Source organism: Harpegnathos saltator, unplaced genomic scaffold, assembly GCF_003227715.2.
Source record: "Harpegnathos saltator strain DR-91 unplaced genomic scaffold, Hsal_v8.6 scaffold347, whole genome shotgun sequence".
In the NCBI taxonomy this organism is placed as follows: domain Eukaryota; kingdom Metazoa; phylum Arthropoda; class Insecta; order Hymenoptera; family Formicidae; genus Harpegnathos; species Harpegnathos saltator.
This window is the reverse complement of record NW_020230147.1, coordinates 128520-200608: the sequence shown is the minus strand read 5'-3', so window position 1 is coordinate 200608 and position 72089 is coordinate 128520. Positions and strand designations below refer to the sequence as shown.

General features: G+C 37.8%; 2 protein-coding genes across 2 annotated transcripts; both read right to left on the bottom strand.

Annotated features, from left to right (window-relative positions):
• Window positions 1–17096: 17096 nt before the first annotated feature.
• Window positions 17097–19459, bottom strand: LOC105186432 (glycine-rich protein 5). The gene is made up of 5 exons (XM_025300285.1): window positions 19348–19459; window positions 18898–18959; window positions 18279–18562; window positions 17256–17609; window positions 17097–17206 (listed from the first exon to the last, which is right to left on the bottom strand). The coding sequence occupies exons 1-5, from the start codon at window positions 19360–19362 to the stop codon at window positions 17097–17099; spliced, it is 825 nt and encodes a 274-aa protein (XP_025156070.1). The 5' UTR covers window positions 19363–19459.
• A 15818-nt stretch (window positions 19460–35277) lies between these two features.
• LOC105186431 (uncharacterized) lies at window positions 35278–46929 on the bottom strand. Its single transcript, XM_011146626.2, has 4 exons — window positions 46700–46929; window positions 44541–44590; window positions 43282–43611; window positions 35278–37172 (listed from the first exon to the last, which is right to left on the bottom strand). The coding sequence occupies exons 1-4, from the start codon at window positions 46709–46711 to the stop codon at window positions 36341–36343; spliced, it is 1224 nt and encodes a 407-aa protein (XP_011144928.1). The 5' UTR covers window positions 46712–46929; the 3' UTR covers window positions 35278–36340.
• Between the last annotated feature and the right edge of the window lie 25160 nt (window positions 46930–72089).

The following is a 72089-nucleotide window of genomic DNA, read 5'->3' as shown; positions in this document are numbered from 1 at the left end:
TTCATTGCAGATACGGATTCTACGCCACAAAATACGTAAATTTTGTTCGAAACTTTTTTTTTTATTCGTGATAGATGGCGCTGTAATCGCAAAAAATTAGATTTTCCGCAATTCTCCAGAAATGATCATTGGATTGAGAAATAAAAAAATACCTGTTCAATATTTTTAAAAATATTTTTAAAAAACATAATAACAGTTATTCCCCCCCATCCCCTCGGGGTAGGGTGGGTGGTAACGGCTGTGGGTGTATGGCGAACTACGGCTTATAATAAGCCGTAGTTCGCCATACACCCACAGTGGCGCGTCGAGCAGTTCCCTCTTCGAGTCGGATTCCCATTTGAGATTTGAACGTTACCACCCACCCTACCCCGAGAGGATGGGGGGGAATAACTTTTATTATGTTCTTTAAAAATATTGAACAGGTATTTTTTATTGCTCAATCCAATGATCATTTCTGGAGAATTGCGGAAAATATAATTTTTTGCGATTACAGCGCCATCTATCACGGATAAAAAAAAAGTTTCGGACAAAATTTACGTATTTTGTGGCGTAGAATCCGTATCTGCCATAAAAAATGGGGGTTTCCATTTAAGATTTCAAAGTTGCCCCCAACCCCCACCCCCAGGGGGTGGGGTGGGAGGTTTGGTATCATTGGATGTTCCCCTTCGAGACTAACAACTTTCATTAACCACTTTTTTTTATCCAAAGTTCTCGAGATATTTTAATGTCTTCAGATAAATCGTGCACCCTGTATACAGGGCGTTATAAAAGTCCTGGAAGAGGAGAATAACTCGAAAAATATGAGTCCTAGAAAAATGTGAAGTACAGGGTTTTTATGATTATTTCCTGGCTATATGACGGTGACTTTGGATTTGACCTTGACAATGACTTTGAAGGTCATTTTAAGGTCAGGTTAATTTTTTTAAATGGGACTCCATACTGTTGACCTCAGAAATGAAAAGAGCTGAAAATTTTACGTTCGGATATAACCTTGATCGCTGCCAAATTTGACCTCTGAAGGTCACATAAAGGTCTAAGCTTGTTTTAGGCTGAAAACGCGAATATCTTCGAAATGCACCTGCTAGGGAGCAATATTACGTATAAGAATAAGAATGTAGAGGTCAACGAGGGGCATTCAACGAGTGGCCTTGCCCTTATTCTCAAGGTCATGAGTTAAGATTATTATTGAGGTCAAACCGGACTTTTTTAGGACTGAAAATCTTTACCTATACTTTTAACCTAAAAGTGTCAAGATTGAAAAATTTTACGTTCGGAAATGACGTTTTCAACATTGATCTTGTTCTCAAAATTATGCGTTTTACGTTACTTCATTGATCGTGAAGTCTACTGAAAGTAAAGCGTCTCGGAACCCGACCACTGAAGGCAAGATGTCTCAAACCCGACCACTGAAGGCAAGGTGTCTCAAACCCGGCCACTTAAGGCAAGGTGTCTCAAACCCGGCCACTTAAGGCAAGGTGTCTCAAACCCGACCACTGAAGGCAAAGTGTCTCAAACCCGACTATTGAAGACAAGGTGTCTCAAACCCGGCCACTTAAGGCAAGGTGTTTCAAACCCGACCACTGAAGGCAAAGTGTCTCAAACCCGGCCACTTAAGGCAAGATGTCTCAAACCTGACCACTGAAGGCAAGGTTCAGTTAGTCCCGGCCATCGAAGGCAAAGCATCTTGTAACTCGGCCTGAGATTACAAGAGATGTTCAAAATGTTCCCCATTGACCGTTTGACAGTGTGCTAAGCGGACGTATAAATTGTCAGTTGCACTCCTTATCATTTCTGGAGGTATTGCAGCACATTCGTCTATGATCCGTTGTTGAAGCTCATCCAGGTTACGAGATTTAGTGAAATAAACTTTATTTTTTATGTAGCCCCAAAGGAAGAAATCAAGTGGTGCAATGTCGGGCGATCTCGGTGGCCATTCGATTGTTCCTCTTCTACCTATCCATCGATTAGGGAAAGTATCGTTTAAATAGTTCCGAACAATGCGTCCATAATGTGGCGGTGCCCCATCTTGCTGGAACCAAACATCATCAAAATTATCACCAACAATCTCCTGTATTGATGGAACAATTTGGTCTGTTAGAAGCTGCAGATAGGTTTCTGAGTTCAAATTCCCATTTATAAAAAAAGGCCCAACCACTTGATTATCATAAAGACTTGCCCAAACATTCAATTTTTGAGGTCGCTGCGTATGTGCTTCAAGCATCCAATGAGGATTTTCGTTGTCCCAATATCTAAAATTATGACGGTTTACCTTACCAATAATTTCAAAAGACGCTTCGTCTGAAAAAACGATATTATGCAAAAAGTTCGGTTGCTGATCAATTCTTTGCATCATAACTTCTGAAAATTGTACCCTGCGGTCAAAATCATCCTCATTCAACTCATGGTGGAGATAAATTTTGTAGGGGTGGAACTTAATGGCCTTTAGATTTTTGGAAATTGACAATACACTTATTTAAAGCTGTTGAGATGCTTTTCTAATTGACAATATGAGATTTTCAACAAATGATTGGGCTACTTCAAATTGTAGCTCTTCTGTCGTTTGGGACCTTGGCCTCCCAGATTTTTGGCGGTTTTTATTACTCCCAATTTCTACAAATCGTCTGATGGTGCAAGATAAGTCGATATTGAAATACCTTCGCCTTCATTACGAAAGTTTTCATTGAACAGCAATCTCACTTCACTGTATGACCTTTGTCTATCTCCCCATCCTCTCAACCATCAATAGCGAAACTCTCTCATGCTCTGTAAGAGAAGCCACTTGGAATTGAAAACAAAAAATTTGCAAAAATTTGGTATAAAAAATTCGGTTTCTTTACCTTTAAATAAAAATAATAAGTAATGTACCATTGATCGTTAATAATAATATGATAATAATTCAGAACGGACTAGAATGACATCAAAACTTGTTAAACCGATGAAAACTCAAAAACAATCTATTATCTGTTTGACACTGATAGAATCGAGACAAATAAAAACCTTGAAGCATACACTTTATCGATGGCAAATAAATTTTTCGGATACCGATCCTGGGATTTTTGAGCTCGCTAAAACCGAATCCGACATCGGATTTTGCAAATTCAAGATGGCCGATTCAAGATAGCGGCCGATATTTAAGAATAACAAAAATTGGATCTCGTTTAAGCAGTTTTTGAAGTCATTTCTGAAATCGAATCCGACGTTGGATTTTACAAATTCAAGATGATCGATCCAAAATGGCGCCCGATATTGAGGAATTACCAACAATCGGAGTGTGACCTCGTACGTAACGTAAAATCTCACTTTTCACATTATGGGGGGTGAAAGTATGTGTTTCCAGCCTAAAAAAATTAATTGACCCTGATATGACTGACACATAACCTTAAGAACAAGGTCAATGTTGAAAACGTCATATCCGAACGTAAAATTTTTCAATCTTGACACTTTTAGGTTAAAAGTATGGATTTTCAGTCCTAAAAAAGTCCAGTTTGATCTCAATAATAATCTTAACTCATGACCTTGAGAATAAGGGCAAGGCCACGGCTGAATGTCCCTCGTTGACCTCTATATTCTTATTCTTATACGTAATATTGCTCCCTAGCAGGTGCATTTTCGAAGATATTCGCGTTTTCAGCCTAAAACAAGCTTAGATCTTTATGTGACCTTCAGAGGTCAAATTTGGCAGCATCAAGGTTATATCCGAACGTAAAATTTTCAGCTCTTTTCATTTCTGAGGTCAACAGTATGGGGTCCCATTTAAAAAATTGACCTGACCTTGAAATGACCTTCAAGGTCATTGTCAAGGTCAAATCCAAGGTCACCGTCATATAGCCAGGAAATAATCATATAAACCCTGTACTTCACATTTTTTCTAGGACTCATATTTTTCGAGTTATTCTGCTTTTCCAGGACTTTTATAACACCCTGTATATATATATATATATGTATTATATATGTATATGTATTAAATCATTTCGTTTAGTTTCATACCTACTATAATTATTACAGCTGACTAAATCCTTCTTGCTGCAGTAATTAGTTGACAAATATAACTACATACCATAGCGTATATTGATAACAGTGAGTTAAAATAATAGAAATATTATATAGTATGATATACATATGTATAAAATAAATAATGTATACCAGGTGTGTCGGTAATTCCTTTCCGGTTTTTTCGCTAAAGAAAACACGTTATTTACAATGGATAGTTAAAATATATTTATTCAAAGTATTGGCCATTTGATTCTATACATTTTGCCCGTCTCTCAGGCAATTTATGGATGCCATTCCAAAAGAACTGTTTCTCCTTTGAGCTAAACCATTCATCGAGCCATTTTTTAACTTCTTCGAAATCGGCGAAGTACTGCTCTGCAAGCGCGTGCCCCATCGATGCGAAAAGGTGGTAGTCGGATGGAGCTAGGTCTGGAGAGTACGGCGGGTGCGATAAAACTTCCCATCCAAGTGATTTCAACACTTCTTTGACTGGTTTTGCTGTATGAGACGGCGCGTTGTCATGCTGCAAAATCACCTTATCATGTCTTTGAGCGTATTGTGGACGTTTTTCGATCAATGCACAGTTCAAATTGATCATTTGTTGTTGGTAGCGATCAGTATTAACTGTTTCTCCAGGCTTCAACAGTTCATAATATACGACACCAACCTGATCCCACCAGACACAGAGCATGGTCTTGCGACCAAAGCGATTTGGCCTTGCAGTCGATGGGCCGCTTTCGCCAGGTGATAACCATGATTTTTTTCGCTTGGGATTTTCGAAATAAATCCATTTTTCATCACCCGTTACTATTCGATGCAGAAATGACTTCCTTTTATACCTTTGAAGCAGCATTTCACTGACGATTTTTCGATTTTCCAATTGCCTGTCATTCAATTCATGTGGCACCCATCTTCCCATCTTTTGGATCTTTCCCATCGCTTGTAATCGTTCACAAATTGCTACTCGGCTCACATTCAACTTTTCTGCCAATTGTTTTTGAGTTTGTGTTGGGTCTTCATCCAATAACTCCTGCAATTCCGCATCTTCAAACGTTTTCGGCCTACCAGGACATTTTTGTCTTGAACGTTGAAATCACCACATTTGTCGAAACCACGTTTCACATGTTCTTATGGTTGGAGCTTATGCTTACCGTAAGTCTCTACCAGCAAACGATAACTTTCAGCGGCTTTTTTCTTTTGATTAAACAAGAAAAGTAATGCGTGCCGTAAATGCACGTTTTCAGGCACAAAATTCGACACTTTCAAAAAATTATTAATCTATAACGCTGTTATTTTGGCGGAACGTAACTTGTGTAGTTTTGAGGTTAATGTCAGTAGAATAAAATGACATATGTATCAAATCATAACATTGCATACTTATGGCTAGTGACATCTGTTACAAAAACCGGAAAGTAATTACCGACATACCTGGTATAGGTTGAGTTAACACTTTGATAGCCGCTTTCACGTATACGCTTTCACCCTGCCCAAACTCTTCGCCGCCATATTGGTCGATCGTATCACCGAGTGGTGTGTGGCCAGCGGGAAGCTCAGTCCGGCGCAGAAGGGATTCCTAAGGGACGAGGAGTGCTTCGAGCACAACTTTGTCCTGCAGGAGATCCTGACTGATGCCCGGAGGAGTCGCAGGGAGGTGGTAGTCGCGTGGCTGGACCTTTCCAACGCATTTGGATCGGTTTCCCATTTGGCGATCCGCCGCGCACTGATTTGCGCGGGCGCGCCAGCGGGCCTCATCGCCGTATGGGGCTCGCTGTACGACGGTTGCACCATGAAGGTGCGAACAGCTGACGGCTTCACCGCGCCTATCCAGATTCGCTCGGGCGTACGCCAGGGATGCCCGTTGAGTCCAATCGTGTTCGACCTCGCGATTGACTCCGTGCTGCGTGCAGTCGCGGCTGTCGGTCTCGGGGTTGAGCTCTTGGACTCACGGTGATCAGTGATGGCCTATGCAGATGACCTGGTACTGGTTTCCAGGACGCCCGGCGAGATGGAACGACTGCTCGCAGTCGCGGTGAACGAGGCATCGTCGGTCGGGTTGCGGTTCAACCCCACTAAATGCGCCACCCTGCACATCGGTGCAGGCGGAGCGGGCAGGGTCCGACCGACGACCCTCCGGATCCAGGGCCAACCGGTCCGCGCAATGGCCGAGGGCGAGGCCTATGAGCACCTCGGCATACCGACGGGCTTCGGGGTCAACCAGACTCCACATGCTGCCATTAGGGCGCTCCGTAATGACTTGGTGTCGGTCGACCGTTCCCTCCTCGCCCCCTGGCAGAATACTGAGGCCGTGGCGACCTTTTTGTTGCCGCGGCTCGACTTTTTACTGCGGAGAGCCGCAGTGGAGAAGGGCCCCCTCAAGGAACTTGACCTGTAGATCCGCAGGTCTTGTAAGACGTGGCTCAACCTCCCGCAGAGAGCGAGCGCCGAAATGGTCTACATGCCCCCTCGCAAAGGGGGATGTGGGCTACTTCCCCTAGCTGACCTCGCCGACGTCACGATCGCGCACGTCTTCCGTCTTTTGACGGCGGACGACCGTGCGGTCAGGGACCTGGCTTGGGTATCTCTATGAGGAATGGTTGCACGCCGCGTCGGCCACCCCCCTGGTTGCAACCAGATCGCCGCGACCTCGGGGTCGCTCGAGGAGAGGTTGAGGGGGGAAGGGGAGTGCTCCCTGTGATCGAGGGCTCGGAACGCCACGCGTCATCAATCGGATCGCTGCGCCATCCGGTGGCTGTGGAGCGAGGAGCGCCGCGAGCTCGTCCTTCAATGTCGCGGTCCACGGGGCAGGATCACCAAGATCCCACCTGAGGCTTGGGCCCAGGCGATCGGACGCCTGTGCGCTGCGGTGGTGGAGTGGTATGACACTACCTTGACGCGGAAACCAGACCAGGGGAAGGTGTTCGAGGTATCGTCGCGTCATCGAATGAGCAATCACTTTATGCGAGGCAGCAGCTTCACCCGCTTCGCTAATTGGCGTTTTATCCACCGCGCTCGTCTCGACGTGTTGCCATTGAACGGTGCCCGTCGATGAGGAAACAGTGATAGACGTTGCCGGCGATGCGGGGTGAAGTCCGAGACTCTTCCTCATATGGTCTGTCATTGCAGACTCCACTCCGCCGCGATACAGTGGCGTCACGATTCGATCCTACTCCGACTCAGCAGGGCTTGCCGTCTGCCAGGGCACGTGACTGTGAACCAGCGGGTCGAGGGCCTCTACGGGGAACTCGGTGAGCTACGGCCTGATCTCGTGATCAAGCACGAGCCGTCGAAGAGTGTCGTCATCTGCGATGTTATGGTGCCCTTTGAGAATCGGCCAATAGCGTTCGAGGAAGCTAGGGAGCGTAAATTCGCCAAATACGCTCCCTTGGCGGAGGCGTTCAGTCGACTCGGGTACCGTGTCATTGTGACGGCTTTCGTCGTCGGGGCGCTCGACTCCTGGGATCCGTGCAACGAGCCGGTGCTGAGACTACTGCGTATCGGCAGTACGTATGCATCCATGATGCGCCGACTCATCGTGTCGGATACTATACGCTGGTTCAGGGACATCTACGTGGAGCACATCTCTGGCGCCTGCCAGTATAGGGCTCCTCCACGCCGAGCCGATGGCGGCGTTCCCGACGTCTCGCCGCCGCGCGCGATTCGCCGCCGTGTGGCCGGCCCGCCGACGAGACAGCGGGAGCATAAATGTTCGTGTGAACGAATGTCGCGTAGGGCCGCCGGCTGGAGAGGTGTTCCTGTAACAAAAAATAAGTTTTAATTTCTATTTATTTATTTTAGTGTTCTATTTATTTATTTATTTATTTATTTGTGTCCTGTCCTCTGGAATGTTGACTGCCGCGAGGGCGGCGGCAGATGGGCTTCGCCGTCGCGCCCGCGGCTGATGTATTTTTAGACGACGGACTATATTTTTACATTTATTTATTTTATTTTAATTATTTATTTTTATGTGTGTTGTGCTGTCTGAAGTATGGACTGCCGCGGGAGGGGGGACGGATGCCCTCCGTCCCCACTCCCGCGGTTGAAATATTTTATGGCAATAGACACAACTCATGCTCACATATATAATTGGAGGAGATAAGCTTATTTATTGTTTAATTTTAATTTTTATAGTATGTAAATGGAAGACGTGAGTGTGATACACGATGTTACCATCAGTGCGTAGCGTCCCCAGGTCTCTCTTCCAGCTCGGTGAGCCATCGGTGTGTGTGTCGCGTGCGAAACCTATGGCTCAGTCGAGTGTGCATGTCGCGAAAATAATAGATTAGTTCCTAAGGCCAGCGTGCGTTGCATCGGTATGGTGCGAATGACTCGGGGGACACCAAGTAGGTGGGCCCGAAAATAGAAAATATATTAGTAGTAAAATAATAAAAAAGTATATTGTTGATGAAGCGGATTGTCCAGGCCTGCTAGCCTGGGCAATGTTTTTATTAAGAATATACATATATTTACAATAATATGCGTGTTGATGCCCACTATCGGGGGGGGAGCAAATTGTCCCCTATAAAATATTTAAAACTTGCGCCTGGCCTATGCCGGAATATACATTGTAATTACCCCGGGGGGCATGCCCCTCGGGGAACATTAATAGGTTGAGTTAACACTTTGATAGCCGCTTTCACGTATACGCGATTTGGCGAATCCATCATTTACCAGCCGTTGTCATGCATATGTAATTTCGCGAGCCCATCGGTGACCAGCCGTTGTCACGCTCACGTAATTTCGCTTTGCCGCCTGCAGTTGGCGTCATGCATGCGTAATTTTATTTTTTTTACTTGCGGCAATTGATAGTAAATAATTTGTATAATAAATATTTAATAAAATAAAATTTATTGTTTAAGTTAAGATTTGTTTAAGTTAAGTTAAGATTATATGGTAAAATTTAATTTATAAAGATATATTCAGCGCAGTTTTTTCATAAAATACCGAGAAAAATTAAGTAAAAATGTTGGCGTTAGAAGGTAGGACTTACGTGATAATGTACCAGCGTCAAACGATGACAGTCAACGAGCAAAATATGCAGCCATCAAAGCGTTAAATTAGGTTAGGTTAGTTTCTCATAGGATAGAGAGCAAAACATTGTACTATATTGTATTGTTTCTACGTACTAATAAAAAAACATACACAGTCTATCTAAAGGAAAATGTAACTAGTTAAGTCTTCGCGTAACTAGTAGCACCATCTTTCAATGAACACATGCGTTATGTGATGACACATTTAAGCTTTCACTATCAAACATTTCAAGATGCTAAAATCTTTGGGTCGTTCGTAATGAAATAAAATGTGACAGTATCTTTCGAGCGTCGGTCGAAAAAACAATAATGGAGTAATGTGCTAACGATAAATTTTGTTTTAAATTGGGTAAAAGTGCCACAGAAATTTTCGAAATAATTAAAACTGTTTATCGTAGTAAAGCAATGAATCGTAAGAACGTTTTTGTGGTTGCAAGATTTCGTGATAATAGAAACTCTGCTCACCATTTTCTTTGATTCCAAAAGAATTATCCATAAAAAATTCTTTTGGATGCCAGAAGGTCAAACGATGAAGGCGGACTATTACTTGGATATCCAGTATCTATCGTAATAGACTATCTATTATCTAGGGAGAGGAGAATGTCGTAAGCGTGGAGCGTCAGGTACGTAGCTCGTAGCTCAGTGGTCTAGAGCAGTCGCCCGACAAGCGAAAGACCCGAGTTCGATTTCCGAACTCTCCCTAACGAAGACCGCGCTCCCGAAATTTTTCTCTTTCCAGAACGAAATAAGATGTAGATCTCGAACGCACGGCGTCTCGTCGCCACCTAGTACGCCCTCCTTCTTTCATGGTCACAAAGTCCGTGGGTATTTCCTGTTATGATGGTGAAGAAAAAAGGTGGATTCTTACGGTTTTTGTCGATTACAGAAAGTTGAATGCTGTTACGATTAAAGATTCATATTCGATACCACGCATCGGTGACACTTTGGACCAATTAGCAGGAAACGTCTAGTTTTCAACGTTGGATTTGAAAAGTGGATATTGGCAGGTGAAGATCCACTCAGAGGATAAAGAGCGTTTTCTATCGGTGAAGGTTTATGACAGTTCACTGTTATGTCCTTTAGACTCTATAATGCACCGACGACTTTCGAGTGATTGATGGAGCAGGTTTTACGCGAGTTGTTATTTAAATTTGTTTAGTATATTTAGATGATGTAATTATTTTTAGTAAGACATTTGAGGAAATGATTCAGCATTTGAGGATTGTGTTTTTATGTTTTCGGGATGCTCGATTGAGTTTGAATCCAATGCACTTTCTTGGGAAGAACTGTTAAATATTTGGGCTGTTATCTTAAAGGAGAGGGTGTTCACTGATTCGGAGAAAATTTCTACAATCAAGGATTGGCCGGTTCCTCAAATTAAAAAGCAGCTCTGTAGTTTTCTAAGATTTGGCTCGTATTATCGGAAGTTTGTTAGGGGATTTTCATTAATTGCAAAATTTTATTCTTTAACAGAAATTCTTTCAAAATTCAGTTGGATCGAACAATGCCAAGAATCTTTTGTAAAATTAAAGAGAAGTTTGATTTCTTCTACGATATTAACTTTCTTCGGAGTAAGGGACATTTATTTAGATACGGATGTTTCAAATCATGACATCGGAGCAGTTTTATCTCAGATTCAAAGAAAATCTGAGAAAATAATTGCTTATTTCAGTCAAGTTTTAAATAAAACAGAGAGGAATTATTCTGTTACACGTCGAGAATTATTAGTAGTGGTTTCAATGAAATTCTTTCATCATTATTTGTATGGAAGAAAATTTGTTATCCGAACGGATTATATTTTTTTGAAATGGTTAATATCATTTAGAGATCTTGAAGGACAATTAGCTCGTTGGTTAGAGAAGTTTCAGCAATATAATTTTGAGATCTGATATCGAAAAGGTAATTTACATCGAAACACCGATGGACCTCTCGTCTTCCATGTGAATTGCATTCTTCCAATTATTGTCAAAAAGTTGTGCATAAAAAATTGATGAATAAAGTTGAAAAGATCGGTCAAATTGTTTTAGAGGAAAAGCAGGTGAATTGGAGGCAGGTCCAGTTGGGGGATGGAATTGTCTTTATTTTTCTTCTAGGAAAAGAGCAAGGTCGACGTTCAACCTGGCTAGAAGAGATATTGAAGGGCTCCTCTGCAAGAATCTACTGGAATCACTGGGATATTTTCTTGATTCAAGAAGTAGTTCTTTATAGAAAATGGAAGTCACTGAACAAGTCATTGAACAAGAAACATGTTTTACAGATCGTTGTTCTTCGTAAGGAGATTAATGTCATAATGGAAGGGGCTCATGATTCTTCTCCAGGAGGACATTTTAGTATAAATAAAAGATTGGCTAGAATATGTTAAAGTTTTTATTAGGCTACTTGTAAGAAGGATGTGGAAGATTGGTGTAGGACTTGTGTTGCTAGAGCGGGTCCTTCCGATAAAGGAAAATCTCCTTTGCAGATTTACAATGTTGGTGCTCCATTTGATAGATTGCAAATGGATATATTAGGTCCTTTTCCTTACAACTCTTCAGGGAATAAATATTGGGTCTGGGGAGGAGTTCGTGGCGTTTTTTTAGTAAAATTCAACTGGCTTTCTTATAGTATGAAAATGAATTTATTTAAACCAAATATGTTCCATTATTATCGACAATATTTCGCCATTTTTCGGGTAGAGCCATGATGCCATCGGTGAAGAACTTCTGTGGTTTCTGGTTGAAAAACTGAATCAAGTGGTTTTCACAGGCTTCTTTTGAAACCAGCTTAATTCCATGGAGAGAGTTCTGCAGAGATCGGAACAAGTGATAGTCAGAGGGTACTATTTCTGAACTATACGGTAGATGCATCAAAACTTTCCAACCAAGCTCTCGCAATTTTTGACGGGTCATCAAAGAAGTGTAGTCGGGCGTTGTCATGATGGAAGACAACACTTTGCTTATTATTCAATTCGGGCCGTTTTCTTTCAATTGCCTGGCAATCTTTCTAGTTGTCCACAGTAGAGTTGAGAATCAATCGTCTGACCAACTGGAAGTAGCTCATGGTGGACGATTCCCTTCCAGTCCCACCACACACACAGTATCAACTTTCTCGGCGTCAATCTTGGCTTCGCGGACACTTGTGACGGTTCACCATCCCTTATCCATGATCTTTTACGCTTCCGATTGTCGTATGTGATCCATTTTTCATCACCGGTTATGACACATTTCAGAAATAGCTCGATTTCATTGCGTTTCAGCAGCGCATCGCAGCTGAAACGCAAGTTAATTCGGTCTATCATGTTTTTCGCGCTCAACTCATGAGGAACCCATACATCGAGCTTCTTTTTGCAGCCAGCTTTGTGTAAATGGCTCAAAACAGTTTTGTGGTCAATGCCTAGCTCCAAACCAATATCGACACTGCTGATATGCTTATCTTGCTGGACTTTTTCAAGAATTTCATCAGCTTTTTCAGTGATTGGACGATTAGAGCGTGACTCATCCTTCACATCAAAATTACCAAAACGAAAGCGGGTGAACCATTTCCGCGCAGCAGATTTTGATAAAGTACCTTCACCATACACAGCACAAATTTTTTCACAAGCCTGAGCAGCGTTCTTCCCTTTGTCGTAATAATATTGCAAAATATATCGCAATTTTTCATTACTTTTCTCCATTTTCAAACGCAAACAACTTTCCAACCACTGCACCAATTTCGATATTTATACACTCAAAGTAACGCTCGAAGTGTCACCTTTCCAATGAATGTTTAGTGTCACTGCGATCTGTGTTTCCTGAGTTATTTGCAATTGACGCCATCTATCGGGAAAAACGTCACGAACTTTTTCCCAGACCCAATATATGAGGTTTTAAGCTCATATATTTCCTAACGAATTTATATTTTAATCATTTTTCTACAACCTTTTTTGATAAAGTCATGCCGTTTTGGAGAAAATGTTACAAAATGGACAATCTTTTCTTGTAAAGTCTGTGGTTCAGAATAAAAATTATCGTGGGAAACTTTTTGAAGAAGTAAATTAACATGTAACTCAATCAAAATGCTCCACGTAGTAGACGATCGGATTTAAATCTCATGTGAATGTACATATTCATGCGTATATGTATGTATCCCGATCTTAATGGTACCCAGGATCAATAGTGTGGACGTGACAGGAATCTAATCCAATGTGTGCGTGTGCGTGTGCGTGTGCGTGTTTAAGTTTAATAGTGCATGTTGCCTCCTCTCGTATTTAACATTTCTTCTGTTTGTTGGGGCATACTGTAAATCAAATTTCTAATTGCTTCTTGTTTTATGAGGGTCATTCAAATATATACCGAATTTTTTTACCTGCGGATTCAGAAAGAGCCGCAAGCGGGCCGAGGCGCTTCAAGCAGTCAGGTAGAGATGTATGGAGAGGAGCGATCCCCGCAACATTCCTGAGTTGCTATTCCTTCGTCAGTAGCACCATGACTGAACAAGAGGTACCTACGACTGTTGCGCAACGCATTATCATCCGATTTTTTGCTAACGAAAGCGTCAAACCAACTAAAATTTTGACCAGACTCTAAGCACAGTTTGAAGGTGATACCCTGTCAAGAAACTAAGAGTTTGATTGGGCCAAAAAATTTTGCAGTGGTCGTAATGCTATGGAAAACGAAAGTCACGAACGTCGTCCGTGATTAAGTGTCACTGATGAAAACATTTGGGCCGTTTGCTCATTGATGTTCTTCACGACAGAAGAACGGTGAATGCAGGATATTATTGCGAACTGCTGGACAACGTGAGAATTGCTTATCGCAACAAATGACGCCGGCAATCCATTCACGACGTTCTGCTTCTCCATGACAACGCGCGGCCTTATACAGCAGCCTTAACCCGCGATAAACTCAAAGAAATATACTGGACACCTCTTGAACACCCTCCTTACAGTCCCGATTTATCCCCATGTGACTTTCACATGTTTGGACCTCTAAAGGAGGCTTTAGGAGGGGAAAGATTTGTGCGTGCGTGCGTGCGTGCGTGCGTGCGTGCGTGCGTGCGTGCGTGCGTGCGTGTGTGCGTGCGTGCGTATGCGCACACGTTTTTGAACCGCAATACAAGAAAAGGTTGTCCATTTTGTAACATTTTCTCTCACCAATACGGTACAACTTTATCAAAAAGGGTTGTAGAAAAATGATTAAAATATGGACTGTTAGGAAATAAATGAACTTAATACCTCATACATTTTTGTACCGATTCCTCTGAGCAATGCAACAGTTAAAAAACAAATTTTCTCATAAATCAAAGTCTTCAACATCCGCCATTTAGTAAAACATTTTTTACAATTCACTGCTGGTTTTCGGTTATTACAAGAAATGTCCAAGCTTTAATTTGAGTTTTGTTTCATTTCAATACAATGATTTTTGGCTAAGTTATCACTATTGAAAGATGTTACACAATTGTGCTAAATTTAGTAGCCTGTTTTTTCGCGGTGGGTTACAAGGGCTTGTAACTAATATATACATAAAAAATTATATAATGTTATAATAGTTAATAATAGTTTTTGTGTTATCCTTGGAAATAATTTAAGTAATTTCGGGGTATTTCCGAGCAATTTAAGGCAATAAATTCCGGACATTCTTCAGACATTTTTTTTGCTTGATGGTCTTGAGTCTGTTTATTTTTTTTTTAATTTATCTATGAAATCTAATTTGGACGAAACTACATACTACGCAATTAGATGTCTATAATATAACAATAACCGTCTCTCTAATACAAAATAAGTAACAAAATAATTTTAAGCTTTCTCATGGAGTGCTTGTTTCATGAATAACTGCAATTGCATTATAAAGCACATTTTTGTCAGCAACTTATATGTTAACGTGATGATCCACGAATTTGGGTTCCGCGAGAGATTTATACTGGACAGTCACATGTTAATATATTATCAAAATTGAAAAGAATTTTTAAGAAAATGGATTTACGAATCAATTTTAAAATATCACACTTAAAATTTTATTGTTACATGCTTCTTTTATTTAATACATTTATTTAATACATGAAAATCGTTTAATAATATAGTAATAAAATTGATTAATAAAATCGTTTAATACATATCGTTTAATATAATATTTAATATGTAAAAATCTTCATTCTATGTATATACACAATGTATACATAATCATAAATAATTTATTAATCGATTGAAAAAAAATTGGACACTGAAAGAAAAGTGAAAAACATATTAAAAACATATAAAACTTTATTAAAAACAATATCGCGTAACGTAATATTCTATTTACAAGACATATTATACATTGTATAAACATGACATGTTGCTTTGAATATGGATATTCAAGTAGGTATATTGCAATCACATATAATTGGTAAAGTGTTGAAGTGAGTAAGGTACTTGAGAATCTAAATTGAGGTGTGTGCCTAATTTAACAATGAGGTATAGAAATTCATTCACAATCATAATTGTGAGTTCTAACAATGTATGCTCGATAGCTTCACACAAAATTTGATGTAGTTGCTATATAATATTTTTTAAGGAGCACTCGAATTATTCGCAAGTTGTTAAAATTCACATGTGCTTTATCATGTGCTCATATCACATGTGCTTATATCTATTTACATTAACACTAGTATAAACATAATTAATTTTTAATTCCGAATCACAAAATATTTAAATATGAAGGTAAAGAATAGACTACTTGATGTAAATAAATTGGAATATTCAAATCATCTTCGAGAGAATAGAATTATTTAATATACTTTTGTGATTTATCATACTTGTGTCATTTATCACAAATTTATCGCACGAATTTGTCATTTTGTCAAGTGAATGAGTCAATATCTATTTGAATCTATTAAATACAAAACAGCTATTGCATTTCACAAATAAATCAGAAGGAAAATATATATTATATATATGTCAATTTATCAGTCAAGTTGCATCAGGTTATTTGACATAATATGTAATATATCACTTAAATTCAGAAATTTTGAATTAATTTTCACCTTGATTTCATTTAGATACTATGAAAAGTAGATATAGTCCGTCTGTAATAGTTATTTTCACCTTGTGCAATTTCATAAAAAAATATGAATTTAAATTTAAATTTAAAATTTAGATGCGCGTCAGTTCTCGTTTGTTGTCTGATCATATATTTGTCTGTCGTGTCATACTTGTCTGTCTCAAAACTAGGAAAATAATTGTATTCAATATATTCCCGTCAGTATCGTTATCCGTCAAAAGTCATCGAAATCATAATTTCACTAACAAAAGTAAGCTTTAATTTAACTTAACTTATGATTCAATTCGTTCAGATATAGCAAAAGATCATCCACATATTATCGTATCTCGTCTAATCGATTGCCATATCAAGACTAAAATGATGACTTTTTCATTGGAGCAATGATGTTTATCATTAAAGTGTACTTCAGATTGATATACATTAATCAATCGGAAAGTACGACAATATATAGCGTCATCATTGCACATATTGTATAAAATATTGGCCACGTACAATTATTCTTATTTTTTCTTCTTATGATAACTAGAGAAACCACTACCGTGTCCACCACCTCCACCTCCGCCTCCACTGTAACCACTCGAATAAGAATCGTAGCCACCGCCGGAACTATAACTGCTTCCGCCGTGTCCACTGAAAGATAATGTGTATTTTACTATAGTTTTCTTAAATTATTTTCTTTAAAAATTCTATACATCCTTAAGTTGATTGTTATTTCTAACTAATCGATCCAACATTTACCTGCTACCGAAACCAGATGATATACTGTTGCCGAAACTATTGGATTCAAAGTGGTGATCTCCGCCGCCTACATCGTGTCCTCCCCCAAATCCAGCTCCAAACTCTCTATGGCCACCAAATGTACCACCATTAACATCATTACCTCCATGACCTCCTCCATGACCGCTTCCGAAACCACCTCCTCCGCCGTATCCACCGCTGTGTCCTCCTCCAAAGCCACCGCCGCCGCCGCCGCCGCCACCGCCATAGCCACCACTTCCTCCGTATCCACTGCTGTGTCCTCTTCCAAATCCACCTTCAAAACCGCTGCCGCCACCGCCGCCATGTCCTCCATGTTCAATGATTATATCGCCACCACCACCGCCGCCACCGTGTCCGCCACCAAATCCACCTCCTCCTCCATAACCACCACCTCCACCATGACCGCCGCCAAATCCTCCTCCTCCTCCATAACTACCACCTCCACCATGACCGCCGCCAAACCCTCCTCCCCCTCCATAACCACCACTTCCACCATGACCGCCGCCAAATCCTCCTCCTCCTCTATAACCACCACCTCCACCATGACTGCTGTCATGAATGATTATATCACTACCGCCACCGCTTCCGTGTCCACCACCAAAATTGCTGCTCCCACCATAACCGCCACCACTACCATGACCACTGCCAAAACCGCCGCCGTAACCACCGCTACCACCGCCACCACCACCATGATTTCCATGTTCTATGATTATATTGCCACCTCCACCGCCATCTCCGCCATAACCACTACCATGTCCACCATCGAAACTGCTATCTCCGTGGCCACCTCCACCTCCTCCGTCACCATGGTCTATGATGATATCTCCGTGTCCACCTATCGAAATTTATGCTCTTAGAAAGTTATATACCTTATTCCATAGTCACTACTCATACATATTTAGAGAAGTGCGCTTACAATTAATTACTTTTATGAAAAAGTGCCATATGAGACAATGAGAGGAACGAAAGTAACAAGTCATTCATGATGTTCTCACGAATGTACATTCATTAAATATGCTGACAAAGACAGTTTTGATCCGCTCTTTCTCTCTCTTGCATGTACCGTGTCTTCAATCGACAAAGTGGCACGATATAAAGTACCTCCAGTAGCTGTATTGCTCTTGTAACTTTCACGGTACTTGAAAGTGAGAGGAAACGTGACCGATTGAAAATATTTCGCTACAATATACTTAGGAAATTAGTCGTACATTTTGCTCGCGTCATCGCATCGTAAAATCAAATGATAGGTAACACTTTTGAATATACGAGTGTTTTTTGCATTTCATATATTACAATACTGATATGATATTAATATTATTTATGGGTGAATTATGATATAAATAATATATGACATTTCGGATTTTTATTTCATTTATATTAATACACATTCTTTTTCTGCGCCACTATTGTTTACTTCGAAATAAAAAAGTATACCATAAGAAATTTATTAAAAAATAATGAGAAAAATTAGAATATATAATATAACTTGACAATTCGCTCTCACCTCCACCAAAGTCACCATGACCACCGCCGCCACTATCGAAGCCGTGACCTCCCCCATGACCTCCGAAACCACCACTAAAACCACCACCGTGATCACCTCCGTAACCATCACCGTGTCCACCCCCCAAACCACCTCCGATATTTCCGGGACTAGTAATTTCTATGTGATGGTTATCACCGCTTCCTCCACCGCCGTGACTACTACCCCCGCCGTGATCCTCATACTTTATGACTTTCTTGTCGTGATGTTGTATAATTTCCGGCACATGTATCCTTATATGCACACTAAAACATCAAAAATATGCTTAAACCGGGAAAAAGTTTGCACATTTCCGTAAACAATTAATACACCTTCTAAATAATTGCCGACATAAAAGAACTTTATGGCGTTTCTTATTACATTCTTTTGAAATTATCATGAGCTTTTAATGTTGATTGCATACTAGTGTTAAAACGTTAAGTATACCTTACATTTTTACACAAATTTTATAAGTAAGCCACTTATAAGTAATGATGAATAGCGTTAAGTAATTATTACATTATTACAACAAGTTTACTTTTGTCTAATGAAATTACAAGCAATTAGCGCGATTACAATCAGAATTATGATTATAACTCACTGTTCGTGTCCAAAGGTAGCAAAACCAACTGATAATATACTTGCAAAGATGAAGGCCTTTATCTATAATGATATTAAAAATAATATTTAAAAATTTGTTAATTTGTATACTTTTTATACATATATAAATCCATCTCAAATCCGAAACGAAGAAAAATTCTTGTTTCGTCAATTTCTATATTTTGTTATTCCAAAGCACTTAAAATGCCCATTTAAACGCCAACAACAAAGTTGTTGTTATATATATTGATATATTGAAATTTTGATTGATATATAATATCAATCAAAATTTAATCACGAAACCGTCGTTTAACCGCAAATTTATATAAAAAACAGGTTATTACAATTGATAATACTTTCAAGTGTTCGGTTGCACATAAAGTCTTTACCATTGTATCAATTTCTTTCATCAGTGAATGGCATCAAGCGATTGTTCGCTTTAATTTCTTACATATTTAGACTTCATGTTGGTACCCAAGACAATCCCAAGACGATCGGATCAGCTAATCCTTTTCCTGTCTCTTATTCCGCGCACAGCTCACCACGACGATCCGGTACACACTGTAATATATTTGCGACCGCGGTCTTACCTATATATATACCGGATCGGAGGAAGTACCGGAAGAATCGAGTGGGGATGAAACGAAGATCTCGCTGTACTACCGGAGAGGTACTGTCAGAAGAGTATTCCATGGAGGAAGCCAAATGTGTGATGCACGAAATTAGTGGGCTTACCCCGCAGTGTAATTTAAATACATGTACTCTTCAGGCGAAATCCAACATACGTCTTGTAAGGCGTATTTAACGCATCTCTGCGGATGGGAACGGTTGTGACCTGCGGTTTAGAGAAATTCACGTTTAGGCTTTTTCAAACTGTTGACGTTGCTGTTGTACCGACATTGACTAAGACATGTGTGATCGATCGCCGCTAGCCATGATTGTGATAAACGAGAGCATATGAAATCTCATCAGAGTCTGTAATCAACTTTCACGGAACCTAATTTCAGAATGAAAAATAATTTTTCTTCAGAAAATGAAAAGCTACAGAGAAAAAACAAGAGTGAGAAAAAAAGGAGAAGAAAAAGAAAAAGAGAAAGAGAGAGAGGTTACTTCACATATTTTAAATTAAGAAGAAAAAAAAAGTGGAACACACACACACACACACACATGTTATATTAGTTTCGGTGCGTTTTTTTATTGAATTAAAAATTAAAATTTTAACGGAAGACTACATGTATGTGTGTGTGTGTATGCGCGCGCGCGCGCGTGTGTGTACATATTAGAGTTCGTTGGCAATATCCACTGTATTTTCTTTTTTGAATTATTTCATATAAATAAATTTTATCATTACAGCGGTAATGTACGTTATATTGTCAGATTAATTTTATTTATAGCTTTATAAGCTTTACTTGATACGTACACAAACATAACAAATGAAAGTATAAATATTAAATCAACATTAGGTCAAAATTAGGTCATTAGGTATTGCAATTAAACTACTTTTCCCGATTTCCAAAATAAAATAAACTAAATAATATGATTGATGAGCATATATAACTTTGGAAAAGTTTTTTTTAATGAAATATTTTAAGTACGAAAGAAATATATCTGTATTTTTTTCGCACGTTGCAACCTAAAAATGCTCCTTCCAATCTGATTTTCGTAAATTTATTACAAATGCATATGATAATAAAAAAATAAAATTTTGTTTTCGATTTTGCACATTTATTTGATATTAATATTTGTCGAATAATTCGTATATTATTCATCACGCCGAATGACTTATTAAGAGAAAGAAATATATTTTTTCATCAAAATCTTATGCGTGTTGGGAATGTATGAATAATAGATATCACCAATCTAAAATTGCGAAGCTACTTTAAAATGTGATAAAGTAATTTATATAATTTATATAACGGTCGCTACATTAATATGTGTGATGCATATAAGAAATTATTTGTATCTCTATCGGTTGATCAAATTATAAATTGTAAATTGTACAGGTAAATTGAATAGGTTCGATTAGGGACTGTTGACAGATAAATACCGCAAACTGATTCAGATGTGCTATATCGGTCTATTAATCTAATAGGTTAAACTTGACACAAAAAAGCATAATAATACAATCTAAATTAAAGCATCTCAACGCAATATAAATTCTGATATGATGTAATAGAAATTTGCAATTTCATGCATAAAGATATATTTGTATTTCGTTATAAACTCTAAACTCTTTTTTGCGATTCTGTTATGTTAGCACTAACTTTACATTGTATGCCAGTATCTAAAATTATTCATAAACTATCTTAAATTTTGTATTCACGACTACTTGAAAAAAAGAGCTTGTCCTCTTTTTCACATGTGATGTTAATTTCGCATCCTTATTGAAAAATACGTTATATGAAGAGTCAACTTCAAACTGAAGTAAAAATAATTTATTTAATATATACATATATCCCTAATTAGAAAAACTATGACAATACGCATTATCTTCGATGAAAAATGTTGCAGGTAGAAACAAGGAAAACATTATATATATTCTCTTTATAGTGTGCTCAATGTATATTTATAAATGGCTAGGTATTTAAGATCTTAGTATAAATATATTAAATATTTTTATGTAATTGGATTTATAAAATAGTTTTTTTATGTCGTTTGAAAAATACCATCGAAGTAACATAGCGAAACGCAATAGATAATTCTTGTCCATATAAAATATGCGCTTCTAACTTTGAAAAATTGGTTACATTACTCTCACTTCACATATGAAAATTCTCATAGCAAACTTTATATAGCTTTCTTTGCTGTATTACAAGTTTAAATTTCTATTCTTGATAGAGTGGCACGTTTTTACGATGCGATAATCGAATCTGATTATTTTTTTGTTCTGTTATAAATTATAAAACGGATATTTGCTCCAACTTTATAGTATAATAGTGTTCCTTTATTGCTCATTATACTATAATAATCATTATTATTATAAATGGTTGTTTCACGTTTTCTGTTGCTACTTGTTTGCTATCAATGTAATACTGCCTCAAAATTTGTGGACATTTCTTGTACAAAAAGTTGTTTTATGTTTACGTACGGTTGTGTTGGTTACACGATGTTCTATAAAAATTAAGTTATCTATATGGTTACACGATGTTCTATAAAAATTAAGTTTTCATTAGCATTGACCTATATGTAAAATATTTGTTTAAAAAATGTCAGAACATAAATTAAATTTATGCATTAATCTGAAATTAATAACAGCTTATAAAAACAATAGAAGCAAATGAGAAAATATCAAATTTGCTGAAATACTAGGTCTAATCGTTGAGAAATCTTTTTCAATGCTTTGTATGTAACGTGAAAGCTTAGAGTAATGATTTGTCTCGCGCTTTTCAGCCGACATTAATTATCGTCTAAGATTCCTTATATAAGGTGTCGCAAATTTATCGAACTGCCTTGTGTTTCTGAAGATTATTTTATTAATACAAAGCAAAATTTCCTTCAGCAAAATCATTAGAACTCTAATAACTTTTAAATCTAAGCGAAGCTTAATCTAAAGCAATTGAAAACAAAAAATACTCCAGAAGAAACTTTCAATTTTTAACAGAAATACAATAGAAATAAAAACAATATAAAATTATTCAATGAATCTTATACGAATTTTATTTGAATGGATTTCTATTAAAGAAAACTCGATTCTATATTGTCCGTAAAAGTGCAGAAGTAACATTTACGACATCTTGTATATCGTGGAATTCCTCACTCTCGTGTATCTACCTGTACACGTTAATGTATCTCGTACACCTCACATATAGACATAGCTGAGTAACAAAATAGAAAGTAGTAAAAGCAAGCGGTGAGATAGGGCGCAGGGAAAGGGAGAGTGAGTGAAAATAAAAGGATGAGAGCGAGGCCGTATGGGAGAGCGAAAAGGGAAATGAAACACATACACATATACATATGTACACGCGCACATATATAGAAGTTGCTGAGAAACATACACCGTCATAACGAATAATCGTGAGAGGTTCTCCCAGTTGCCGTGTGCCGCTCCTTATCCTTTCACTCTTTTCCCTTATCGTGTTCCGCGCGGTAAATTCCGCGGCAGAATGACCACCGGACGAGCACGCAACTGGCTTCTTTTTGCCGCAGATTATTGGCCTTGATTCCGTACTCTGGCTGGCATTGACACGGTATCCGTTATATCACTTACCAATTAGCCAACGCGATGTATGAAAAGTATATTTTCGTGGTTTGATTTTTCTTCAGCACATTCTGAAGCACATTCAATTCGCCAGCTCTCAAATGCTGATATATTGCTCATTTTATATCAGGGTTTGTTAATTATATATTATAATAGATTGTAACAATGATCTATGTGAAATTATACCGAGATAATATAAAATATAAAATTATACTCGTAACAAATTATATCTCTCTCAAAGATATTACCGTCAACTATGTAATATCTGTCACGATATACTTATTTAATAATGATCATTTAATAATGATGGATATCTGTCACGATATACTCATTTAATAATGATGATTTAATAATGAAAATTAAAAATGATCTAATATTATATGGACAATAAAGCGACAAAATAAGCACATTTTTTTATTTTAATGTCTCATAAAACTGCTTATATAAATAGGTATGTACAAATTTGGTAATAACTTGACTTATTGATATGTACAAGTTATACATAGAAATCGGTTTTAGTTACGGTTATCGATTTTAGTTATGCATAGAATTCGATTTTAGTTACGGTAATTAGTTGGCTAGTTTTGACCAAAAATTGGAGTTTCGGATTTTATTAAAATTAAAAGAAAAGCTCGCTGAAAAGAAATTTCGGCGATATAAGCAAAACTAAGATTGGAGAAGTTACTTTACAGAAATAACCCGTTATCGTTATCATTACTTTTTCTAAAATATAATTCATTACGATTATTAACAAATTATCAATATTAACAAATCATTATTTTTTCCGTTATTTTTGTAAATATTGAAATAAAACTAATGTTGTTTATAAAAGAAAAGGAGCGGGAGAGAGAGAGAAGAGGGGGAAGAAGTTTAACACATCGATCAATAAGTCCCGGGACTAACCAACAAATGGCGCCTCTAATAACAAATCCATACCATTCTCAGTTAGTACCAACCTTTAGAAGTTAAATTGTCAAATTTTCATGACATTCCGACATTGTATCATTGAGTTACAATGGTTTTAGTGACGCTACACCGTGTCACAAGTCGATGGTAACGATGGCCAAATTGCATGAGTTGAACTTCGAATTGCTTCCGTACTCACCGTATTCTCCAGATTTGGCCCCCAGCGATTATTGGCTGTTCGCAGACCTCAAAAAAAAGATGCTCCAGGAAAAGAGATTTGGCTCCAATGAAGAAGTGATTGCCGAAACTAATGCCTATTTTGAAATCAAAGACCGTTCTACACGGCTGGCATAGAAAAGTTAGGAAAGCGTTGGAATGAATGTATCGCTCTTGAAGGAGACTATGTTGATGACTAAAGAAGAATTTTGGCAAACAAATGTTGTTTTAGTAGTTAGTCCCGGGACTTATTGATCGATGTGTTATCTGGAATATACAATTTAAATATACAATTTTAATATACAATTTAAATAGAATTAATTGCGATATAAAATATTTGGAAAAATAAAAAATCGACTATTGTCAAAATTAAATATTATTCATATTAAATATCACCAAAATTAAGTAGATAAATATTTTATTTAAAATTAATAGAGATTAACTCAGGATAATAAATACCTTTTATATAAACCTTGTTGAACAGCTATAAATAATTGATGACAATCCTTATGTCCATTAATGTTTAGTTTTCCTAATTTTTCTTGTAAAGTAGTTAATAGGTAAGAAATATTCAAAGTATTGTTTCGTAGTGTATCTAATACTCAGGCCAAAGGTTTCATTATTAATTCAAACAAAATATGATAGTATATTGTATTATATATTCCTCATGCAATTTAGCGTTTCCATTTATGCAAATTAGCAAACGTTGGCACGTACTATCTGAAGAGTTGCATTTAAGAACTATTCGACAGATAGAATAGTATTCAATTGACCAATCAAAACAAAATAAACTAAGATTTATTTATTATGATTGATTAATTTAATGCTTCTCTACCTTCTCATTCTACCTTCAGAGCATTGTTTCCGAACGAAGTCCAGGAGTCAATCATATATTTTTTCCCCTAGTGGGAACTCATAGAAAGTAAAAAATTTCATTAAACTTCATTCAGTTTATCAATAAAATTTCTTATTTTCCATGAATTCATACTAGAAGAATTTATAATCAACTCCCTATCTATGGCCGGGACACGATTTAAGATGTGAACAAAATGACCAATCACAGTGCAATCTACCGGACTAAGAATGCTTAGAATCTGGTTTATGTATACACGAATCTAAATAGCTCTAAATAGCTTTAAATAGTTTTAAATAGCTTTAAAATTACTAAAGAAAAGTAACAATTAATGTAACAATTAATTGTTGTTGCATTACCAATACTGCTACATTATACTATTATAATCAAAAAGTATCCGAACTTTATTTTTTAAAAATCGCGAGAAAACTGTAAATCAAATCCGTTTGCTTTCTTAAGTTGCACATGTCCTTCACATTTGGTGAAAAAATCATGGCGTTCCTTTAAGCCGTTTGAAAGTGGCAGTTGTTTATGTCAATGAAGATTGTTGTGCACGATTGTTGTGCGATTTTTACGATATCGAAAAATATGGAGCAACGAATTTGTTTGAAATTTTGTATTGCGAACGAAATTTCATTCACAAACGCATTCAAAATGTTGCAAAAAGCTTATGGGGATGATTGTTTATCAAAAACAAGTACGTTTGAGTGGTTTAAGAAATTTCAAGAAGGACGAGAATCCGTTGAAAACGACTCACGCTCTGGAAGACCATCAACGTCAACGGATGATGCTCACATTGAGAAAGTGAAAGAATTGGTGCTCCAAAATCGTCAATTGACTGTGCGAGAGATAGCAGATGAAGTTGGAATATCATTTGGATCATTCCAGCACATAATCCGTAAGAAATGACCAGAATTGTGGAAAAACAACTCGTGGATTTTACATCACGACAACGCACCATCGCATATCTCGACACTTGTGCGTGAATTTCTGACAAAAATCTCAACGAATGTCGCTCCGCAAGCACCGCATTCATCAGACATGGCCTCCTAACCTTTTCGACTTTTTCCTGTTCTTTCTACTGAAAAAATTACTTCGCGGACAGTGTTTCGAATCGATTGAGGACATCAAAGAAAAATCGCTACGTAAATTGAAGGCCATGTCTGCACTGTCTGTCGCGTATGAGCGTTTCCAGAACTGGATCAAACGCTAGCACATGTGTGTTGCAAGCAATAGGGACTACTTTGAAGGAGATTATAAGAATTTTGATGATTGAATTGTAATTTTGATTTTTAAAAATAAAGTTCGGAAACTTTTTGATCACAGTAGTAGATACCAATCAGAAAAAGTAACACTCTTATCATTACAATTATCGAAAAAAGGTTATTGTATAACGATAACGGTGTTACAATTACTTTATACGTAACTCGTTACTTTTCAACTCTGGCTAAATCTAATCAAGTTGTAACTTACTACATACCGGCCACTATTGGCACAAAGATATTGCTATCATCTTTTTTTTTCTTGTTCATTTTTATTCATTTTCATCTAATATCTAATAAATGCCATATCATTAGGCGACGTTCGCGAAAACTTGTCAAATAAAACTATAAGTATTTATTTTATTTCTTTGTTTCCTTACTGCAGTATTGTTTTATTAGTATTTCTTGATTTATGCATAACATGAATTACTTAAATCATAACTTATTATAGAGTAAAATAAATCCCAGCAAACACAATATAATATGTAACATATCTGTTAGTTGTAATTTTTTACTCAACAATATAACTTGAAAAGAGCGAATAATTTGTGTGTGTATGTGTATGTGTAATAGTAGGATTGTGATAATATATGTAATCATTATTTCAGTAATTAAATTATAATATTTATCAAGAAAAATGAATATGATTTGTATGTGCGTGCAAGTGTATACGTATGTATGGTTTTTCTAGAATTCCTATAAAAATTTCGATTTAAGTTTCGGTTTCCGTCAAAATTACATATAACTGATTATTTGTTTACGGCTCCGGTCGAAATTAGGAAAACATTGTTTCGGAATCAAGTTTGGTCGAAATCTCTTTCTCCCCCCTCTCTCTCTTCCTTTCCCTCTTTCTCTCTCTCTTTCTCTTTCTAATTATATTCCTTATGAATGGTTTATATAGCATTCATATTTAATATATTTCTATATTATTATATAGAATGATAAAAAATATTCTAAAGAGATGATAAAAATTTATTCAAAATATTATATAAAATATAATATGAAAATCTGAGAATAACTTTTAATATATTTGTTACTACATTAATATAACAAAAAATTTACATTGTTTCGCTCGGATAATTGTATTGCTGATTATTTGAGGATTAATTTAGTGTAGTATAATTATTCTGTACACGTAATTTACAAAATTGTAAAACGTGTCCATTATCAGCTGTCTTACGTTGTGATAATCATAAAAGTTTGTTCAAATATGAACGTCTGTTCATCTTTTCATCGGTGCTTGTCAAAGTATATACACTTAGCTCAATCGAATTTAACATATGCAATTTAAAAATGTATCATATTGATAATGTAATAATGCAAAAATAATTATATAATATTTTTATTCTCACTTCTATTCCTAAAGCAGATCTATGTTAAATCTCGTTTTGGAGCAATTATCGCAATTAGAAAAATTCATAACGGAATTTGTATCTTCACATTATTGTTTATTTTATATGTACTACTTTATGCGAATGAATTTTGGAACATAATCTATAATGTAAGTAACACAGTTATAATATGTTCGGTGTAAATGTATTTGAATCAAACGTTTGATATGTCAGCTTATTCGTATCAAAAGATGATACGGTATAAATGAGGCCAGTATCTATCATATTTCGATATATATTTTCTCATAAGCGGCCACACGATAAAAATTGCACTAGCGTATGCGACTTACGTGCAAGATCATCCGTAACAGAATGCGGCGTGATTTTCGACGATCCGACTCGACCAACAACTATGCCTTTCACGGGCGCGCTTCCGCGAGAAACTACGTGAAGGTGTACCGACCTTACCAGTCAAGATCAAGATCAGCCTTTCGCAGCTCAGAATTATAATACTTCAAAACCGTGCAATCGCTGCCATGAATGCTGCAATGAAAAATGAAACGGCGAGAAGCTTTTTAACGAACGCCAATCTCTTGGTTGTGCCATTAGTATTAACATAGGTTTAACATCGTTTTTTCCAAAAATTTCGCTATACTTTATCAATTAACTCTTTCTCTAAGTTTGAAGATTAATATCAAGATCGCAACGTTTTATTATCGTCATTATTCGGCACTTCGTGTATTTAAATATCTATTATTCGCACATATGCGAAAATACATAACTATTTCAATGCAACATTTTAATACTCGTGAAAATATCGCAAAGAAATTTTTCTAACCACTTTACCAACTCTGCCAAAACTTGCATTCTAATCCAGTAATTCTAATTCAATAATTCAAGATGACGCATCTTATTGTAGAACAAAATTATAAAAGATAATTTATGATAATTTCTAATATATTATGCATGTATTGATATTTAACGAAAATTAAGAAAGGGAAAGATTTAATCGTGTTCTTAAATAACTACCGTTTATGATGTGCTTCGCAATAATCGTTTTCAGCACGATCGCCATCACCTAATCGATGTTTTATTTTCTACCAAGCCCTTTCCTGATCCTTTCACTTTACTTCCCCAGGTGCATATATCAACTCCCTTCTTGCCGATTACAACAGTAAGCGGCATCTACAGTGGCGTGCAAAAGTTTCAAGCCATAGTGTCTCTTTAAGATACATGACAATATATTAATTTGCTCTAAAAATTAATTATATAAAATAATTGACATAACATTCTTACAAATGATAGTACAATTACAAAATTTTGAAATTACATAGTTTCTATTTATTTAGTCATATAATATTTACATGTGTTCAAAAGTATTGAGCCGTATTCTTGTTGTGACTTTATGAGCTCGGTTTGTTTACGTTTCTTATGAAACTTCTTCGTAAATATTTGCTTTAACTAAGGTTGAGTCTATTGTCTACCGCAATATCGAAACATACAAGCCTTCAGTTACGTAAAGCCGTGATTAATCTTTCTCAACAAGGAAAGATTTCTCGCGAAATTGCTAATTGCTTATTAATTGATAAAAGTACCGTAAATAGGATTACTGCTAAATATAAGTCGACGAACTCTCTAGCTGATAAACCACGAAATGATAAACCTCGCAAAACTACAAAGCGCGTCGATAAAATAATTAAAAGAAAGTCGATAGCAGATGTTAAAAAAACTACTATGGATATTTCTCGAGAACTACGAGAAGAAAATATTGCTGATGTTAGTCGAAGTACAATATCTTGATGTCTAAAGAAAGTAGGATTTTTAGGACGCGCTGGTGTAAAAAACCATTAATTAGTGCAAAAAATAAGAAAGCTATAGATTTTGCAAGGAAATTTGAACATTGGACTGAAGTTGATTGGCGAAAAGTACTTTTCTCTGACGAGTCAAAGTTTCAGTTATTCGGAAGTGACGGTAGAATGTATATACGACATCCAACAGGCACAAGGTATAACTCAAGATATCAAATTCCTACTATAAAACATAGTGGAGGTAACGTGATGGTTTGGGGATCATTTTCTTATAATGGAGTTAGTCCATTGGTTGAGATCACGGGTACTATGGGCGCTAAAATGTATCGAGATATATTGATACAGCATATGCTGCCATATGCAACTCGAAACATGCCACGTGATTGGTTTCTCCAACAAGATAACGATCCCAAACATTCATCAAAACTAATAAAAGAATTTTTCATCATGAAAAAAATGCGAGTTCTTGACTGGCCCTCGCAATCGCCGGACTTGAATCCTAGTGAGCATTTGTGGCAAGAACTCAAACTACGTACAGGAAATAAGAAACACTCCAATAAAGCTGAACTGTGGCAAGATTTGCAAACTCAATGGCAAAATTTACCTCAAGATCGCATTTCTAATTTAATAGCATCAATGCCTCGTCGTTATGTTGCAGTAATTACTTCTAAAAGCATGGCAACAAAATATTAAGTTTAAAAAAATGTTGACAACATTTTCTGTTATTATTTTCCAATAATATATTTTCCTTATGCATAAGAAAACTTTTTGGTGCAATAATTTTGCACTGTTTGTAATAAGACATTGTATAAAAATAAAGTATTTAGAATTATTAAGAGTTTGTAAAGTTTATATAATTGTAGGGTAAATAAATACATTTTGTTTGTATATATGTGTAAAGTTTTTAGTGCTCATTATGAAATGAATATATAATAATAATTGTATGGCTCAAAATTTTTGCACGCTACTGTATATAGCGTGCTCGAGATGGACAAGACGCGTTCGTGTCTCATTGCAGAGAACAGCTTTCTCGACTTTCAACCGTTCAACCGGTCATCGGTCTTCCAGTGAAAGTAACCGGAACGAGAGGGTGCGATCTTTGGCGATGACCGTGATCTCTCAGCGTTATTCAGTATTATTAAATAATTTACGATTTTTATCTTGCAACCAACTCCATAACTACTCGACCATGAAAATGTGTTTTCTTCGAATTATTTTATTATCTGCGCATGCTTTATATTAGAATCTTTATGAAGTGTTTTAACGATACTTACCAATGTGTAAATTCTTGCCATCACAATTTGCTGACATAAACATGTGTGCTATCACAAAAATCTGCAATTACCATTCGTATTTGTAATTGATTATAATTGTAATTGATTAATATATTTTACAGAGAATTAGAAACATACATACATATTGTTAACACTATGCCATCCAATGATACCACGTTGGTGTCATGTGAAAATTTTCGCACAAATGCCGGTGACTACGTTGGTGTGCTATCGAACAAATGCCGAGATATTGAGATATTGATATTAGATATCGAAATTAGTAAAACAAGATTTCTCGAAAAACGCCGGCGACAAGCGGTAGGATTTATATGAGACCTACCGGCGCCAGACCGGCCAAAAAAGAATTTTGGTCACACGTGCGGACGTCAAAGTGTTAAAATGGACTAATGTTACACACACACACACACATGTACACACGCATGCACGCGCATACACATATAACATTCACGTATGCACGCACGCACACATATACACACATACAATTGTTTAAATTTTGTAGAAGTACATACAATTATAATGAATTATATATATTGGGTGAGTGCAAAAGTTCGTGCGGAGTTTCAATAGATGGAGTTATAAGCGTCGTAAAGTGTTGTCATTAATACTTCCATCTACATATTATATAATATTATACGTTGGAAAGGTGACGTCTTCAGCTGTTATTAAAAAAAAAATCATTTGTTTTCATACAAACTGCTTCGAGAAATATCACTTTAAAAATGAGTATCGATAAGGTGCATTTACGGCATGTTATGCTTTACGAGTTTCGGAAGGGAATAAACGTTGCCGCAGCCGTAAAAAACATTCAGGATGTTTATCAGGATGAAGCACCAGCTAAACGAACTGTGGAAAAATGGTTTGCTAAATTTCGGCGCGGAGAATTTAACCTTGAAGACGAGCCACGCTCTGGTCGACCTTCTGACATTGATGACGATGTTTTGCGTACTTTAGTGCTCAATAATCCGCGAATTTCAACAGAAGAAGTTGCTACAGCACTAAACGTTGACCGATCAACCGCTTTTCGGCGTTTAAAAAAGATGGGATTCGATTTGAAGCTCGATATATGGGTGCCCCATTTGCTGACCGAGAAGAACAAAATCAAGCGAATTTCTGCAGCCGTTTCTTTACTCGGGCGGCTCAATAACGAGTCGTTTTTGGATCGACTAGTAACGGGCGATGAGAAATGGGTCCTCTACAACAATGTTCAGCGCAAACGGACATGGAAACAATCAGGTGAGCATGGTGACGCAATGCCAAAGGCCAGTTTGCACCCGATGAAGGTGATGCTCTCTGTTTGGTGGGATTGCAAGGGCATAATCTATTTCGAGCTTCTCCCCGCTGGCGAAACGATTGATTCGGACAAGTACTGTCGCCAATTAACCAATCTGAATCGAGAAATAAAAGAGAAACGTCCGATTTTGTCAAATCGCAAGGGAGTCGTCTTTCATCACGACAACGCCAGACCACACGTTTCGAAAAAGACGCTGCGCAAACTGAAGAGCCTGAAATGGGATGTCTTAACGCATCCACCGTATTCTCCTGATATCGCACCATCTGACTATCACTTGTTCCGGTCATTGTAAAATTATTTAAATGGAAAAAACTTTGACTCTTTGGAGGCCTTAAAAAACGGCATCTCTTCGTTCTTCGAATCTAAACCGCGCAGTTTTTATGATCGAGGCATCCGTATGCTGCCAGAACGTTGGGAAAAGATTATAGAAAACGATGGAGAATATATCATTGATTGAATAAAGATTTTTGTTTTCCTAATCACTGTGTGACTTTTACTCACAAACTCCGCACGAACTTTTGCACTCACCCAATATATAACGTTCAACAAATGCTCAAAAATTGAATCGTAATACACTTTATAACTCATGTCCTAAAATATCTTCGTGTTATTTCTCTGACTGCAGTTCATCGTTCTTTTATACAAGTAGCAGTATTTCGATGTTGTTACTATTCATCAAATCTAACAGCACAAGTATCCAGGAAGCGTCCTAAAGATGTTCTGAGAACGTCTCAATATTCTCAGGAATATCCTCAAGACATTTCTAAGAGATCGTGTGCTATCAGGGAAAACATTGTTACACGTATGAAAGGACGACGAGTTGCACTCAAAGAAACAATACGCCATCTTAAGATACGAGTTATAAAGTATATTGAAATTTATGGTTCAATTTTTGAGCATTTTTTGTGAACGTAATACATGTATAATTCATTATTGTTGTATATACTTCTACAAAATATATACAGCCTATTACTAGAATTGATGAGAATAATAACCGTGTTCATATAAACTTTTTTTTCACAATGACCTGTAAACTATCATCTTCCAAATAATTCTTTTTCTTTTCCTTCCAACTCACTTTGCAAATAAATAATCACTTGATTAGTTCATTTTTTAGTATAAATTACATATTAAATTTGGTATAAATTTTTTGGTATAAATTAAGTTATACTAGAAGATGCGCGATGTTGAGATTTTGGGAAAATTATTATTGTTCTATGCATAGCAGCGTTTACATCGCATGTGTATACATTGTTTATATATGTCAAATATATTCGGATATGTTGTCTATTTAATAATTAAATAATACATATGTTATATATTACAACAAAATATCAGAATAAACATTCCTCGTCTTTTACATACTAACGAAACAAAATAAATATACACAGAAAATAACTTAAAACAGATATTATTTTGTTTACAGAAATAATCGGTATGATTATAAAGTCAACAATCAGCAAATCATTTAACTGTTGTTACATCAATGAATTTAATAACTTTGCCTAAATTTCGATATGTTTAGAGAAATGCATTTTTCTCAAATTTATATGCAATATATCATTTTTATGATAGTAATAATAGTAATAATGAGTCTGTGTTGTATAAACCTAAAAAATACCGATATTATTTATATATATATACTATTGTTTTGTGAAAATAACATCAGTGTGTTATTATATACATGAATTTTAAATATTCGAAACTGTAACAAGATATTTTATAAACTTTATATACACACACATGCGCCACACATATTATACACACAATAAAACATAACACAACATACACATATGTGTATATAAGATGTTCATAGGAAACTAATCAAATGACACTAACATAATATTTCATGTACAAAGTGTATCTGAATTCTTACAGGATAAACTTACAGGACAGATTCTGTTAAGAAAAAATAAGTAAGAAAGTTTTAGTAAACATATATCCACAAAAGTTTGGTTTTCCAAATATAGCTTTGGAAAGATGACAATTAACACGTTTTGTGCTGTGTATACAGGGTGTCTCAGAACTTTGGGACACGGGTTCCGTAGAGACATAGAGCTAAGTGAGAAGAACAAAAAGTCTTGTACCATAATGTGAAAATCGTAACAGCTTTTTAGTAATAACCGCGTAAAGTTAGGCATTTTCCACGCCCATCACGGCTTATAGACGCTGCGCGGCAAGCTGTGTGCGTAGGGGTTGACCGATAAGGCATCTCGCGCTGACTGTCGCGATGGCGTCTTAGCGCTTTGACGCCGCGCGACAGTCAGCGCGAGCCGCGTTATTGCTCAGCCCTTACGCACACAGCTTGCCGCGGAGCATCTATAGGCCGCGCTGGGCGTGGAAAACGCCTAACTTTGCGCTGTTATAATTAAAAAACTATTACGATTTTCACATTATGGCACAGGACTTTTTTGTTCCTCTCACTTAATTCTATATCCCTACGGAGCCCGTGTCCCAAAGTTCTAAGACACCCTGTATACCGATGACACATATTAAATTTTTCGCTCAGGCCGCATGTATCACCGATAATACACCGATAATACACAATATGGTAATTATTCTATATAAGCTAGTTGCTTATCGATCAATAAATTAATGAATATATCAATGAATATAATAAAATATTTTATTATAACATATCTACCTTTACGCAAAATATTAAATGGTTTGAATAAAAGTCGCGCAAAAACAGCTCAGCACGGAACCAGTTAAAGAAAATATGTCGCAATAAGTGGATTATGAATACTTTGAATTGAAATTTCCAATGCCAACACTGTTTATTTATTCTGAAGATAATACCTTCCAATTTTGATAATTTCTGAATATTAACCGAAGAATAATTTATTGTGATATTACTATATTGTTATCGTTTTACGCAAGTGAAAAAAAAGACATATTTTCTCTTGATATAATGGATATCTTCTATACTTTCGAGCATCTTGTAGATATATATGATACAAATTTTAAATAATTTCCATAACAATATCTCTAAAATTACTTATATGTGAAACATGATTTAATAAATAAAAAATATATTTTAATTGAGATTGTGGCGGCTACATCTCAGAAAGTTTTTCAGAAACTCATCTCAAAAACTAAACATTTGAAGGCATATATATTTACTATTAAAACATTTTTACTTATCTTTTATGTAAAATCTATTCTGTGAGTTTATGTCGGTGAAGTTCAGATACATCCTATATAATGAATCGTTATGTCGGTGAAGTTCAGATACATCCTATATAATGAACATTTTAACATTATTATTATGCAATATTGAATATTATTAGTTGCAGTTGATATTTTTATCGTCTGAAGAATAATCGTCCCGATTTCTTCTCATATTCGATAATTGTAAAATATTTAATTGTTCTGCGAAGAATAATTCTATGGAGAATAACTCGGGGAAATAAAGCTGTAAAACGTCGCAATATAAAATTAATAGGAGACATCTAAATTTCGAAAACTATTGGGGTATTTGTGCAGGCATCACCGTGTCAAATTTCTTAAGTAATATTAAAGTGTTTTAACCTAGATATATGAAGAAAACTCAGACAAGCTAATCGAGATTAAAATTTGCTCGAAATTTATATATCTTACAAACGTGCAATCACGCTTTAACTCCCTATTCAGAACCAAAGAGGAAATATAAGATTCATGAAATATTAAGAAATTCTCTTTGCGTAATTTCTAGACTATTCTCTCGTATTAAATGATCATCGTAAAAATCGGACTTTGTTATCGTCGTCAATCCAATAATATTTTCTCAAACGAGAGAGCGTTATCGCTATAACGATATAAGGATGTCAAAATAAAAAAAACGAAGGGATCGTAGACGAGATTTAAATCAAAAGCAAGATTGTAAAATCACATATCGTGCACACGTAAGCGCGCGTGCACATACACACACACATATAGAACATATTATCATTGCACCGTGGTAGTCGCATATATTGTTGATTGAAATTCTGCTGTACGTTTGACGTAATTTCGCCGTAGTTCGAATTTCAATATTTAAGGCCAAATGTCGCGGCCTCTATATTCAGTTTCGTGTAATATATTGAATATGTAATATACATTTATACTGTGTGTATATTTAGACTGTATTCCTATACTGACCATCAATACTGAAAATCTATATTTTATGTTGAATATGCTATACATTTTTAATATTGGCAGTGAATATTGGAACATAGTTCTAGGAAGTAACGAAAAACTGAACTCGCCAAAATTATATCCAAAATTAATCGAAGTCCGGATGGCACGGCCTGTATACGGCCGTAACTATCCTTGGTGTGGCACGACTCCGGCTGATATACCCACATTCATAGAGAGCGGCGGCAATAGATGGTACGGTGTGTTGTGAATAGGCATTGTTCTGAAATCATGGCTCGTGGACTCTGCATGGTCCTCTCGTACGTCGTAGCCTTGTTTAGACTGAGCGAAGTTGGACATCCAACCAGTGCCTGTACTGCCATAACCGGTACCGTCAACCGATAGACCGGTTGATGGAAAACTATCGACAGCATGTAACGACTGATGAACGCTAGAATAACTGTTGGGTCTTACACCATTGGATAACACACTCGGCCAGGTCTTGGTGAGTTCTTCTAATTTTCTATGATATTCGTCCAGGGATACAGTATCCCTTAATACGATACCATCCTTATTACCTGCGATAGTAGCTGGTGGTATACCAGCCGGCAATACTACAGCACCTTGCATACCGGTGACGGCGGCGGCATTAGTCGCAGTAGCGGCCGTAACAACAGCGGGAATATGACCGTATGCGGCTGGTGAAGCGTCCTTGGGTAGTTCATTGTCCTTCGCCAAGGAATCCCTATTCTTTTCCACAGCATTATTGAGAGCTTGTTGATTTCTCAGACTAAGATCTTTCTCAATCGAACGAGAGGCGTAATATTTGTTCCTAGTATCTTTCAAGGTATTTTGCAGCTCACTCCTAGCAGCGCCCTCCATATCGGAGAAGAACGAGTCGATATGCGAGCTATCGTAGGTATGTGCGTTCGCTGATGCTGCATATTCCTGACCTACCGATGTGATACCAGTCGACGGATAGTTCGGAACGATAGGTTGACGTTCGTAAGCACCGGCATATCTGCTTGAAAAGAAAGGAAGTGATTCGAATCATACTAAAAAAAGTTGGTTGCATGTGAAACTTTAAAATATATATACTAAGAACTCCATGATAAATTTGAGCAATATTATGGTATTATCTCTAAAATCTGCTTCGTAAAATTAAATATTTGTTTAAGAGCTGAAGATACTATATTACCATCTTGTTCCCGCTTATCTATCTTATATAAATGTATAAGTGACTTTAAGTGACACCAAGGTGAAAATTATAATAGATTCATCGGTCTTGTTCGGTTAACTTTATTGAACAAATCTGTGCATACGACAATACGATATGATTTCTATGAGTATAAAATCAATCCACACAAATCTGCATAATCGTTTAATGCATATGCAGAGGAAGTTAACCCATTATGGTTTAGACAATAAAAAATTATCCTTTGTATTTATTATGCAACTCATTATGCATTTCATTATGCAACTGTGCAGGTTTATATGTGTGTGTATGTGTGTGTGTGTGTGTGTGTGTGTGTGTGTGTGTGTGTGTATATATATATATGGTTGTCTAAAAAGTATTGAGCCTTTTACGCACGAGATAGCGTTAGTGTCCCAAATCTCAGGGTATATCAGTCGCAGCAGGTCAGGCCTAACGTTATTTGACAGCTGACAGTTGAAGCTAGTAGACGTACAAAAAGTGTTGGAATTCTTATAATCAGACATAAGGTATTGCACCATGAAGATGAATGAACTTTCCGCAAAATTGCGCTACATTTTACAATTTTATTTCGATAAAGGCGCAAATGCTGCGTAGGCCCGTGAAGAAATTTGTGCTGTTTATGGGCAATATATGTTATAAAAGCAACAGCCAAAAGATGTTTCAGTCGCTTTCGTTCTGGAAATTTCGATGTCCAAGATGCTCCTCGCAGTGGGCGACCAATCACAGAAAAAGTGGATGATATTCTGGCAAAAGTCGAGCAAAACCGGCATGTAAGAAGTCATAATATCGCCAATGACCTAAACATCCATCACCAAACACTGTTAAACCATTTGGAGAAAGCTGGCTACAAAAAGAAGCTCGATGTTTGGATGCCACATGATCTGACGCAAAAAAATTTACTCGATCGAATTTTTATCTGCGAATCTCTACTGAAACGTATCGAAATCGAATTTCTGAAGCGGTTGATCACGAGTGATGAAAAGTGGATAATCTACGACAACAATGTGTGAAAAAGATCGTGGTCGAAGCGAGGAGAAATCTGTGGCAAAGCCTACACTGATGTCCAGGAAGGTATGCTGTGTGTTTGGTGGGATTGAAAGGGCATCGTGCATCACAAGCTGCTGTCGCCAGGCAGAACGATAGACTCGGACCTGTACTGTCAACAATTAGCGCAATTGCACCTAGCAATTCAACAGAAAGGGTATCGTATACCACGCTGACAACGTCAATCCGCATACATCTTTAACGACCCGTTAAAAATTGAAAGAACTTGGCTGGAAGGTTTCAATGCATCCACCATATAGCCCGGACCTGGCACCGTCAGATTATAATTTGTTTCGGTCTCTGCAGAACTTCTTGAATGGTGTTAAGTTAGTTTCAAAAGAGGCCTGTGAAAACCACGTGCCACAATTTTTAACCAGAAATCACAGAAGTTCTATAGCGACGGGATTATGATATTGCCGGAAAAATGGTAGAAGGTCATCGAATAAAATGGTGCATATGTGGTTTCATAATGTTATTTTCAAATAACAATAAACGTATTCTCAATTTTGACATCCAAAGGCTCAATACTTTTTAGACAACCTAATATATATATATATATATATATATATATTAGGTTGTCTAAATATAGCAGTGTATATATATTCAGTATACCAAACATGCCCTCAGATATCAGGGGTTACAGGGGTGGAGATGCATCGCATGGAAAAAATGGAGATACATTCTTAAAGTAGAGACTTCAAGCTTCACTTTGAATGGAAAATTATTAGTCTACAATAATTTTCCGCAAAATAATCGCCAGTCAAAATTGACCAATTTTCGGCAACAAATTATCTATGCCATAATTCTTTTGAGCAGTGTATACAGGATGTCCAATTTTAATATTCCACCTCAAATAACTTTTCAGAATTGAAATTTCAAGGAAAATGATCTAAATAAAAGTTGTAGGGATTTAAGTGAGCTACATTATAATGACCTTGACTTTGACCTTGATCTCTATTTTTAGGGTTATTTGAAGGTCAACTTGTGTTTTTCTAAATGGGAACCTTTATTTTTTATTACACTGTTTTTTCCACTAGTTAATTTGGACAACTTTTGTCTAAAACATTTTTTTATTTGCTTAATATTTTTTGAGATATTTGAAGAAAACTTGATAATTTTTTCAATATTTAACTTACGATATCTCACTATTTGTCGGAGGAAAAAGTGGTACTAAACTTTCTTGCTTTATTTAGTCTCAAGAATATATTGCTACAACAGCGCCCCGATTATTGTTAATTTGATAATTTTGAAATTTCCAAAAGTCAGTAAGTTAACAAAAGTCAGGGCGCTATTGTAACAATATATTTTTGAGACTAAATAAAACAGAAATTCTAGTACCATTTTTTCTTCCGACAAATAGTTAGCAAGATATCGTAAGTTAAATATTGAAAAAGTTATCAAGTTTTCCTCAAATAATTCAAAAAATATTAGGCAAATAAAAAACTGTTTTAGACAAAAGGTGTTCAAATTAATTGGTAGAAAAGAACGGTGTAATAAAAGATAGAGATTCCTATTTAAAAAACACAAGTTGACCTTCAAATGACCTTCAAGGTCGACGTTAAGGTCAAATTTGAGGTAACAAAAAAATAGAACTTTATGAACCCTAAAACTTTTGTTCGGAACATTTTTCCCTATAATGCGTAGATTCTGAGATAGGGGGGAGGTCCGTTCTTTTTTGAAAATTTGGTGTACACAGGGTGCACGATTTATCTGAAGACATTGAGATATCTCGAGAACTATGCATTGGATAAAAAAAGTGGTTAATGAAAGTTGTTAGTCTTGAAGGGGGACATTCAATGATACCAAACTCGACCTCCCACCCCACCCCCTGGGAGTGGAGGTTGGGGGCAACTTTGAAATTTTAAATGGAAACCCCCATTTTTTATTGCAGATACGGATTCTACGCCACAAAATACGTAAATTTTGTCCGAAACTTTTTTTTTTATTCGTGATAGATGGCACTGTAATCGCAAAAAATTATATTTTCCGCAATTCTCTAGAAATGATCATTGGATTGAGAAATAAAAAATACCTGTTCAATATTTTTAAAGAACATAATAAAAGTTATTCCCCCCCATCCTCTCGGGGTAGGGTGGGTGATAACGTTCAAATCTCAAATGGGGACCCACATTTTTCATTGCAGAATTAGATTGTACGTGAAATTTTTATTGAAATAATTTTTTTCACTCGTGATAGATAGCGTTGAATTTTTCCGAGAAACTACTTTTAGCGTTACATAGGAACAACGATGAGGACGTAGTAGTTTTATGTTCCCTTCGGGTGCTTTTTTAATGTGAGTCCCCTTGCCTCTCACAGATCGGGGTGTTTTTTTAATGTGAGTCCCCTTGCCTCTCACTGTTCAATTAATTAGAGTAAGTGTTCGAAATTTTTACCTTCAACTTCAATACACTTATTGATCTTTTTTTCAAATGACTGTACACAGGATAGAAGCATATCTGCGGGAGTTTCAGCGCAAACGTTTCTTATGCGTTCTACCATATTTTCACGAGTTGTTGGCACTTGTTGATAAACTTTATCTTTTAGGTAACCCCACAGAAAGAAATCCGGCGATGTTAAATCAGGCGACCTAGCAGGCCAATTAATCGGGCCACCTCTGCCAATCCATCTCTGCCTTTTATAATAAGCCGTAGTTCGCCATACACCCACAGTGGCGCGTCGAGCAGTTCCCTCTTCGATTCGGGTTCCCAATTGAGATTTGAACGTTACCACCCACCCTACCCCGAGAGGATGGGGGGGGAATAACTTTTATTATGTTCTTTAAAAAATTGAACAGGTATTTTTTATTTCTCAATCCAATGATCATTTCTGGAGAATTGCGGAAAATATAATTTTTTGCGATTACAGCGCCATCTATCACGAATAAAAAAAAAAGTTTCGGACAAAATTTACGTATTCTGTGGCGTAGAATCCGTATCTGCAATAAAAAATGGGGGTTTCCATTTAAGATTTCAAAGTTGCCCCCAACCCCCACCCCCAGGAGGTGGGGTGGGAGGTCGAGTTTGGTATCATTGGATGTCCCCCTTCGAGACTAACAACTTTCATTAACCACTTTTTTTATCCAATGCATAGTTCTCGAGATATTTCAATGTCTTCAGATAAATCGTGCACTCTGTATATGTATATATGTGTGTATGATATATATGTATACATATGCATATATAGGGTGTATAAAAAGTATCGGGACGGTGAAAAATTACAAAAACTAAACATTTTAGAAAAAAAGGTTTCGAATAAAAATTGTAGGGTTGCAAAATATCTATTTACTGACATTACGAGTTTGACCTTGGGTGGCATCGCCAAAATTAGGACATAGTCACCTTAAATTTTTTTAATAGTAATCTCTGTTTTCTATTGCATATTCTTGTAGGTCTTCTTCAAACCTTTTTACTATAATTTTTTCTACTTTGAATAAGCCGTTTCGAAGTTATTGAGCTTTTTATGATAAGATGTGCAGCCAACCAAGACAAGATCAAAGAAGTATCCAACCAGTCAAGGCAAGATCAAAGAAATATTCAGCCAGCCAAGGCAAGATCAAAAATGTATCCAACCAACTAAGGCAAGATGATCACAAAGGGAAATCAGCAATTGAAAACGCGATGAATGTATCAAATGCTCAAATTGTTCATCATTCATTGTTTGATAATGCGTTAACCGATGCCTGCTGCGGCAGGCCTTCCTGTTTTAAGACGATTTTTAACGCTTCCTGTTTCTTCAAACCACCTTGCAGTTCTTTCAACAGTTGATTTCGAAATAGGAGTATTCTCATCTCGAAAAATTACATTGAAAAGATCCTTTACATCTTGATACGATCTTAATCTATCACTCCAGCCCCTCATCATCAAGACAGATATTCTATCGCGTTCGGTAAGGTGTTGCATTTTATTTGCATATTAATTGCACATTAATTGATGAAAATTGTCGTGATGGAAATTTTGAAACAAATGAATAACTATCAAGAATGAATAACTATCAGTAAAATGAACATTAAAATGAACTAAATGAAAAAAAATGTACAGAAATAAGTAAAATAAAAATTGAAGAAATCCTTACAAAAGCATTGGAGAATAATGTTAATCTCTAAGAGAAAAAGTAAAGTCTAACGAATAAGCTAGGAAACAAAAAGATTTATCCAATAAACAGAAATTTGTATTAATTAGATAACAAAATTAATAATTCAATTGATAATTAAAGAAAGAAAAATCAGTAAGAAAAATCATTTATGTTTTCTGTATGAAACAACGCGTATTATGTACAAGTAATGTGTTCTACTTCAAGTCAAATTCATTGCAATTAATTTGAAATGATTCGAAGGTGAATTTTAGTGCTGTTATAAATTTAGTACATTAGTATTACCTTTTTTAATATTACATGTGTCTGAAATATATATATATATATATATAAGTCACGAAATTGCTCCAGCCGCTAGCTGGATATCTTATCATAAAAAGCTCGATAACTTCGAAACAGCTTACTCAAAGTGGAAAAAATTATAGTGCTTTAAAAAGATCTTAAAAAGGGCTACAAGAATATGCAATAAAAATAGAGTCCCATTAAAAAAATTCAAAGTGACCTTGTCCTGGCCTTGGCGACGTCACTTAAGGTCAAAATCATAATATCAGTAAATATATCTTTTTAAACCCTACAATTTTTATTTAAAACATTTTTTTCTAAAATGCTTAGTTTTTGTGATATTTCATCGGTACTTTTCATACATCCTGTATATACACATATATATATATACATACATATACACACACACATATATACTCACATATATAACATATATATATGTATATATACACACATTATATATAAGGCAGGTCTTTGTAGTTACGAAATGAAACTGTACCTCTCATGCACGAACGGTAAGCCACTACTCTTGATATTCTCATACGGAATGTACCCTTTGCCAAACGAGATGCCGTGACTAATATCTTTACCATGCGGTATGTGTACGTGATTTGCAGTATTGTGACTTTGGTCAAAATCATCGCCTCCCTGCGGATATGGCAACGGTCGATATGGTTTCCTGTTGTAATAACGATTACCATAATTGTAGTACGCGTGACGATGAAAATCATTGCCGCTGTAAGATGATTTTTTATAATGTGTTGAAGGAGGCCTCCATGGCACCGCAGGACTTCGTCTTACATGTCGAGATACGAGCACTACTACTTTTCTGAAAATCGAGAAAGGAATATTTAGATTTCTAAATGCCACATTTTTTATCTTTATTTATCATGCATGTTTCTTATCTATTTAATAAATCTATTTAAATATGTTCAAAACAATAATATGTGAGTTTTTAATTACTCAGGACATAATTACATATATACATATGTACATATGTACATATGTAGAATGCAGTCACGTGATCCTCGAAACAAAACAAATTCATCACAAGAAAAACGCCACTGATGCGTTTACATTAAATTTAAATGTGAATAGGAGCTTTATACGAACACTGAAATATTCAAAGCAAAATGTAATTTTCACTTTCTACCAAAGGAATTGAATTTAGTGGAAGAAATTTTTCAATTCGGAGATAGTCTATAAAATATCGCTATAACCGATTCTATAACCGTGACCAAAGAAAGTTTTTCGCGACCAATATAACTATAAAATGGTGTTATGAAGAAAGAGTCTACTTTCACACGTTTTATGTTCCACAAAAACCGCACGAACCAGATTCCGCGGCAATCATGTTCCACTTCAAAGTTCTTAAGGGAATAATAGTCTTCTCTCGTGTAATGGATATGTGACAAAAGGAAAGTTATTTTTAAATTCTACAAAAATATCTACAATAATAAATTCTACAAAAATATTTAGAATTTACAGCATAATAACTTAATAATACATGATATACGTCATTCTTTTCTTTTTTATCAAAATAATAATTTGACCATCTGTGAAAATGAGTTCTTTAATCAATAGAGAAAAGTTGAACAAAATCTTTTCATTGGACAGATATGCATTCTTACTTTCCTTTATAAACAAAGTGAAAATGAAATGAAGACGCATCTATTTAAGTAGCCGTCAACTTTCGATCGTACTGATGTGAAACTAACATAAACACTTAGCTTTAATTAGATCCGGTTGAGTACTCACGCATGAACAAGAAGAGGTTCACTAATTACTAGCAGTAGAACGCAGAAGGCCTGTAAATATTAATTAACGATTAATACTCATTTAAACAATAACAAGCACCATACAATAAACGAACTATCGTTTAATATCAAGTGATTGACAAAAGATTTTCATGTCAAATTATGAACATTCAACCACCTATACAATCATGTTTGTGATTATTTGCGAAACACGTACTTCCACTATATTACAGTTGTTATTAGTGTTCAATTTATGGTAGGCCGATATAATTATCGAAATCCTGTGAGATCAACAATTCATGTAGTTATCGGTCGCATCTCTTCTTCTACAATTTTATTGATAAGTATAAATGTGGCTTTCACATAAGATGAAAGTTAATGCACTACAAATACGATGTGAATTGTTTCATATCATATTTGTCAGTTTTGAGAGGAAGTTTGAGGAGCTTGTCATTTTTCGAAACAATGTCACATATGCACAATAACTCGGAATTATTGCCCATGATTTCTTTTACCTTTTAAATACATTAAAACAAATTATCTTCTTTTTTAGTTTCATTATTGAACTAATCATACAGTTAATATATATCCATCCATTAATATATTAACTGCAAAGCGTATTTCAGCTTACTTTTCATCTACACACCAATTATTTCAACAAGATTCATAATGTACACATGTGATTATTTTGAAAATTTTAATAAATGAAAATATTAATCGATTTATTGTATTTTGCTTGTGCTTTTTCATTATTATTAAATATAGTTATAATCTTGTAAATACAAATAATTGTGTTATAGATATCTGTAATATTCATTATATTACAGTCACTACATGCAAAGCAATGACTTAGTAATATCAGTTAAATCTCAATATGAATTCAGATGAATCTTTGAACTTAACTGAAAATTATATGGTTCTCTGTTTTAACTTTTGTTATTAAATTTACTGTCATTAACATTTGGCTGTCATAGATAAAATACATTTACTATGAGATATAAATTTATTAGCTGAAATCTTATGTGCCTAAATTTCGAGTATTTGGCTCTATGAAGTATTAACCTTATAGACTGTCCTACCTCATCCCGCACATGACTATTATATCATTAACTGTTATTTTGCATAAAAGTACATTTTGCTGTACATTTTGCATAAAAAGCAAGATGCTTTATTATTCCTTCGAGTAAAAATTAAACTATTTGGACCTATACAGAATTTTTATTAGTTATAAAATAATAAGAAAATATAATTTTTATCTAAATTATTCACTCTTTTTCTATTATATTAAATTATATTATTGGAAATTTATGTAACTACGCCGAATATTCAAGATAAATATTATAATAAGTAAAATATTTAGCTCATAGTTCAAAGGTTTGAATTTCCCGAATTCCACCAGTGCATCTCAAGAACTATGTAACATTGTGTGTGTGAAATCAGAGAAAATCTAATTTTAAAATAAAATTAGCATGCAATAACACCTTCTTAAGAACAATTTCTGTCAAAAAATGAAGATAAATTTCTAATAAGAAATATGAATATAATTTTAATACTATTATGCGTGACTTAGCTAATATTTTTTCTTTATAAGTTCAAGTAGTTAATCAATAAATTAAGTTTCAGTAACAATGATACTAGTTATCCCCATTTTAAAGACAAATTTTAACTAACTTAACTTCATTCTAACTTCTGTAATTTTTTTCTGCATGGAATGAATGACAAGACGTAAATAAAAAATTCGCGACTGGTTACCAGTGATTATCATGACAATGAACGTGCTAATATATTTTTTATATTTGGTGATTAATATTGTTATCATAATATATATAAATTATAATAAATAAACAATTATAATATTACGGAATTATAATAAATAAAAAAATTCTAAAAGTTGTCAACTTGCAGATAAAATTAGCCCTTTCATAACTATTGTAACACATCTTTCTCCTTTTATAAGCTGTTCATTCGTTCTTTAACGTTTACACTTTAATGCTCTGAAAGTAACGATTGCAAGAAAAAAAGAAGAAAAACAAAAATTTTTAAAAATTAATTTCGTCACGAAAGAAGCTAGTAGATTTCATAAAATACCGTAAGTAAACTGTAAGTTGTAAACCGTTATAATTTGTTATCGGATAGCAAAGTTCAAATGCTCAGACTTACTGAGCACCGCATGCTGTTGGCCCTTGAATTGCTCGCACCGCTAGATCCGATTGATAGTATCCGCGTCCTAATTGCCTTGTCGCGTTACTGCTGTTGTTGTAACGAAAAGACCAAGTTTCGTTCACCACCTGTTGACCGATTGACAAAGGAGTTTAAGTTTGATCTGACGTGTTCGGATTTGGCGTATGTTCGTCACCGCAGACGTTCCAAGATGTATTGCGGCTACCCGCGCTACGCCTCTTCTCTTTTATACAAGATAAAAAGAGTATAGACTGTTGCGCGCTGCAATTCTCCCACCGGTGGAAATTGTACGTAAACGAGAGCGAGTCCGTGCTGTTCATGGCGCGAATGGAAATAGAAAACGGACGGGCGAATAGACCGGGAGCCCGTGATCTTCTACGCTGAATACGCTGCAGGTGAGCCGTTAGATTTTTGTTTAGGGAGAAATCGACACTTTCTTCATCGGCAACTATGTCCGACAGCATGGCTCGATGGGTGTATCCACCGCAATTATTATCATCGCCCTCGAAATTCGATCTCAGGTCTCATCCTGGTTCACTCACTGGATCCAGTGATGAGCTGAGAATACAGCCTATCATATGTATCTCGCGTATCATTTTTGTTTTATCGAAATGAAATAAAATTATCAAACGGATTAACATGATACAATCTGAGTGATAAGTTAGATAATAATATCTATTATAACAACCATAAAATTAGTTAAAGCTTATCGACTGAAAATTGACGCGGCTATTTAATATCTGCCGTTGCTACTCTATAATCCAGATCATAAATTTTTCATTCCCTATTATTTGGCTTTATTTGTCATAATGGTCAAATATCGACGTAAAATAAATGACAAGATATTGGAGATCATTATTAAGGTAGTTTAAATATTTCATACATGAAAAAAATAAGATAAAGAATAAGAAGTTTCAAAGTGGATTACTTTATATATATATATATATATATATATATATATATATATAATATATAGTCTAATAGAAATAAAAGTGACAAGAGAAAAGAAAAAAATATATAATATTGTTCTTAGATATTAATTAAACGGAATCAGTTATTTTAATTAACATTCCAAATAAGACAAATAAGATATGTTAATATACTTGCTACAAGCCACACCCAATCGTGCTGCTTTCCAAAATGCGAATAACAAGGAAACGTAACTACGCCAGTAATACGATTTCACAGAAAGAGTGTTCTACATTTGCCATACAGTGACTTTGACAAACGATCTGGTTGATTTTGCATCTGATCTAGAAGAAATGGTTGATTATAATTTTGTTTATGTAAAAAAGTGTATATATGTAATCGATTTTTTTCTATCTACATTTATTAATTTATTTATTATTTCTAAATTTAATATTTTTTAATTCAATATAAATTTAAAATAAATAATTTTTAAATTCAATATAAATTTAAAACCAATTTTCTAAATAAATTTATGTAATTTTTATAGATCTTATTTTATATAAATCATTTTCGATAAATCTATTTTTCCTTTTTATACAATATAGAATGATGGTTCCATAATAAAAATCATTATATGATTTATGCAAATAAACATTAAAGAAGGAGTGACAAAATGCACTACTATTATGCATATTGTTGATGGTACATTTAATAAAAATACTTTACGTGTAATATCGACTGTAAGAAATTAGGATCGACATATCGGTCAGAATCAGAAACTTTCTCTAATTATATTTTTCACAAACTGCAAATTCATATCTTCATTAAACGAAGAACAATACCCGCTGGCAATCTAATTGAAAGTCATAAATACGGTTATATATAAATTTTGATTTATTCAATCCTCTCGCAAATTAATTATAGTCACAAATAGAAATATGAAACCGATATACAGAGTGTCCCAAAAGTAACGGACCATTCTAATAACTCTTCAGTATTGAAGTTTCAAGGAAAATGATCTCAACAAAAGTTGTAGGGATTTAAGTGAGCTACATTATGATGACCTTGACTTTGACTTTGACCTCTATTTTCAAGGTCATTTGAAAGTCACTTGCGTTTTTTAAATGGGAATGCTTATTTTTTATTACACTGTTTTTTTTCTACTAGTTAATTTGAACAACTTTTGTCTAAAACATTTTTTTATTTGTCTAATATTTTTTGAAATACTTGAGGAAAACTTGATAACTTTTTCAATATTTAACTTACGATATCTCGCTAACTATTTGTCGGAAGAAAAAGTGGTACTAGACTTTCTTGCTTTATTTAGTCTCAAGAATATATTACTACAACAGCGCCCTGATTTTTGTTAATTTGATGATTTTGAAATTTCCAAGTCAGTAAGTTAATAAAAGTCAGGGCGCTATTGTAACAATATATTCTTGAGACTAAATAAAGCAAGAAAATCTAGTACCACTTTTTCTTCCGACAAATAGTTAGCGAGATATCGTAAGTTAAATATTAAAAAAGTTATCAAGTTTTCCTCAAATATCTAAAAAAAATTAGATAAATAAAAAAATATTTTAGACAAAAGTTGTTCAAACTAACTAGTGGAAAAAAACAGTGTAATAAAAAATAAGAGTTCCTATTTAAAAAACGCAAGTTGATCTTCAAATGATCTTGAAAATAGAGGTCAAGGTCAAAGTCAAGGTCATCATAATATAGCTCACTTAAATCCCTACAACTTTTATTTAGATTATTTTCCTTGAAATTTCAATACTGAAGAGTTATTAGGAAGGTCCGTTACTTTTGGAATATCCTGTATAATATGCATGTGCATGCGTGTGTACGTGTATATGCTCGTGTATATGTGCATATATATACTCCAAATATTGATTTTCTCTTTGACCTGAATTATTTAATATCTATAGACTTTAAAGAATTAATAAAAATTTCATTTATATAAAGAAATTGATTTTATACTCAGCGCCTTTAAATAGCAAAAAATACAAAATTTGGTAGTAGTACAATAGAATTCGTTAATAGTTTTTAAAAGCATCTCGCAATAAAACTGTAAATTAAATACAATCAGAATAAGTTAATATAAGCTTCAGAATATTTAATTAGCATGAAATAGAATACTGAGATCGGCGGTAAGATCAGAATTTTAATTCCAATGATTACGTTGTCACTTATTCGTAATAATAAAAGACGGACAAAAGCACATTGTGAAAGATTAATGTCCTATATTTTTTCTATTATAATTTTTCTTTCTCTGCTCTCCTTATTTTTCTATACAAGTTAGTACAAATAAAATATAATTTAAATTATTTCGACTATTATATGCATATTTTTAAATTGATATCTTTTAAAAAAATATATACGATATCTTTTTGAAAAAAAAGAGGTTCTCTCTGGCTTTCCAAGAAAAATTAATTCTTAAGAGGGGAACTTGGTTTATAAGGTCAAGATTTTCGAATTTTTTTTGCTTAATCGATAATTAAACTATTCAAGAATATATTCCCAAAGTTTCAGAGCTCAATTCGAAATATTTTAAAAGTTATAGAACACATGATGAGCCAGCGTCGCACAGATATACAAGCGCTCGGCCGGAGCGGGCCGCGCGCTTTGTCCCTCGGTCCTTTTCTCCGGATTAAATATTCGGCAGATGTTTATCTGAGTAACGCACGACTTATACTATTGTAATTTCGTGTCCCAACATGTATATAAAGGTGTGTGGATTTACTTACAGACGTAGGAACAGTAAGTGTATGTGTTTTGGTTTTGAGGCGTTTATAGTTTCAACGGTCAGTCTTGCTCTGATTCTCGACGAGTAAAGAGCTTCTATTTAGCAAAGATCGTTTGACAGTTTTAAATATGTATCCAAAAGGCTGAAAAGGTACTTCGCAGCGCATTTCGGAACCGCCGAAAAGAAGATTTCATGGCAACCAGCATTCCAAGAATGAAAGTGATAATTTAGACAAAAGCATCAATGCGTAGCATTAAAGCCTGATATTGAGAAACACTTTATTTCGATTTATGAAGATCTTCCTAATGAAGATCTTTTGACTAAGTGTTTAGGCGGGCATACATAAAATTCCAACGAATCCTTCAATTCGACTGTGTGGCATATCGCTCCCAAACACCTCAATTCGGGCTTTAAAATTGTCCAAATCGTTGCATATTTGGCTACTGGCATTTTTAATTAAGGCTATACTGCCATTTTATTAACGATGCAGTTATTAGAAATCAATATCGTCCAGCAGTGCAAAATGTTTGTTGATAAATACGATGCGCAGCGAGTTACGAGGGGGGAGCGGCGTCGAAGTAGCACGACTAAGGAGACTCGCACAGCTCGTAGACTGGAGCAAATGCAGTGAAACGAGTTTTATGAAAAAGCTAAAGGCTTGCAGTATAGCCCTGGTATAGCTGATTAGCATAAGATTGCGGTAAGAACACCAATAAATGATATTTTTTTGTACCGCAAACTTTAAACGCGTTTTTCTCGAAATATAATTTTCGTACTTTCTTAAAATTTGCGGGAAAGGTAGAAAAAAACCAATTGATCAATCGACTTGATTCAAAATACGTTAGCTAGAGAATGAACAACCATTCTATATGAACCTCAAACATTGGTAAAAACATTAATTTAAATAATTGTTATTGCATAAAAATGGAGGATATTTTTTCTCAAAAATGTCATTTTTTTGTTCAAGTGCTAAAAAATTTTGTATTTTACGGTTTTTTAACCATGTTCCTGATTTACATAGAATAAAAATACATGAAAATTAATAATCTTTTTGGTTTTTTTATTTCAGATCAAAATCGCGGGCTACATTTTTCCCGCAGATTGGCAACTCAGTTGGCGAGGCGCTTTGATTAGAAATACATCACGGCGCCATTTTGCAATTATTTTACAATATAAAAATTTTTTTTACATCTTCAAATAAGCAGTTAAATATTATAAAAGTTTCAGAAACCTCAACTGCATTATTGTCAATAAAAAAAATCTCCTTTTTTTAGCCTCCTGAACCAGGTTCCCCCTTAATGTAATTAAAAGTTTTTACTAACACGTACTCGCATGCACACACATATATACATACACACCGAAAGAGAAAGAGGAGGAGAGGAAGAGAGAGATAGAGAGAGAGAGAGAGAGAGAGAGAGAGAGAGAGAGAGAGAGAGAGAGAGAGAGAGAGAGAGAGAGAGAAGTATAATCACGATTTCATATTGTTGCTGTTACGGTCCACATATACGAATCCTTTCTCAATATATTAAGATGCCGTCGTTTTAGCGTACTCGCAAGCCAATTAGCTCATTCACGTGATACACTTTCTTATATCAAATTCAAGATCGAGTTTATAACCTTATATTTTTTATAATAAGGACTGGATAGTATGTTGTTCCTCGACTACGAATTACCTTCATTTTTTGTCGAAACGATAGATAAAGAGAATTAATATTTTTCAGAAAATCAGAGAGGGAAAGAGGGAGAGAGAGAGAAAGAAAGATAGCGATAATTTCTTTCTTCTAAAAAATATTTAACTATGTATTTACTCCGCGATGTGTAGATATTAGTCGAATATTTTTTTATTATAATTGTTTAATATTATAATTATAATTATTTAATTTATTTAATAGCTTATAGTTATCATTATTTAAGTTAATTATATCTTATTTGTAGTAATTTTTATAGACAAATAAAGAAAGGAGAAATAATAGGAAGTAACATACCATATACAGGGTGTTTGATAGCTGATCATGCAGACGAAAGTTGGAGATAGATTGGGTGTAGCCGAGAAGAAAAGTCATGTACCATAATGTCAAATTGGCAATAGTTATCGAGTTATTAATTAAAACATGTGAGCCAACGAGCGCGTAGAGAGCGGAAGGCGGCCGCAGTAAGCACGTAGACATTTGATACAGGCGGAGTCAGTGAGTGACGATAGGCAAGCGCGCGCGGCGAGGGGCAACGTAAGCGACAAGAGGCGATCGCGCGCGACGAGGAGCGAGCGAGCTTTTTCTTTATAGCTTTTTCCTTATAGCTCGCTCGCTCCTCGTCGTTTGCGCTCGCTCGCTCTTCGTCGCGCTCGCTCGCCTCTTGTCGCTTGCGCTCGCTCGCTCCTCGTCGTTCGCGCTCGCTCGCTCCTCGTCGCGCGCGCTCGCCTCTTGTCGTTTACGTTGCCCCTCGCCGCGCGCGCTTGCCTACCGTCCCTCATTGACTCCGCCTGTATCAAATGTCTACGTGCTTACTGCGGTCGCCCTCCGCTCTCTACGTGCTCGTTGGCTCACATGTTTTAATTAATAACTCGATAACTATTGCCAATTTGACATTATGGTACATGACTTTTCTTCTCGGCTACACCCAATCTATCTCCAACTTTCGTCTGCATGATCAGCTATCAAACATCCTGTAGAACATAAAACGTTACTCAGAAGATACTTCGCTCTTCACACGCTTATGAAATCTTTTTATTTTCTATCTATTTATTCTATTTCTATCTATTATTTTTTCTATCTATTAAATCTATTTATTTTTTATTATTAAGATAATTACTTCGAAGATAATATATAATAAAATTTAGAAAAATACATTTAAAATACTAAATTAATAGACTTCCGTTTCCGACGACGAGTGAGTGAGAATAGTGAGTGACAGGGAGAGAATAGGGAAAGGTTATTAGTAGGAAGTAGTGAGAGTGGAGGAGAAGGGAAGGGTGCGGGAGACTGCGGGAGGGAGTAAGGTGGATGGTGAGAAAGGGCAGGAGGGGGGAGTAGCGGAGGAAGGAGGGTGGAGGAGTGAGAAGGCGGAGCAGGATATTGAGGTTAGGAAACGAGGAGAGAGGGAACGGAGGAGGGAGGCAGGAGGTAGAGAGAGGTGGTGAGAACTGGTGGAAGAGACGGGAATTAAGAGAGAGTCGCGGGAAATCCGAAAGGAGGTAAGGTGAAGGAGAGGAGGAAGGAGTGAGAAGGAGGAAAAGGAGGGAAGGGGGGTGTAGAGGAGGGGAGGGGGGAAAGGAGAGGGAGATTGACGAATGCGGAAAGGTTGAGGAGAGACAGCACGAGTAGTATAGGAAGTGGGGAGTTTTATAGAGATGATGTGGGAAGGGAAAAGGAAGATAAGGGAGGGGGAGGAAGAGGAGGAGGAGGAGGAGGAGAGGAGAGAGAAGAGGAATGTGAAGGTAGGAAGGCATCGAGAAGGGGATAGAGAGGGAGGAAGAGGGAAAGTAGAGGAGGAGGAGAAGGAAAGGGCGAGAGGAGGATGAAGGAGGGAGGAGGAGATAAAGGAATTGTATGGAAACTGATGGAAGAAGTGAGAGGGTATAAAGAGGAAGTTAAGAGAGAGGGAGAGAAGAGGGAGAGAGAGAATAAGGAACTAAGGGAGGAATTGAGAAAGGAGAGAGAAGAGAGAAGGAAGGAATGGGAAGAATGGAGGAGAGAGAGGAGGCAGAGGGAGGAAAAAATAAAGAAGATGGAGGAAAGGATGAAGAAATGGGAGAAGCGAGAGAGGGAGAGGAGGAAGAAGGGAGGAATAGGGGAGGAGGGAGGAAGAAGGATTAGGGAGCTGGAGATAAGGATGGATAAAAAGGAGAGGGAGGAAAGGAGAAAAATATGGTGGTGAGAGGGGTAGAAATGGGGGAGAAAGGGGTGGAGGAGGATATTAAGGAGATATGGAAGAGAATGGAACTGGAGGTAGATATGAGGGAGGTGAGGAGATTGGGGGAAGGGCAAAGAGAAGGGGAGGGGACGGTATTGGTAAAGTTAGGTAGTATGGAGGAAAAAAGGAAGGTGATGGAGGCGAAGAAGAAATTGAGAGGGAGGAAGGAAAGGATAGAGGACGATTTAACGAGGGTGGAGAGAAGGACGAAGTGGAGGATAGAAAGAGAGGCGGAGGCAGAGAGAAGAAAGGGAAAAAAGGTACAAGTAGGATATATGAAGATATGGGTAGATGGGAAGATGAAGAGATGGGATGAGGTGGGGGAAAAGTGGTGGAAGATGAAGGGAAACTGAAGGGGGATGAGGTGGAGCGAAGGAGGAGGTTGGAGGGACGAGTGGGGGAGGAGAAGGGAAGGAGAGGGGAGGAGGGAAGAGGGAGGCATATAAGGTGGCTTTTTGGAACGTAGCATGAGGAATAAGGATAGGGAATCTTGGGAAGGATTGAAAGAGTGGGACGTAATGGTATTAATGGAGGGTGGTTAGATGAGAGGGGTTGGGGAAGAGTAAGAAAGGAGTTGCTGAAAGGATATAAATGGGAATGTCAGGGAGCGAAGAGAAGGAGTAGGAAGGGGAGGGCGATAGGGGGAATGGTGATGGGAGTAAGGGAAGGAATAGAGGCGAGAAGGGAGGAGGAGGAAGAGATGGAAGGGATGATGGTGAGGGAGGTAAGCATGGCAGAGGAATGGTAGAGAGTAATAGAGTTATACGTGAATGGGGATATGGAGGTAAAATTGGAGCGGATGAAGAAGTGGGGGAAAGAGGGGATAAAGGGAGAACAATAGTTGGAGGGGTTGGAACGCGAGGACAGGAAGAGAGGGAGGAGAAGTGGTGGGAGGGAGGGAAGGAGAGAGAGGGGAGGACGGGAGCAAGAACTCCAAGGATGGGAAAATATGTAGGAATGGTAGCAAGATATGTGAATTTTTAGGAGAAAGAGGATGGTGGATATTAAATGGGAATATGAAGGGGGTTGAGAAGGGGGAGTGGACGTACGTAGGGGGAGGGGAGCGTCGGTATTAGACTATGTGTTGGGAAATGGAGAGACAATGGAGAGGGTGGAAAGAATGGAGGTGGGAGAAAGAGTGGAATCGGATCACCAGCCGGTAGTAGTATTGATAAGAGGGGGAGGGGAAGAAGGGAGGAGAGAGGAGTAAGGAAGAAATGAAGGGGGGGAGAAGTTGGTGGAAAAGGGAGGAACTAGAAGAATTCGGGGATAAATTTAGGAGAGGGTAGGGAGGGAAGGAGAGAGTACGAGAAGAATGGAGGAGATTAGAGGATGGAATAAGAAGAACGCTGAGGGAGATGAAGGGGAAGGAGAGGAGGAAGGAGGGGAGGGCATGGTGGGATGAGGAATGTAGAGAGGCGAAGAGGAGGTTGAGGGGAGAGTTGAGGGATTGGAGGGAAAGGGGAGGAGATGGAGAAAAATATAGGAAAGAGGGACTAAAATATAAGAAGATATGCAAGGAGAAGAAGAGGGAGCAAGGAGAGAGGTAGGTGAAGGAGCTAGAAGGGGTGAGGACAGAACAACAGATTTCGAAGGTGCTAAGAAGAGAAAGGAGGAGGAGGAGGGGGGTGGAGGAGAAGATAGAAGTGAAAGAATGGGAGGACTATTTTAGGAAAATTTTTGGGGGAGTGGAGGGAAAAATAAAGAGGGGGATGAATAGGGGAGGGGAAGATGATGGGGAAGAAGGGCTTGAGCAGGAGGAGATAAGGAGGTAAAAGGACCGATGGAGGGAAAGGCAGCAGGAAGAGATGGGATACCAAACGAGGTGTGGAAATATTGGGGGCAGGAGGAGAGGAAATGGTTGGGGGAAATATGTGAAAGGGTATGGAGGGGGGAGGGGTGGATTGGCCAGAGGAATGGAGTGAGGGAGTGGTAGTGCTAATCAGGAAGAAAGGAGAGGGGGAGAGAATGGAGGAGTATAGAGGGGTAACGTTAACGCAGACGGCGTATAAGGTGTATGCAGCGGTACCTGCGGAGAGGTTGAGAGAGGAGATGGAGAGGAAAATAATAATACCGGAGAGTCAGGCGGGGTTCAGGGGGGGAAGGGGGACAGTGGACAATATTTATGCACTAAATTACCTGATAAATAGGCAGGTGGAGAGGAGGGAAAAAAGGATAATAGTGCTATTTGTCGACTTAAAGGCAGCATTTGATTCGGTGAATAGGGAGGTATTGGGGAGGGTGATGAGGAAGAGGGGAATAAGGGAAAGGCTGGTTAGGAGATGTGAAGGGGTGTTGGGGGAGGTAAAGGATAGAGTGAGAGTAGGGGGGAGAGAAGGAGGGAGCTTTTGGACAAGAAGGGGATTGAGACGAGGGTGTCCGCTGAGCCCGATGTTATTCACATTGCTAATAGCGGATATAGATGAGGAGCTGGAAAGAGGGGGATGGGGGGTGAGACTGGGGGAAGGGAAAGTGTACATGTTGGCGTACGTAGATGACTTGGCGATTTTGGCGGAAGATGAGGAGGGGATGAAGGGAATGATGGCAAGATTGGAAGGATATTTTGAAGGGTAGGGGTTAGAGGTAAATATAAAGAAGACAAAGGTAATGAGGTGTAGGAAGAGTGGGGGGAGATGGAGGAGGGTGGAATAGAGATGGAAAGGGAAGAGAATAGAGGAGGTGAAGGAATACAAGTATTTAGGATATGTGATGAGAAGGAATGGAGGGCAGGAGGCACAGGTGAGGGATAGGGTGAAGAAGGGAGCGAGGGTAATGGGGCAAGTATGGGGATTGGGGAAAAGGAGATTTGGAAAGGACTGGGGAAAGAGGATATGGCTGTTTGATAAGATGGTGTGGCCGGTGATAAGCTATGGGGTGGAGATTTGGAGGTGGAGAGAGAGGAGGAATGTAGAGGAACTACAGGAGAGGTATTTGAGATGGGTATTGGGGGTCAAAAGATGGACGCCGGAGTACATGGTAAGAGAGGAAATGCAGAGGGAATTAATGAGGAGCAGAGCGGGAATAAGAGCGTGGGGGTATGAGAGAAGGCTGGAGGAGGGAAAAGAAGGGGAAATAGCAAGAAGGTGTTGAATGGTGATGAGGGGTAGGGCGAGAAGAGGAAAAGAGGTGGGGGGATGGGAAACAGAGAGGAAAAGGTATTTCGAGGACAGAGGGTGGAAAATTTATAGGATGGAAGAGTTAAGGGAAAAAGGAGAGAAGATAAAGGGAGAGGAAATAATGAGTAGAGAAAGGAGAAGACAGGAGGAGGAAAGGTGGGAAAGGATAAGGGAGTCAAAGGTCAATGAGGGGTATGGAAGGGTGAAGGGAAAGGGAATACCGGAATATTTAAAGAAGGGATGGGAGGAAAATAGATGGAGGAGGATAGCGAGGTTTAGGCTGGGGTGTGAGTTGAGGGGAGGAAAATATTGGGAGGAAGAGGAAAAGAGGAGATGCAGGATGTGTGGAAGAAGGAAGGAGACGTGGAAGCACATATGGGAAGAGTGTACAAGGTGGGGGGAAGGAGAGGGTGGCAGGAAGTGGAGAAAGAGATGCTGGTAGGGGAGGGGGGAGGGGTGGATGAGGGAGATGGAGAAGTGGGGGAGAGAGAGGGTGAGGGAGAGAAAAGAGGGATAGAAAGAGCGGCGGAAACGGAGGTCAAGGTATGAAAGGAAAGGAATGGAGAATGAGAGAGTGGGAGTGAATGAAAGAATGGACGAATGAGAGTAGGAGAAGAATAGATTTAAGGAAGTAGATTGTAAAGGATAGGGGGAAGGGAAGAAATGTAATCCCAAGGGGAATCAATACAAAAGTACGATATTAAATTAATAATCTTATAGTGATATGATATAATTATTTGTAGGATGGCTTATTTAAATTAGATTTTCATAAAAGTGTATAAACAATTGCTGGCGACAAACGCTGGCGTATCTCTCGCACGTTGCGTAGGAAATACACACGATTTTCTTTTCATTTCCAACTTTTTGTTTTTTAACGTACATGGATACATTGGAGCATTTTTAAGACAGTAGCGACCTTGCAGAATTGGTTATTATTTGTCTCTCATACTTTTAAGAGTGAATCAGTGTTACATATCATATAAAAACCTCTCTGGATGACAGCGGATACATCGGTCGATCGAAGCAGCAGCCGTTCCATAGCGACGAGGATTAATAGGTTTCTTGTTCTTTTATTAATTTCCAGAATGGACAAAAAGAGATATGTTCAAATTTTTGATGAATCTTGGGAAGTTAATTTCTCCTTCAGTAATATTTCAGGTCGAACAATTTGTTTACTTTGCGGTTTTGAACCGGCGGTAGTTAAAAAATTTGCAGTTAAAAGGCATTTCATACGTTATCATTCGGTGCAATATTCAAATTATTCTAATGCTGAAAAATTACAAATTATCAACGGATTGAAATTAGTTCAACAGGAAGGTTTAATACCTTCTATTTGTTCTTCATCTTCGCAAAAATCCCTACAAGCTTCTTACGTTATTTCTTTGCTTATAGCACAACATTCAAAACCATTTATCGAAGGTTCTTTCGTAAAAAGCTGTATTATCGAAGCGGTAAAGGCTTTCGGCAATTCCATGACTCTTGACGAAGCAGCGAGCATTTCTCTTAGTGCAAAAACTATAACGTCACGAATTATCGATATCAGTGATTCTATAAAGGACACATTAAAGGTCTTTTGAAGTCATGTAGATATTTTTCTTTATGTATCGATGAGAGCACCGATATTCGACATATGAGCCAATTGAGTATTTTTACTCGAATCGTGCAAGACGATTTTTCGTGTACCGAGGAGCTTCTAGATTTCGTCTCATGACATGAGACAACAACGGGTCTTGATATCTTTTTAGCAGTTGAAAAATCGCTTAAAAATTTTGACGTCGATTTCAGTAAATGTTCTTCGACTACGACTGATGGCGCGAAAGCGATGACGGGTTTAAAGATAGGATTCACCGGGCAATTAAAGCAGTGAAATATCAATATCCTCGTTATACATTGCATCATTCATCAGGAGGCGTTGTGTGGTAAAATAGTAAAATTATCCACAGCTATGGAGACTGTGACAAAAATAATTAACGTTATTAAAGGTGGAAATAAGTTCCTTACTCATCGCAAATTTCAATTATTTCTTTATGAACATGATGCTGTTCACAGAGATGTTCCACTTCATTGCCCGGTTCGTTGGCTTAGTGCTGCTAAATGTTTAGAAACATTTTTTTCCATAAGAAAAGAGATTCTCCTTTTCTTGCAAGAAATAAACAACCCGAAATTTCAGGAGTATATATCCCTATTTCTATATTTCTTGCCGAACTTGCCTTCATTACCGACATCACGAACCAACTTAGGCTTCTCAATTTAAAGCTGCAAAGAACGGGTCAAAATATTTGTCAATTAGTGAGTCACATTGATTCCTTCCGAACAAAATTACAGTTATTAAAATCTCATTTAAATAATGATATTTTTCAATTCTTTCCTTCTTGCCAAGTTCTTCTTGAAGAATACGGCAATAGCTGTAATTTTAAGGAGTATAATCATTTTATACAATCTGTCATAGACGAATTCGATACGCGTTTTACTTGCTTCGAAAACCTTCGAAAGGAATTAATTCTTTTCGCGAATCCCCTTACAGCGGCAATCGACGAACAGCCTCTTGAGTTGCAGGAGGAATTATGCGATTTGCAAAATGATATTTCGTTCAAAACGGTTAAAAAACCGCTGTCGATCTTTACAAAATATTGGAAAAGTCATTATACCCCAAGCTTCGGGATTTCGGACTTCGCATTCATTCTATGTTTGGATCCACGTATCTGTGTGAAACTTCATTTTCAAAAATGAAGTTTATAAAAAGTGAGAAGCGTTCTTCTTTAAACGACGATTCCTTACGTCTTATGCGGCTCGCTACATGCAATATGCAAATTGACGTTTCCGCTCTTACTAATAAAAGACGCCGAAAATCGAATTAAATATTCTTCATTTAACATATTTTATTTCGCTTCTGTTCAATTAGTTACGGATTGTTACAATCATCAGTGGATTAGGCCTACTGGGGATACCACTTAAAAAAAAACGTGTCAACAATAGTACCTCATGGGTGACATGAAAAACTGTTGGAAACACGCTCCTGAGGCTCGAGCGACTTGTAGGCAGCATGCGGAGTGGCGAGGTAAAGGGAACAGCGGTGGGCGGAGATAGTCGAAAATCGGCCGTCGCGTGCATTTTTTGTCGAGTTCTGGTCTAAATCGTATGAAGCGAGCAGCGCCTTCGCCTGTTTCTCCCAGCGATCGTAGTCCAATTCACCACCACTAAACTCCCCGATAAGATCCTTGAGATCCTGCCACTTCCTTACTCCAATTCGACCGGACACATTTTCTTCCCGTCGGGGTGCCATCCTTAATAAATCGAGTTCTCTCCTTAAAATTTCAGCCTCGCGCTCTGTTAGATCTCGCTCCTTCCTTAACAACTCAATCTCTCTTGCCGTCGAGATGACATTCTCGACGCTCGTCCCTGGTCGAGGTTCATCAGTCTGCACTTCGTGCGTCCCGTTCGACGCTGGTTTCGTCGCTCGTAATTCCTCGGGTAAAACTCCCTCGTCCAGTAATCGCCTTACTAACCCAGCCTTCGAACCCGTTGTCGGCAGGTTTCTGCTTTTTAATTTTTTCTTAAGATCTGCGACCGTAAGTGTACTCATCGTGAACCGTCGTTCCAGCGTCACTCTCGTAATCACCACGTTATTTTGGTTGATTCGTCGTAAATAGGCTATCACAGTTCCTTAATCGCGACCAGTCTCATAAGCTTCGACATAAACTCACAAATCACACATAAAAAGTTTTTTCGACACGTGGCTTCGTATCGGACTTCGTAATGTCGGACGCGCACCGATGGAATCCCACTTCTGAATTTGTAGGATGGCATATTTAAATTAGATTTTCATAAAAGAATTCTAGACGTAACAACAAGTCTTTATTCGAGCGGGTGGATATGGATACATCGAGTGCTGTGCGGACTGACCTAGCTGCTCATCCTTTGAGAGCCGAATTCGGACTGACTCGGCTGCGAGTCCTTCGAGCTCGCCACTTACGCAGGATTCGTTATCCGAGCTTAAACAAAAAGATTCGTCATCGAGACTAGATAAGCATCTGTCGGCATCTTTGAAAATCGCCGCAAAGATTGGCTGCCCATTGTAACGCCGCGCCAACAAAACAAGCCGAGGACGATAACTCCTCATGCGCATGAATTTAAAGAGAAGCCGCAGTGCCGAAATGACTTACGGCGTCTCTTGAACTGAACAAAACATTTTAGTGATACTTAGTGCCCGTGACTCAGTCACAAATCGCCTACATATCGTATATATGAATGTAGCATCGAGATAAAAGATATTGATAATTAAGAGGGAATACCACTGTGACGGGCCCAAAAGCCCTTCCTCATGAATTTTTTTTTATTACTTAGTGAATTATTTAAGGATTGAGGGAAGAGTATATTATTAAGGATACCTTGAAGTAATTTTATACAAATTTTTATTAGAAAATAATAAAAATTAACAAAGATATACACAACAAATATATACAGAATGCCGGTCCGTAAAAATTTCTTCTTCCAGAGGTGGAATCGATATCTCTGGCATGGTCCATCAGAAAAAAACTCATATTTTCTTAATTATTTATCTGCATAAATGTAGTTTTCGTTAAGCCGTTTTTTTAATTAATTTTTCTCAAAATAGTGGCATGTTAAAAAAAAACCTCGATTTCTTCAACATTTTTTCTTCGTTCAAGAGGGTTTAAAAAACAGTAATTTTCAAAATAAGAAAAAACGGCTACGTTTAATGAAAACTACATTTATGCAGATTAACCGCTTAGCAGTCGGGCGAAAAATAACTTTTCGTGCCAAAAGTGTGTTGGATTTTTTTTCTCAAAACTACATTCAAATTTCATTATAGCGGTTTTTGAAGTTGCTGAATCCGAATATGAAATCAGATTTCTGAAATTCAAAATGGCGAATCCAATATGGCAGACCAAAACAAAAAGTTATTTTATTTGAATGATACCCGATATTCAGCGTTTGTCAAATCCTTGAGTCCGCATCTTATCAAATTTTTAAAATTCATAACGGCGAATCGGAAATGGCCGATAAAAATTCGAAAAGTCCTTGAATTTCTATAAAAATTGATATCTTGTGGTTTATTGAAGTCACTGAATATAAATCTAAAACCATATTTTGAAAATTCAAAATGGCGTATCCGTTATGGCACATAAAACGTAAAACTAAAAAAAGAAAACTCGAAGCAAACAAAAGGATAAGAAATTTTTAAATGAAGAAAATTAAAATATATAAAATACAAAAAAAGTTAATATATAAAAGAACATTAAAAATACAAAAAAATTAAAAATACAAAAAATAAAAGCATTGAAGTTACAAAAGAAATAAAAAACATTAAAAATACAAAAAATGAGAAAAACGGAATCGAAAACCGCCACGCCCTCGTTTCGTGACTCTGGGTACAGCAGAGAGCGGGATATAGGAGCAGTTGAAAAAACTCTTATTTTTATGTATTTCAACTATTTTTTCGAATTTCGAGTTGCTAAACTGAATGCGCCGCCATTTTGAAATTTTAAAATATCGTATTAGACTTATATTCAACGATTTCAATAAACCACAAGATACCAATTTTTATAGAAATCCAAATATTTTTCGAATTTTCAACCGCCATATTGAATCCGTCATTTTTAATTTTGAAAATTTGACATCAAATTTGGATTCGGCGATCTCAAAAACCCCAGAGTACTGGGTATCATTAAAACAATTACTTTTTGCATTTTGGTCCACCATATTGGAACCGCCATTTTGAAGTTATAAAATCTGATTTTATATTCGGATTCAGCGACCCCAAAAACATATAAATACCAAAGCACAATCAAATCATAATAGTATAAATACGTTTTATTTTAAGATTTTGAATTTTCGACCACCATATTGAGTCCGCCATTTTGAATTTCGGAAATTTGACATCAGATTCGGGTTCAACGACCCCGAAAACATATAAATACCAAAGCACAATCAAATCGCAATAGTATAAATAAGTTTTTTTAAAGGTGCTCATACATGTGTCATAAAACAAAAGTGGCACGAATTTTATTTGTCCATATATGTGTTACTGACAGTTAAGCGGTTAAGAAACTATTTGAGTTTTTTTTTCAGATAAACCATGCCACAGATATCGATTCCATCGTTGGAAGAAGAACATTTATGGTCCGACATTCTGTTGTATATATTTTTATTAATTTTTATTATTTTTTAGTAAAAATTTGTATAAAATTACTTCAAAGTGTCCTTAATATACTCTTCCCTCAATCCCTAAATAATTCATTAAATAGTAAAAAAGAATTCGTGAAAAAGAGTCTTTTCTGGGTCCGTCGCAGTAGTCTTCCCCCTTAAGTGCAGCTTCTCATGTGATTATGAATTCTCAAACAATAGAGTTCGACAAGTCAATGCGTTTTATGAGTCAGGACATATGGCTGAAAATTAATAACCATACACGGCTTAATTTTTTAGTTGCTCTTAGTCATGCTTTCAATGATTTATTGTAGTTACCTATAGACGCACACATTTTTCATTCTTAGAAAATGTTATTATTTCTCAAGTACGAGTATTAACTGCTCGTAGTTTGAACACCTATGATGTATATAGGATACATATATAGGATATGTATATAGGATACATAATATTTAACAATTCGTCAATTTGCACGAGTAGTGATAAGTTCACAATAAAATCTAATATACAAAACGCAGTAACAAAACAATAGAGATATCTTTCACATTCACTTAAACGCTAATCTTTAAAAGCCGTAAGTTGCGGCAGTGAATAGTCTATAAATTGATTTTTATGAAGTAGAGTGCAAAGTGCGATTTATGAAGAAAGTATATATGTTATGGAAATGTATATTTCATATTTTGTTTTCTTATTAACGTTATATTTTTTTAATCATCTCATATGATGATTTCATTAAATAAATATCTTGTATCATTAACCCATTAAGGGCCCATCTTTAGACCAAAGAGGAATATGAGAAAAATAACTATTGGGTTTCTGGATCTTAGCAATAATTATTGGTGCTTCAAATTGGTTGAAAAATTAATTTTTAATAAATTGTGAACAAATGAAGAAAAATTAATTTTTTCGAAAAACTAATTTTTCTTCATTTGTTAAAAAAAATTTTTTTTTTAATTTATTAAAAATTTGTTAAAAAAGATTTTTTTCGATCAATTTGAAGTACCAATAATATCATTGCATAATAATCATTGCTAGGACCCATACCAGAAACCCAATAGTTACTTTTTTCATATCTCTTACTCGTCTAGGCATGGGCTGGGGCGAGTGTAACGACATAAAATTCGTTATGCCGTTACGCTGACTGCCGCCTAACATCACGCGGCAGTCAGCTGAGCGTACACCCCCTGACCCGCGCTGTCTCCGCGCCTAACGCCGCGCTAGGCCGAACTTGCCCGACTACCAGGCAGCGACGCTCGGGAACGGTCGGCTGCCGAGCCGAGCTCGCGGCACCGCCGAAGAAATCTTCGGCAAGCGCCGCATAATCACGATTAATTCCGATTAAAATTCGGAATTATCACCGATTAAGGGCCGAAGAGAACCGAAGTCCAGAAATCTCGGGTATATAATCCCGGCAGATTTTTGACGAGGGAGAGCCTTCAGAGTTCCGCCTCAGCAGATAGTTCTTTCCGAGAGAGGATCAACCGAGAAGCTCCTGCAGAATCCGTAAGTCATTTACCAGGCCGTCCACGGCGGCGATTACGATTACATCTTTTGCGATATAGAGATCGCACGGCGAGTTTGCTGTCACTCCGGTGAGTTTCTCGGAACGATCTCCCGTTTTGTGTCATCTTTTGCAATAGGGAGTTCGTGCGGCGAGTTTGCCGTCACTCCGGTGAGTTTTCCGGAAACGACCTCCCGTTCTTGTGCCATCTTTTGCGATAGTGAGATCGCGCGGCGAGTTTGCCGTCACTCCGATGAGTTTTCCGGAACGATCTCATGTTCTTGTGCCGTCTGTTGCGATAGCGAGATCGCACGGCGAGTTTGCCGTCACTCCGGTGAGTTTTCCGGAACGATCTCTTATTCTTGTACCATCTGTTTGCGATAGTGAGATCGCGTGACGAGTTTGCCGTCACTCCGGTGAGTTTTCCGGAACGATCTCTTATTCTTGTGCCGTCTGTTTGCGATAGGGAGATCGCGCGGCAAGTTTGCCGTCATTCCAGTGAGTTTTCCGGAACGATCTCACGTTCTTGTGCCGTCTGTTGCGATAGGGAGTTCGCGCGGCGAGTTTGCCGTCACTCCGGTGAGTTTTCCGGAAACGACCTCCCGTTCTTGTGCCGTCTTTTGCGATAGTGAGACCGCGCGGCAAGTTTGCCGTCACTCCGGTGAGTTTGCTGGAACGATCTCACGTTCTTGTGCCGTCTTTTGCGATATAGAGATCGCACGGCGAGTTTGCCGTGACTCTGATGAGTTCTCCGGAAACGATCCAACGTGCTTGTGTCATCTTTCTGTGATATAGGGATCGTACGGCGAGTTTGCCGTCCCTCCGGTGAGTTTTCCGGAGCGATCTCGTAATTTCTTTTGTTTCTCTATTTCATAAAATAGGACCCTGGGAAGGCAAGGGCAGACCCCATAGGATTTCGCACACCAACCAAGCGTGCAGGGAACACGCGGACCGCCCGCGCCCACCAAGGCAGCCGACACTGCGGCCACGGATAAGAACGAGTGCGACGTGCCACGACGCGTTTTTGTGCGGGTTTTTGCGGCCCGTCGTCAAGTCGCGTGTCGAATCGCCCGAGCTTTAAATCACGGCGAAAACACCCAAAACGCACGTCGTGGGTCTCTCGGCGCGTACTGCACGACAGCTAATTGGTGATCCCGTATTCACCTTTTGTATGAATCGGGCGACGGGCGTAACATTTGTTTAATCAGGCGACGAGCGCATCACGCGCCCGCGACGGCGACCACGCGTAGGCCGCAGCGACCGCTAGAAGAACTCGCACGATCACCAAAACACCCAAACATTGGGCCGTCACGTCGCAACACGCGGTCGTAGCATGCGATAAAGACCTATTGTGTTAGACTTATTCGTTTTCTTTTATTGACACGCACACACACCTTCACCCAAAAATCTCTCCTGTGGTCGGATCGCAAACCACGATCCGACCCGCAGGGCCGAATCGACCCGGAAAACCGAGCCCGGAGGCGCGACCGTTACACGAGTACATCCATATAGAGATTGCTTGTAATTTTGTAACAACAAATGAAGTGGAAAATCGAAAATGTAACATATGTTTCTTTAGTGATTTTCCCGTACGATCAATTAGCGTGCTTCCCTAGAATACGCATGTAAAAAAACTTCAGTTAACACGCACGTGGGTCTCAGGGACCCAAGCCAACTTTGAATTGCTATAACTTTTTTTATTTTTCAATGGATTTAAACGTTTCAAAAAAGAATATGTTCCTTGAAATATCTACTTTCATTCTGTATGATGCAAAATGCATTTTAAATAAATACAAAATTATTATAAATAAAAACTCATTTGACCGTTTCGCAAGAAATCGGAGAAAAGGTATTTTTTTCCTGATTTCTTTTTTAAATGAAAACGTAACTAAAAATAATTTTGGACCACGTTTTCGGAAACTAAAAGAGTTGAATTTTAAGGGAAAATAGGGTTGTTGTCCAGTTTTTCGAGAAGTATAATTATTCTGAAGAATGAAAATCGATAATTTTTGAAACTTATTCTTTTGATCATTTTTGTAATTTTCGCTGATATTGGAAAGTCTAGGTAAATATAATAATAAATAGATATGTATTATATGTATTATAGAAAGATGTTCTGCATCTGATTCTGAACCTATGTGATGCTCCTTGCTCGTTCACATGGCTGTCGGCTTCTTCTTCCGACTCTGTATCCTCGTTCGTTTCGGAATCATCATTTTCTTCGGAAGCATTGCTTTCGTCGTCGAATGGTTGCTCCTCGCGTCGTAGAACATTATCTGTTCTTGCTCCTGCACGAGTGTTCAATCTTGCCGTTAACATCTAAAATTATTTGAAGATAAACGCTACCAACAAAATACATAAAAGTAATACATTTCAATACTACATATTTGTATGCAAGAAACTTACATTTATTATCTGAGTGACGTTGGAATAAGTAAATTGGCGTTGGAAAAGACGCTTCCATCGTGAACAAAATCTACGTTATTCACTAAAAACAAACTGAATATTTACATAAACATTCTTAAAAGGTCACGTTCCAGACGCGATTCTAAACAATATTGTGTTTAATAACAAGAAAATATATTTACGAACTCGAAATTCAGTGGGTATGTGAAGTTAACACCCCAACTTTAGTTCTCGATAGTTCTGATTAGAGTTTTAGTTTCCTTTTGAAGAGCATAAGAGTTCTTTTATATTAGTAAAAGGAGTTCCGGCGATTAACAATATTAAAATAGCAATTAAAAAATGGGATGCTAATTTCACACCCAACTTCAAGATCGAATAGTTCTGAGTAACTCATTCGGTATCATTTGACAAATACTAGAGTTCCTGGTAGATAAAAAGATATTCTGATCTTTTTCCAAAAAATTAAAAATTTCGAAAAATTGAACATCAAGCTCGAATAGTTCTGAATGGTCTATCTGATTTCTTTTGATTCTAGAGTTCTTGATATAAGAAAAAAATTAAATTCACAGAATTGTTTAAAAAATAATTACTAACAGTATTACCGTAACAGACTTTTGACGTCAAATAACTTTTTAATTACTGGTCGCATCGCTTTCAACCATTATAATTTTTTTTAGAACTCTCAGAATGCTATCCAAAACTGCCCTCAGAACTCTTGAGAACTCTTAAAAACAATTTCGCTCGGGAGAGCCATTTTCGCTCGCCAGATCTTTATAGTGGAATAATTTCTAAACGGTTGGTCGGATCGCTTTCGACCGTTATAATTTCCTTTAGAACTCTTAGAGTGCTATCCAAAACTGCCCTCAGAACTCCTGAAAACTCTAAAAAAAAATTTCACTCAGAACAGCCATTTTCGCTCGCTGGATCTTTAAAGTGGAATAAGTTCGAAATGGTTGGTCGGGTCGCTTTCGATTGTTATAATTTCTTTTAGAACTTACAATACTTTCCAAAATTGCCCTCAGAACTCCTGAGAAATCTGAAAAAAAATTTTGTTCAGGACTTAGCCAAATTTCGCTCGCCGGCAAGATATTTTTAAATAGTTCCAAGAATTCTCATGACAGTTTTAGATAATATATTGAAAGTCCTAAAAGAAATTCTAATGATCGATAGCGCTTTAACTGACCACTTAAAACTTATTCAATCCTGAAAGGTCAGCGAGCGAAATTTGGCTAAGTCCTGAGCGAAATTTTTTTCAGAGTTCTCAGATGTTCTGAGGGCAATTTTGGATAGCACTCTAAGAGTTCTAAAAGAAATTATGATGGTCGAAAGCAATCCGACCAACCATTTCGAACTTATTCCACCTTAAAGATACGGCGAGCGAAAATGGCTGTCCTGAGCGAAATTTTTTTTTTTTAAGAGTTCTCAGGAGTTCTGAGAGCAGTTTTGGATAGCATTGTAGACCCCCAGGCCCTTGACGGACTCCTAGACGCCCTTTTTCCGAGGGCGGAAGAGGGCCTCCCAGTGATCCCTTCCCCAGAAATGGGGGAGGGGGACTGGGACGAGGGTCTGGAGGTCACTCCAGAGGAGCTCGCCAAGGCCCGGAAAAAGCTCGGTGGTAAGGGCAAAGCCCCTGGCCCCGATGCGATTCCGGGCCGCGCCTGGGCTCTCGCGTTGGCCGAAGAGAACCTGTCCGCAGCTACCTGCAGGATCATGACAGGTTGCCTCAGGGAGGGTCTTCCCCCCAGAGTGGAGGAGGGCCAAGTTGGCCCTCCTCTCGAAGGAGGGCAAAGAGCCCGGTAGTGCGTCAGCCTACAGGCCGATTTGCCTGCTGGACGAGGCGGGCAAGATGCTGGAGCGCATCATTGCGGACCGCCTCGTCCAGCACATGTCCTCGAGTGGGCTGGACCTCCACGACCGCCAATACGGGTTCAGGCCCGGACGATCCACGCTGGATGCTATCCAGTGGGTCCGGGACCTGACCCGGGCGATCGTGGAGATAAGGGGCGAGGTGTTGGCGGTGTCACTGGACATATCCAACGCCTTGAACACCCTGCCCTGTCCGGAGATAGGACGGGCCCTCGAGCACTTCGGCGGATAATGTCCGCCTACTTCGGGGACAGAGACCTCGCCTTCACCAAGGAAGGTGGGGTTCAAGACTGGCGCAGCATGGAGCGCGGTGTTCCGCAGGGATCGGTGCTCGGCCCCCTGCTATGGGACATCGGCTTCGACCGGGTTCTTCGCACTCCGCTCCCCGACGGCTGCCACGTCGTCTGCTACGTAGACGACACGTTAGTAGTGGCCGAAGGGGAGAACTAGGAGGAGGCCCGCTTCCGCGCGGAGGTGGCAGTGGCATCGGTGGTGGGAACCATCGGAGACCTGGGTCTCAAGGTGGCGCCCCAGAAGACTCAAGCTGTGTTCTTTCACGGCCGGCGTCGGGCGCCGCCGGAGACCCGGGTCCTAGTCGATGGCGTCCACGTCCGCGTCGGGCCGACGATGAAATATCTCGGCCTGACGTTGGACAGCCGGTGGTCATTCGGGCCACATTTCAGGAAGCTGGCCCTCAGGGTGCGCAAAGCCGGACTGGCCGTGGCCAGGCTGATGCGTGCCCAAGGGGGCCCAGGATGGCAGGCTCGCCGCATGTATGTCGGTGCGGTTCTCTCGATCGCCCTGTACGGGGCTCTTATCTGGGCTCCTCAGCTGCTGGCCACCGCGGTGGGCAAGCGGCAGATGAGGCAGGCCCTTAGGCCCCTTATGATTAGGGCGATCTGAGGGTTCTGCACCGTGTCATACATGGCGGCGACACCCTCGCCGGCTCCTCCCCTGTGAAGCTCCTGGCCGAGGAGAGGAGAATCCTCTACTGGCGGGTAAAGGAGCTCCGCGAGGGGGAGAGCTGAAGGCCCTGATGACCCAGGCCAGAGACCGGACTGGAGCGGTGGGAAGGCTTGCTAGCCGACCCCCGAGGGTCCGGTCTCACAACGGCCGAGGCAGTCCGCTCCTGTCAGAAATGACAGACAGGAGGGGGCGTGGAATGTCCTTCCACCTGGTGCAGGTATTGACCGGGCATGGATGCTTCGGGAGATACCTGCACCGGATAAGGAAAGAGCCCACCGCTCGGTGCCACCACTGCCCCGAGCAAGAGGACACGGCGCTGCATACCCTGGCTGCCTGCGCAGAATGGGATGAGCAGCGCCGGGTCCTGCTTGGGGCGGTGGATTGCCGAAACGGGGAGCTCTCGCTCCTGCACTTAGTGCGAGCTATGTGCGGGAGCGAGAGAGCGTGGGATATGGCGGCCTCCTTCTGCAAGGAGATAATCTCCCAGAAGGAGGCCGCCGAATGGAGGCGCCGGCCTGGCAAACGCCGTCGCAGAGGACGGCGGGGCCGGCGTTCCCCTGGGGGGGGGGGTATTAACAGCGGGCCCGAGGTGGCATCGGACGAGGAGAGGCCGTTGGTCTACACGGGCTGGCGGCTCCCTCGGCTACCTCGGGCCAGGCTCCGCCACTCGGAGGGGAGCGGGGAGGAGACCTCCCGCTCTCCCGAGTGATCGGATAGGGAGGAGAAGGGGAGGTGGGGAACCCGATTGGGGTCGGGCCTACCTCCCCAAAAAATCCCCCCCTCTCCATTTAGGAAGGGGGCGGATAAGAAGGAAGGGTGGATGTCCCCTTCCTCCAAGGTGACACCAGAAGGCCAACCGGCGGGGTTACCCGCCGGGGACTGCACCTCTCCCACTAATTCCCCGAAAGGGGAAGGGGGTGCGGTACAAGGAGGCGAGAGGCTCTTGGATTAGAGCCCTGGGGCCGAGGGGTTGGGGAGGGAATGCGGGAGCAGTTCCCCTAACTCCCCTCCTCACGGTCCGATAGGTAGACATCCCGCAGGGGTTTTAGTCGGTAAGAGTTCGACATAACCCCCGCCCCTCCCCAAGGGGGCGGGGGTATCCATGATGGATTTCCCCTGCGTGAACAAAAAAAAGTTTTGGATAGCATTCTGAGAGTTCTAAAAGAGATTATAATGGTTGAAAGCGATGCGACCAGTAATTAAAAAGTTATTTGACGTTAAAAGTCTGTTACGGTAATACTGTTAATAATTATTTTTTAAACAATTCTGTGAATTTAATTTTTTTCTTATATCAGGAATTCTAGAACTCATCGAAAGAATTCAAATAGACCATTCAGAATTATTCGAGCTTGATGTTTAATCTTTCGAAATTTTTAAATTTTTGGAAAAAAAATCAGAATATCTTTTTATCTACCAGGAACTCTAGTATTTGTCAAATGATACCGAATGAGTTACTCAGAACTATTCGATCTTGAAGTTGGGTATGAAGTTAGCACCCCATTTTTAATTGCTATTTTAATATTGTTAATCACCGGAACTCTTTTTATTAATATAAAAGAATCGTTATACTCTTCAAAAGGAAGCTAGAACTCTAATCAGAACTATCGAGAACTAAAGTTGGGGTACTAACTTTACATACCCAAATTCAGCACCAAAGAAAATATTCACTTTCGCACTGGTTACACAAAATGTTCAGATTTAACATACGTGAGTCTGGGAGATTCATTTTGAAAATTGAAATGTTTATACTTCAGTTGCTTTGACACGACTGACACAGACAACTGC

Bases quoted from the DNA above. Each gene is read 5' to 3' on its own strand.
- LOC105186432 (XM_025300285.1), bottom strand. The intron at 17,610-18,278 runs GTGAGAGCGAAT...AAATTTCGATAG, and splicing joins TCATGGTGACTTTGGTGGAG to GTGGACACGGAGATATCATC. The intron at 17,207-17,255 runs GTTATGGAGGGG...TGGAGGTGGTAG, and splicing joins CGGTCATGGTGGAAGTGGTG to TTATGGAGGAGGAGGAGGAT.
- LOC105186431 (XM_011146626.2), bottom strand. The intron at 43,612-44,540 runs GTGAGTACTCAA...CTCGATTTTCAG, and splicing joins GAACCTCTTCTTGTTCATGC to AAAAGTAGTAGTGCTCGTAT. The intron at 37,173-43,281 runs GTACAGTTTCAT...CTTTTCAAGCAG, and splicing joins TTACCGTTCGTGCATGAGAG to ATATGCCGGTGCTTACGAAC.